General features: G+C 41.7%; 1 protein-coding gene across 2 annotated transcripts; it reads left to right on the plus strand.

The window, feature by feature from the left end:
• Positions 1-2,945: 2,945 nt before the first annotated feature.
• On the plus strand, positions 2,946-41,274 carry rasa2 (RAS p21 protein activator 2). 2 transcript variants are annotated; one of them, XM_028961723.1, is made up of 24 exons: positions 2,946-3,062; positions 9,073-9,196; positions 10,548-10,651; positions 11,110-11,204; positions 14,015-14,091; positions 15,506-15,589; positions 16,526-16,598; positions 16,831-16,907; positions 18,187-18,288; positions 19,949-20,102; positions 20,181-20,329; positions 21,431-21,545; positions 22,290-22,364; positions 23,010-23,133; positions 23,389-23,495; positions 24,880-24,966; positions 25,265-25,342; positions 25,427-25,500; positions 28,926-29,032; positions 35,715-35,797; positions 36,982-37,190; positions 37,275-37,381; positions 37,750-37,930; positions 39,659-41,274. In XM_028961723.1, exons 1-24 carry the CDS (start codon positions 3,005-3,007, stop codon positions 39,687-39,689), a joined length of 2,475 nt encoding a protein of 824 aa, XP_028817556.1. In that variant the 5' UTR covers positions 2,946-3,004; the 3' UTR covers positions 39,690-41,274. The 2 variants fall into 2 exon arrangements, with proteins under 2 accessions (XP_028817556.1, XP_028817557.1); XM_028961724.1 differs by lacking the exons at positions 2,946-3,062; positions 9,073-9,196; positions 10,548-10,651; positions 11,110-11,204; positions 14,015-14,091 and adding an exon at positions 14,267-14,647.
• Positions 41,275-53,841: the final 12,567 nt, after the last annotated feature.

Here is a 53,841-nt window from a genome sequence, read left to right on the forward strand (position 1 = left end):
AGCGCACGGTGCACACAATGAAATGTGCAATGAAGGGTGCAATTGGGGCAGTGGTGGCCTAGCGGTTAAGGAAGTGGCCCTGTAATCAGAAGGTTGCCAGTTCAAATCCTGAGCCGCTAAGTCGCTACTGAGGTGTTACTGAGCAAAGCACCGTCCCCACACACTGCTCCCCGGGCGCCTGTCATGGCTGCCCACTGCTCACTCTGGGTGATGGGTTAAAAGCAGAGGACTGTGCACTGTGTGCTGTGCTGCTGTGTATCACATGTGACAATCACTTCACTTTATAATTATTTATTATTATCTGTCTTCTGCTTTTAATCATCACCCTTGGTGAGCAGTGGACAGCCATGACAGGCGCCCAGGCCTGTGTGGGGATGGTGCTTTGCTCAGTGGCACTTCAGTGGTACCTTGTTGAACCAGGATCCTTCTGATTACAGGGCCAATTCCTTAACCACTAGGCCCAAATAAGCATTTTCATTTTGTATGTGCTTCTGGCCATCATGACGTGTTTCTTTTTATTTTTTAAGGCTTCTGTGCCTTCCTCAGCCCACAGCTTGGCATGACATGTGCACGTACACACTGCAACATTCTGCATTAGATATCAGAAATCAGACGTATTATATCAAGTATTATTCTAAAAAGGAAAATACCTGCAAACACACAGAACATCAATGCATGAGCACAACATTTCACATTGCAATGTTACTTTGTTGCTGAATGTGAGGATAGGGTGGGGGTGGCTTACGTGCATGTGGGGACTGGGTAGGGATGATTTTGATGATTACAGGCACAGATGGGGAATGACATAATTATGAATTGCAGCATGGTGCTTGTTCACTAGTGTAAAGTCATGTGTCCGCAGGATTTACGTAAATGCGTAAAACAAGAAAAAAAAAAACGCTTGGTAGTAATCTGTATCATTTAGAAGAGAAATGGTTTTAGTACAAAATTTGAAGTATGCTTTTGGACAAAGCCCCCCCAATGGATTCAAATCCATTTTAGAATAAGGCTGTAACATAACAAAATGTGGAGAAAGTGATACTGTGAATACTTTCCGGATGCACTATACATGCTGTTAATGAACAAACATCATGCATATTGGCATAACACCTTGCCAACATCTTTCATCCACTCTACCCTAGCAAGTCGTGTCAATATTGCAGATGGAGGAGGCACCAGATTTTTTTGACAGCATGCAAGGCCCACAAGATGCATTGCATCCATGGTCTGGACGTGTATGTGTTGTTAACAGCACATATATTCCAGGTTCTAACATAAGCTTTGAATGGACATCACTCCAGCACATTTATGTGACCAGCTTATTTTAGTAGTACATATTTTTAAATGCTTTTGTGAATTTCTATTATGAGTTAATATTTTTCACACAGAATTCCAGTTTCAAAATTGGAGTAGCCCGACCGTGATTGAGGCATGTTACCTCCTCATTCTGGACGATTTAAACTCGCAGAAATCAATACATCTGTTAAATTTTGATCTTTATTTGATGTTTGAAATATTAAATATATATCCGAAAAGTTGGTTTGACTACATCTGATCACTACTGAACAAGCCGTACACTTAGTGTGTTGTGTCTTAGCACCAATTAAAAATAAAGTAAAAGGAGGATGAGACTGGAATGAGACTGTATAGAAAAAAACATCTTACAATTCATGAGTGAGCATTACCTCGCCCTTCAGATACAGATGTTGTGCTCATAATGCCTTCTCTCCTGACCTTAACGTCCTTTGTAAGGCATTGAATGACCGAATCTGAGGACAGGACAAGACAAGACGCTCTCCAGACCATCTGCAATAAACCATTTTCATTAATACAGACTTGATATCAAAGAGATAAAATATTGGGGGTACTTGAGGGTCATTCTCCTGCAGCATGAACCTATGGCAGATCAACCGGTCTGGTTGCCTGAATCCACACAAAGACTTGGCAAAAGTCTCATGCTGGATGCCCTTCTTGACGGGCTTCGGATCGGCACCAAGAGAGGGACACGTGGCTGGGGTTACATCAATAAACTGATAAAATAGAAGAAAGAACAGCTTTCTAGCAATCCAGCTTCCACCAACATACCACTGGCGCAAGCTTTCTCGTCATATACCTGATGTTTCAACCTAAAATCATTCAGAATCACTCAAAGCTGCCTAAACTAACCGAAAAAAAGGTTCACTGCCATGTGTACTTAACCACCTGAGATCTTCCCTAAAATTTTCCCTAAAATAAAAAAAACAAAGGATTGTGTCTCCACCTTTCCTCCTCCTCTGTTTACCTACAGTTTCTGTCCTTGTAACAACATGCCATGGTGACATCAAGATCTGTTGGCCAACTAGTGAATAAAACACTCACATTATGTCTTAAATTACATGGCAAAAATGTAGGTCATAGTGGGCAAATTTGACAATTGCTTTAAAATGATTGGGCAGATCAACCTATACAAGACGTAAATATTTTTCAGCCCAATGCAGCCAAACTCAGAGAAAATGACCCCGAAACCTATGATGTAGAAATGCGTCATAATCCCCAGTCGCAGAAACGGTGTGATTTTGCCCCCCATTCAGTGCCCGTGGAGTTAAAATGTCACCTGGCCATGGTCCTGCCTGTGCACAGTGATCATATCTTCTGGTGACCTCCTGGTGACCTCACAGATCAAATGGAATGAAACAGTGGATGTTAAACTTTTTAATCACTCAAAAAAAGTGAGAAAAAAAAAAAAAAAAGTTTGTGCTGCAAAAATGGGGACCCAGAAGGAACGATTTGGGACCCACGGAGGTGAAATCAGCGGCCTCGATTTTGCGTTTGTGTATTTCGTCGCCTGTCGCCGGTTCCAGGGACCCGATTCACGCCCGAGTCCCCGCTCTGATGTCACCGGGCTGCGTCGACCAATCCGGGCCTGCGCGGCGCTGCAGCGGGGCTGGCCGTCAGCTCGCATTCATAAACGGAACACACACACGCACACACACACACACGCACACACACACACACAAGTTGAACCATGGCGGAAGAAGACGACGCGAGAATTCGGGTTTTACAAAGCCTCCGGGGAAAGATATGTAAGTACGCCGGAAACCTCCGGGAGGAGCGGGGGCCGACGCGCGGCACGACGGAACGCGCACACGCGAGGGGACCGAGGGGGCGACGGCCTCCGTGGGCTCGGTCGGCGGCGCCGAGGCGGCTCCTCATGCGGGCGGAAGGGAGGCGACGTTCGGCTCCCGAGCTCCGCCGGGCTGCCGGGGTCGGGACCGGGGCGAAGCGGCGGCGGCGAGTCGCGCTCCCGGGTTCTCGGCGAAACTTGCGAAATGTCAGCGGCAGGAAGTTGTCTCTCGTTCACTTTGCTCAGAAAGTCATCGAGGCGACTAATCGGAACGATTCGACGACCTTTACGTCGCGCTGGTCGAACTCCGACTTCATATCAGCTCATCAGCACAACAGAACGCGGCGGGTAGAAATAATGAAAAAAGGGACTTAAACGGTATTGAACCCAAATAAATCAATGTCGAGCCGGATAATCGCGATTCTGCTCCGCCGTAATCGATGGATCCGCTTTACCGCCCTGTGCTCAGCACCAGATCAGGTCTTATGGCACAAGGTCAATCGTCTGACCTTTTCTCCTCCTAGTGAACTGGTTTGCCGCTTCCCGACTCCGATGGCCCGATTGTGGTGGTTTTGTATGAATTTATGAGTTAATGATTTAAATGGGGGTCCCCGCTTTTAAGAAGGTGGACCAGAGTTGGACTAGTGAAGAGGTGTGAGCCTCCAGTAGATATGGCCGTACTGAGCCGGATTAGAAACCAGCGTAGTGCCAGATCAAATCCACGAATGCCTCTTAAAATTACGATTAATGCTGAAACTCGTATGGTAGAGTTTGTATGGTCAGCAGTGCTGCTTATGTGCCAAGTCGTCACGCCACATACACATACGTTGTACATATCATCATTTTTTTCTGATTAACGGTGACACGTCAGGCGTTACTGTGTATTAGTATTAATAAGCAATGTTTTTTTTATTTTAGCATTTTCCTGTAGTTATGTTTGATGTTCTGGAGTGATGTTTGCCTCTTCGTTTTTAAGTCTTTCAATCTTTAAAATGCTGTGCGAAGTGTGGCTTCGTTCTTGTACCTTGGGTCTCAAACTTTGGAACGCTCCGCTCCCTGTGGTATGTCAGGGGTATCCGTGATTATTGTTAAAATTCACGGCTTGTGTGTGTGTCAGTATGGACTTTAGTTTTGTGCATTATTACCATCAGACATTCAAATAGCTTTATATAAATGACACACATAGGCCTAATGTTTTATAATATTTCCTGAGGTGGCACTCATCATGAACAATTGGCCAAATACATAAATGACTACAGTGCATGTCTTACTAAGGGCCTAGAATTTTGGCCAACAAGAACTACGTTGTAACCTGTTTTATTTTATACCGGTCCAGTTCCATTCTATGGCCTTTTGAAACAACTGCCCTATTAATCCTTAAAAAACACCAACATTCCTGGGTCACTTGTGCAAATTGAACCAGTCTGCAATTCCAGAAAGTGAATATTGACTCTGATATATTGTTGGGGTTTTCTTAATGTAAGGCAGCACAAGAATTTTAGAATAGGGGTGTCTAAAATACTGTAATATTTACACAAACCACAGACTAAGGTAAGGTTGAGTGACTGAGCAGAAAAGCAGCCTTTGGTGCGCTTAAACCACAAACAGGATGCTGCGAATGGATTGATGTTTGCTGAAATCTCCCCTCCGCTGAGCAGAGTAACAAGTCTTCAGAGTAGCTTTCACAAAATATTTAATTGACCTATTCATTACCCTCCCGTTCGTGCTCGTGCTTTCACTAAATAACCAGACTTTACAAGGTCTGTTCTCGTGAAGCATTTATAATTAAAGACTAATTAATAAGGTAATAAACACATCTTATTCTGTTGTATGGCATCTCTTACAGTAGAATTTATAGTAAAATAATGTGTGTGTTTTTATTAGATACACGCCCAACTGTATACCTGCTCCTAGTGTGAATGTGTTGCATCTGATTTAGTTTAGTAAATCCGAAAAAATGCTTATTATTATTTTAATTGGGCACCTATTAACTCTTGCCTGTGCTTTTGGTCAAGGGGAAACTACACTGTTTAAAAAATTTAAAGCAACCAGCTGTGAATCATTTTTAAGTTCTCTCAACTTCATGCCTATGCCACAAGTACAAGGGCATGAAGTTGAGGGAACTTTAAGAATGTTTCACAGCTGGTTGCCTTAAAGTAAAAAAATTTTGTTTAAACGTGCAGTTGTGAAATCAAAGTTATTAAGCCACGTTTGGTGAAGTTGGTTTTGGTTTGGTTTTCAGCATCTAAACAATCTCTTGATTACTATCAATCTCTTGTATTATTATTATTATAATAATAATAATAATTATTATTATTATTGTTCCTTTGCATGTTTTTTAAGTCTTATTTTATTATTTATTCAGTTCTCACAACAGGACCAACAGGGTTGAACAATATGGATATAGAGGCTTTTATGGATTTCCAGAGCTTTTTCCATTTGGAATTTGGCAGTGGTAGCCATACCTGAGTTTATTATTATTATTATTATTTTACAGACCAAAGAGCGGGGGTGAAAGTAAAAATGAATCAACATTTTTCCATTTGTGTTCTGTAAATTGTGTGTAAATACATACATATTTAAAAAGTAAATCACGATTGAAAAATATTGGTCTCTTAATTTATCCAAAGACATATTACATGCGCAGAATGTAACTTAGCCTACAGTTTCCCAAATCTGTTTATCAATCTGCACTTTTATAAATATTCACAGAAATAACACCAAATCCATGGATGTTCGTCCATTGTCTCACTTGATCACTTTGTAAGCCAGAAAGCTATTTCAGTTTCTTTGGGTGGGGAGGAAATCTGCATCATTGTTATATTTTTCTTTTTAAACTGTTTGTGGTAAATGTAGCTCATATAAGAGAAATATTCATGTTGAGTTGTATGTATTAAACAAGAACCACCACTTTTTTGTCATAAACAGTTTGTCATTTTATTGACATGCTGCACTGGTTTTGTGTGAAATATAATGATGTTGGATTTGATTTATTTGAAATTAGTAAGCAACGTTTGTGTACAATGTAGTAATTATGAAGGACTGATTTAAAAATATTTTTTTTTTTTTGGTGCATCTCCTACCCCCCACACCCCTGCATGGCACTTCTTCCTCCCAAACATGCGCATTTCCATAAACACAAATGAAGGCATGCTGTTGCAGCAGCAGGTGTGCCAGCGAGGCGGGCTCTAGTGAAGGCCGGCCAGGGGAACAGCTGCGGCTGAGATCTGGACGCGGGGACGGGGGTGAAGGTGGCAGATCCTGGCGTCTGGGGCACCCTCGGGTGACCAATGCACCGACGATGGATCAGCTGCAAAAAGAGCTCCTTAAAGAGGCGTCATATGCCTGCTTCTCTCTCTCACTCTCTCACTCTCTCACTCACCCACTCAGTCAACTGTCAATCTAGTCCTTTTCCTGTATGCAATTTAATTTGCTTATCGGGCTTTTTTTTTTTTTTCCCGGCTTAACGTCTGACCGTTACATGTTTATATCTCGGGGTGCCAGGTGCTCTTTTGCCGTGCATGACATGACACGTGTGTGTGTGTGTGTGTGTGTGTGTGTAAAGGAAGTGAATCATCATTTATTATTAATGTTATTTTCGACTGATGAACCTGTCTGTACAGGTCACTATAACAACAGAGCCAGGACAGGGAACGGAGAGAGAGAGAGGTGTGTTTTTATTTATTTATTTATTTATTTATATTGATGACTATGATAGTTATGGACCCTCCTCCCTTAAATTGCAGGAGGTGCATGACTTTTATTTTCCTGCTCCCTGAGGGGCATGAATCCATTCCCATATCTGGCTAAAGAAGTATTAGCAGCGGTTTGGGGTGGAAGGTTTTAAAGTAAGTACTGTCTGGTGGATTTCCAGAATGAAAGTTCACTTCAGAGGAACTGTGTTCGCAGCATTTGATCCATTTACTCATGTATTTGCTTATTTCCTGTGAACGACATTTGTCCTCTGTGATGTGCTGTAAGACTGTTTGCCGCATTTACTGCGTCACCACAGTAGAATTCCGAACTTTGATGGAGTGAACCACAGACACCGTTTCCTCCTTTTAATGCAAATCCACAGTAAGCGAAAGAGGCCAGTAAAATAAGCCTGTTGCTAAATCCTAGTGTTTCGTAACATGGTGACACTCCTCTGACCTCTGACCTCGGTCTCAATATGAACTTATTAGCTCCCTCAGTAACTGTTAGTAACGAGGGAGGGCACAAATCAGGGGAAAAAAAGACCAATTAAATCTTTTTTTATGTCGAATTCGATGAAAGTCAATTAACTGTAGTGAAGGCCGCCAGACAGGCGTCCTGAAGCGGGAGGAGCCAGAGAGGACAAGTCCCCGGCGGCTCCGGCCCGCTCGGCGTAGTGTTGTTTGTGTGTGGCTGAGCGCGGCTGCGGTCTACCTTTCCTTCCGTTGCTACGCTGAACGTACGGCGCCTCTCTCCCGAGAGCGTGTGTGTGTGTGTGTGTGTGTGTGTGTGTGTGTGTAGCTGTATTAGAGGCATGGGACGCGAGGTGTAAAGGCGCTTCACGATGTCCCCGAGAGAGCCACCGGGAGTCTGTGCGGAGTTCTCCCTTCCTGTTTGTGCGAGTCACAGACGTGAGAAAACAAAATTGTCGCTTGCAACTCGGATGTGGGGGTTGCAGCGATCGATAGCGTGTATTTTATACAGTAGTGTGCTAAATGATCAACCAATTAAACAAAACCACTGTTAATCCAAGCTGCATGCAATGTAACAACTATTGCAGAATTCCCTTGTTTCCATGAAACGATGACATTGTGAAGAGAAAGTGACACTGTTCTCTTAATACAATATTGTTCTCCATCTTGCAGGAGATCATTTTTATTCACCAACTGTTCTAAATGTTCAGCAGGTGCTGTGTTACAGTAGCAGTCACCTCCTGTGATATTCTGGGGGTTAAATTATGCAGCTCTGCACTGAATGCACAGTGGTATTATTATTATTACTGTTTTACGAGCGTTTGGTTTTAGTGTCAAACCCGGGACCGTTTCCTTGTCCCGGGAAAAAGTAAAATCTCTGTTGAGACAGTGCACAGTTAGCGTGACCTACACCTGACTCCTTACGCCGTGTGTGTGTGAGAGCAAAATGTGTGTGATTTTCTGTTCGCATCCAGTGTGTTTGTGTGCTGAGGTGATATTTAGGTGTCGATGTAGCAGGGAGGAATTCTAAGCTTCCCGTCTGAAACCACAACTTACGCCAGGCTGCTCTGGGCCGAACCCGCATCCACTCCATTGCGATCACCCGAAATCCACCGCTCTGGCGCTGCATCGTGCACGAATAAATTAGAAATTAAGCAGGTTGTGCTACCGTGCTTTTCTATTTCAATACAGTAATCATAATTCATTACGGTACATTACGGGTCAGAGCCTAACCTCCCTAAAGCACAAGGGTGGTAGTAGCCTAGTGGGTAACACACTTGCCTATGAACCAGAAGACCCAGGTTCAAATCCCACTTACTACCACTGTGTCCCTGAGCAAGACACTTAACCCTAAGTTGCTCCAGGGGGGGACTGTCCCTGTAAATACTGATTGTACGTCACTCTGGATAAGGATGTCTGGTAAATTCTGTAAATGTAAATGTAAAGCAGCTTAATTAATACACAGTAATGAATTAAGTAATACTTGCATTTGCATAATATTGCATTTAAGACCTAAGATATGGAAACAGGAAATAAATAAAATTTGGTATCATCGTGGCAACATGATTTAGTTTACTTACTTTTGTATACATAACATTTTATTTGAAATGTTTTCAACATTAAGGATTTGCTGTTAGGACTGGGCTCTATCTGTGTTAGGAGATGGCTACGCGTTTGCTAATATCTGTATCTTGATTATTCTCTTCTTGCTCTCATGTAGGTGATGTGTTTTGCATGTTGGCATCAGTAAGACATTATTGGTTTTCTGATCTTCATCCATTGCATTTGTCTTTGTTTCAAAAGGTGAAGCAAAGCACCTGGGCCCGAGTTCTGGGCCGACCCGACCTCGTGACTTCAGCACATTCTGTACAGTTAACCTTGACCAGGAAGAGGTGTTACGGACTCAAGTGTGTGAGAAAACCTTAAGGTGGGTTACACACACACACACACACACACACACACACACACGAGAGCTGTGTTTTATGGAAGGCGTCCTAAAATGACTGCATTTTGTAGTTCTAGAAACTTGTGGAAATATGTGGAAGAAGGGAGTCATCTGGTGTTTGCCTCATCCTGCACACACACACACACACACACACACACACACTCAAGGCTTTCCTTCTCTAGGTATTTCACAACTTGGTGTGTGTTTCATCTCTCGCTTTTTGTAAATGTGTTCAAAGGCCGCTCTTTGGCTGCGTGAGGAAGTGTGTACACCCACGCACTCTTGCCTTTCGCTCTCTACACGCTGTCTCAATATCTCTTTTCCTTTTTTTAATTCACTCCATTTCTTTATTTCTCTCTGTTCTTTTTCTTTAGGTCTGCAGCACTCCTTTTTTATGCTTCCCTTTGCCTAATACTAGGGGAGCATAAAAGTGCAGGGAAATATATAATATATATAATCTTACACACACACACTCACTTACTTACTGTCTCAGGTTACTGCATGTTGGCCGAAATCTGGATAGTTTATCTAAAAATACAATGTCAGCATAACCCATGTGTGTAGACACTAAATGACTGTACCTGATAACCTAACATTATGACCACCCACTTAATATTGTCCCCTTTGTACTACCAATGTCTCCAAAGCAGACCTCTGTTGTCGGTAGCAGCAGATCCTTTAGGTCCTTTCAGTTGTACAATCTTGCATTGTGGATGTGGGGAATTTGGAAGTCAACACCCTTTCAGAACAATCTTTCAGCAGGTGCACCTCACCAGGCTGGGTTCACGTTCTGACTCTTCAGTCAAATTTCGGCTCTCGCAAACCCCATGAACGGTGTCTTCAGAACGCTCGGTGTCATGATTATGTTTCTCTTTTGTAACCTTTTGACCCTGTAGGTGGTTCACCAGTTGTTACTGGAATTTTATGACTCACTGATCCAGTGTTCGCCATTTGGTCCTTATTAAAGTCCCCGTTTTCCACCAGATGCCACTGTGTTCTTCATTTGACGTGTCTGTGGATATAAACGTACCAACCGGAAGTGTAATCAGTGCCGTTCTCTCACAGCACCACCTGAATGTGAACAGTTAGTCAGTGACTGAGTGTGTTGTGTGTGAGTGGGAGGGTTTGTGTGTTCAGGAAAGGTACTCTTGTGTCTTTTGAACCCGCCATCAAAAAAGAAGAAAAGAAAATCCTGAATCAGAGGCCTAGTTTCAAATGACGCCATGACACAGTGCCTACATTTCTTTTGTCTGGTTTGCATTAAAGTAATGCAATTTCAATGCAATTTAGTTTTACATGATGAGTGAAACTGCATTGTGCTGCTGTCTTGCAGCCCACTGTATGGAGAGGACTTTTACTTTGAAATCCCCCGGCCTTTCCAGTGCCTGTCCTTTTATGTGTATGCCAAGGGTGTTTTCCAAAGGGATCTGCCAGTAGGTGAGTGTGGTATTCCACCCAGATTTACTCGATATAACTACTACATTTGAGAGAAATGAGTTGAGAAATAATTGACATACTGGTGTACGCATATATTGTTGCAAGTTTGGTCCAGGACTCCCAAAATGACTGTGCTTAGATTCACTGTCTTTAAGGAGGACCCAAGCCTCCTCAGAATCAGTTTCTGAGCATCATGTTTTTCACATGTGACAGTGTTTGATGAATTACTGCTGACTTAAATCCTACAGGATCACGTGAGAGCCGTCACTCGCTGCCAACAGCAGATCTATAGTCACGGACATTAGTCCTTTAATATCATAGTCCTCTATAGCAATTTTGTATATTGTTAGAACAATATTAATCAAGCACAGGAATGGACGCTTTTACACTTTGTAGCATGTACAGCGTGCGTGTTTTTTGCAGTACACTTGACCTAATGTGTATGTGTCCACTTTCAGGGAAGGTGGCAATTCGGAAGGAAGACTTGAGCAAATTGAGTGGAAAGGAGAACTGGTTTACTTTACAGTCCGTAGACCCCAACTCTGAGGTTCAGGTGAGTGTTTCCCAAGGGTTTGGAAAGTAATGTAGAACATAATCCATCAAATCATAAGAGGTTGCTTGGTGATTTTCTGGCAGCAGCATAAAAATTAAAATTAAAAAGTAGAGCCCGTTGGGGCTCTGTGGTGGCCTGATCTACAGAGTACACGAGTTTCACGCGGCACGGCATCCGGCGGCCATGACGTGCGATCGGTACAATTCTACACACACATGAAGCGGAAATAGAGGAAAAGCTGAGTGTCCAGAGATCTACAACACGACATTATCTTCTTACCGGGAGTTTATATTTTCTTCCGCACTGAGCGCTGCGATGCACCCAACTCGTTTGGTCCGATCAAAGAGTCCACACGTTGTAGAGTTGTCAATCTGTACTCAGTCTAAATAGTCCCGCCAGGGTCATGTGAAATGTGAAATATTTAGTTTTACACTCAGTATTGCTGTTCACTGTTTATATTTGAATAAAGGTTTTGACCTGCAACTGTTTACCAATTTTTACCTGAATTAATAATGAAATAATGTTAATAGAAAGGTATTAGACATTAAAATAAATTATAATTCTATAAATCAAAATAAATTACAAATGGTATTTAATTTTATCTTTTTTCAATAGAGGCCTCGAATGGAATCTTTGTATTGTTCTCTGATTGTAAACTTTTTCAATAGAAAACGTCTAATTTCTAGATAAAGCACTGAAAAACTGTCATTTACTTATTCACTGATTTGTATTACAGTAGAACAATAATGTCAGTTCAATTCTTTACCTTCGGTCATTGCAGGGAATTTTGAGAAGTTGCTAGTGGTTACAGGCAGCCATCTTGGAAGAGAACAATACAAACATTTTTCTGCTCAAATCGAAGCGTCCACACAGGTGTACAAGACCTTAACTCTTGTATTCAAAAACACGTGACCGTGTAAAAAATGTATGGCATGCATTGTGATTCGTCAATATAGAGGCACTGATAATCGTAATCGGATCGTGAGGCCATTGGAGGTTCATACCTCTATTGTTTTCACCTCTGACCTTAGCGACCATGCAGGGGAGCCTAAGTGTAATGTGGAGTGGTTGATTTTGTCATTGTGAGAGACTGCAACAAAGCAAATGGTGACTCAATGAAATGTGTCCTCTGTATTTAACCCATCACCCTTGGTGAGCCGTGGGCAGCCATGACGGGCGCCCGGAGAGCAGTGTGTGGGCACGGTGTTTTGATCAAGGCAACCTCAGTGGCACCCTGACTGTTTGTGATTTGAACCTACAACCTTTCAATTAGGAGTTCACTTCCTTACCCTCTAAGCCACCAATTTACCATTTAAATGAGGCATTCCTGAGGTGCTGAATGAATCTTAAATACACCTAAACCTTTACATGTGCATTTCTAAATGCCAAACATGCCCTCATGCAGGACTGGCTTCTGTAACTCTCCACACGAACACACCACTTTATCTGTCTGTCCTCGCTTCCTGTGTGTGCTGAGTCACCGTGCTTGGTGTGGTCCAATTGCATGGTTAGTCACCGCCTGCACAGTACAATGGCGGCATGGTGAAGTTAGTCATCGTCAGCCCGCAGTTGGCTGTAGTGCTGGCGTGGACCTCTATTCACATCCTGTTTTCTCTCGTCTTTCTCGTGCACCTAGCTGTTCACTTTGCTGAAGGCTGAGCCTCATTTATTTGATTTATTTAGTTTTTTGTTGAATTCATTTAAAACCAAAGTGAAGGACCAAAATTGCATTGTTAATAATTTCGATTTGCTAAACTGTCACAGTTCATCAGCTCGTTTCCTATGTTGGGCAGACCTTGACATTTGATTCCATGTCACAGGGTGGGTGTAGTGGGCATTTGTTTCGTGCGATGAGAGGGTTCTCCAGCCCCGCCATCTGCCCCCTCCGTTCGTCCTTGCAACAGACAGGCAGTTTTTCTGAGTTAAATATAAATCCTTCCTCATCAAATAGCCCCCAGTTTGTCCTAAGCATGGGTGTCAAACCCCTTATAAACTACAGATCCCACAATGCAGTGCTTCAGTTGCCTTGCAGTTTCCACCTTGACTGTAAATGGGTTGTGAAGCAGCTCGAAATTCTTTTTTTGGAGTTTTTAAAAATCTCCAAAGCGTTGTGTGGACGTTGTCAGCAAAGTGTGCACTGCATTATGGGATCTGTAATTTGTGTGTTATCAGGTCCGACATCATTGCGGTACGTTATTCCGCACTTGATGCCCCTGCTGTTGATTAACCATGTGGGCTGATGATTAAGCTGGAAGGTATATACACTTCACTGAAGAGTTTTTTTTTTTTTTTTTTTTTTTTTACATGCAGGAACCAAAAAGAAAATGCCATTAACGATTGGTCACTTAGTTGACTGTAAGACCGCTTCGGCTCTTGCTTCAGGCGAATCGGGATGTCTCTTTTTCTGTCAGTTGGTTTCTGTCACAAAAAATGGCCTTATTTGAAGGCGTGTGTGTGACCATGTTTATGCATGTGGAGCATTTCATAAGTGAGTAGAAGGTAAGAAGTTCTATTAGTGGAAGCACAGCGATCCTCTGGCATTTGTGACCTGTCTTAGTTTCACACTCTCCCACACTCCCACACACACATGCACCATTTTACATGCTTGGCTGTTTTCTAACCACATCCGACCTGACAAAAACACTGCGGCACGCACTGCTCTCGATTTACATTCAAATGGGAGCTAAAGTCATGTGTGCGCTTAGTTTGAACTAGAAAAGCCTTTTAAAAAAATCTTGTCCTTGTCTAAAGATATAAATGAAAGAATAATCCAGATCAGTGTGTGGAACATCTGTCTCTGTTTCTGTCAGGGAAAAGTGCATTTGGAGATGAAGTTGAACGAGCTGATCACAGAGAACGGCTCGGTGTGCCAGCAGCTGTCAGTCCGGTGAGTTCCCATCCTTCTGGCTTCCAAAACCTGAAGAGAGCCTGACCAAATTTCTGTGATTGCTTGCTGCTGAAGGCCAAACAGGCTGTGGTCAGCACTGTAGGATGCACCTAAATCAAACTGACCCTTTAAACAAGTGCGTGGCTTTACTGGCACATTTATGTTCATTCAGAAAGTATGAGTAGATGCCCTGGCCGTCGGTTCCGTATGATTGTTACTCTCATTGTGCTCTTAATGGCAAGATTAATTAGAAAAATTGTCCGGTGTTTGGGCATTATCATATCTTGAACTTGCACAGGAGCATTCTTCTGTCATATACTCAACGATTTAAAGCGGCGTTTAGGTATTTACCAGGAAGAACAGCAGCACACACACACACTCTCTCCAGAGTCTCCAGAGAGCACCATGGATCCCTCCAGAGAGAGAGAGACCACCATGTTCTACTCCCTCTGAGCTCTTCCTCCATGACTAGCCTCCTGCCAACCTGCCTCCCTTCACCGCAGTGCTGAATCGGAGAAACAGTGTCTGCGTGTTGGATGCAGCGGACTTCCTCTGCGTATGTGTTTGCATACTGTAGGTGTGAAAATGAGTGTGTGTGTGTGTGTGTGTCGTGTGTAAAAACTGTGTTAATGGCCATGCACACATTCATTCAGACTCAGTCAACAGAAGAGGAAGCGATGGCATCGCGACAGGAAGCTAGAGCTCCACTTCCTGTGACGACCATAATGTGATGTGGTTTTCAATGCTTTCATCACAAAGATGCATACATGTGCACACACACTTTCTTGCTGTTTCTCTGTCACTCCATGACAGGATATTGACATGATTCTTCCTCATTATAAAATATGAAGAATATGAATTGGAACTGTTCTGAGCTCATATTATTCAATTAAAAATTTGGAGGTATGTTAATAGTTTATTTATTCCATTTATTACTTCTTGTTCTCCACTTCCTTTTTTTGTTTTTCTGTTTATTCATCACAAGCGAGTTTCTATCAATAATGGATTTCTAATATATCTTTTTTTAAATACCGTCATCCTAACCGGATTTTCCGATCTTATCCTCTCGGCTGGTGTGTGTGGAGGCTTGTCAGCTGGTCCTTTTCAATAAAGGTCGGAAAGGCCAGTAAATTCCAGAGTGTCTGCAGCCCAACAGAACCACAGCTGTCACAGGTTTCAAATCTCCGAACCTCCTTCCCAACGGGACCTGAAGACTTTTCTACAGATTGCCTCCTTGCGGTCTTAACGCCTGACGAATGAACCATTGATCTCATGCACTACGCGATCTCATGCACTAATGTTTCATTTTCTAAAACGTTGCAGAAGATCTCTGAAATCTTTCAGTTATAAAGCACTGGGTGAGCGTGCCGCTGTCCTGTTCTCACTTGCAAAGTGTCTGTGCTGTTTCCCGCAGGATTATCGCGTGCCAGGGTCTACCTCTGATCAGCGGGCAGAACTGTGACCCCTACGCCACGGTCATGCTGGTTGGCCCTGCAAGGTAACACCTGCCAGCTCGGCCTTAACTCTGGGCTTTATGCATCTGGTGGCCCCACAGTAACCATCTGCCACTGCAGGCTCAGCAGAATCCAGCTGAACCCTGTCTAGGGCTGGGCAATATACCGATATGAACAATATGCATTGATTTCTTTGTGCTAAGATCATACCTTTTGGTGGTCTTTATGAGTTGATGTTGCGTTTTTAACCACTGGTCTTCTGGAGAAGCGTCTCTTCCATTCCCTTTATTAATAGAGACTGTAGGATGTGGATTGGTAACACTACATAACACTGCATTTATTACAGTAACTACGAACCAATGATATGAGCCTCTCTGGCTTGTAGTCATTTTAGCTCACTGCTGTAAATTAAATGGAGAAAAACTGATCATTAGATTCTCTGAGAACATGAACAGGCATATTTTTACCCAGGATAAAAAGCAGTGGCGTGAACGTATGGACTTCACGTCAATGTCACGTTGCCTCAAACACGTTTACCCATTTACCGAATAAATCTAACTTTCCTGGGTTCATAAAAAATATACATATATTTTGGCTGCTCACTATATAATCTCAATTATATACTCTTAATTTTTTTTTAATTATGGCTACAGATTTTTTATTAAATAAATTTTTACCTCATATTGTAAAAATCTTATTGAATATTTATTTATTTGTTTGTCCTCAAGGCCAAGTCGTAACTCTTGTTTTCTCCTTGCCAGCCTTGGACTGTTTGAAGATGTAGAATGCGATTTAAATGAAAGTGATTATTTGACGTGATCCACAGCATAGCACTTAACCCTGTCAGTGGCTGATGGATTCAAACCTGCGACTTTCCAATCACATTTCCACCTCCTTAACCGATCGGGCCACCACTGCTCAAATATATAACTTCATGCAGAAACTAGTCACCATTTAACCACGATGATTCCTTAATTTAGGTCAGACCAGAGGAAGACGAAAGTGAAGAAGAAAACGAGTAACCCTCAGTTTGAGGAGACCTTTTTCTTTGAGGTAGAGCAAACAAGACTCATTCTGTGACACTGATGCAAAAACACACCAGAAACTGAATTGTGTTTATTGGTGAGCGTACACATACAATCATTTGATTCCGGCGGATGGAGTCTGTCAAGCATAACAATATAGTGTAATATCTTATATATAAAAAAATACAGCGATTACAGAAATACACAAAAAGACATTTAACTTTCTCTAGTTGCAACTTGTCCACTTTGTCCCTCCGTAGGTCTCGCGTTCCAGTAGCTACATGAAGAGAGCCCATTTTCAGGTGGAGGAGGAAGACATTGAGAAGCTGGAGATCAAGTGAGTCTCCTTCATCTTGGATGTTGTTTGGTTAGGATTTGTGCCTGAGCTTATTGTCATGAAGCAGAATATTATAGAATGAGGACCTTTATATTGTAGAAATAAGACTTTTCTTCAGTTATTAGCAAAGGCAAGTGCTGTCGTCAGGTGCAGCTACGTCCATATACGTTTTAGTAGTTTGATCTCACACTTAAAAAGCACGACCAATCATACTATTCTTGTTCTTTTTTTTTTTTGTGCGGACTATTTATTTAGTTATTTATTTATTTTTAACTAGCGTATAACTTTTAGCATTACGACTGACCACCTGATTATTAGTGGGTCTCCATTTGGCCACAAAAAACTTCCCTCTAGACCTCCTAGATTTGAAGGGAACATTTTCTGAAGCAACACACTGCCTCTTCTAATAGTGCATCATCAGACCAGCACACCTATTTGTTATAGATATTATTTATCTATATATTTTATATATATATACATTTTCTTTTCTTGCTCAATTGTGGTGTGCCCACGCTTTTTGTGATGGACACTGTGTTCATCGGTTCATGCTTTGGGCACAAATTTGGTAGGTCCTGCCCACTGCAGACCAAGTCTTCTGCAATCACAGCCATCGAAATTTGGCTCTTTTCAAGCTCATACAAATACTTTAATATAATATTAATATACAATATCCCACCTGCTGTCAAGGTGCAATTGTAGCGAGACAGTCAATTTTCTTCACGTTACCTGACAATGTTGTGGTTGATCATTGTATGTTGTGAAATTCTAGTGCTAATTTCCATCCAGCATTTTAGGTTAACAATCAGCAGGTCTTAATAAACCAAGCGTAGGAACTGAGAACCCCGACTTATATCTGGATTCATAAACTAACCACACCCACTCTTTGACTGTCTCACATAGCGCTCTGCTCGCTCAGTGAGGTGTAAGGTAGGCTTGTCCCCGAGCGGCTCAGCATCAGATACTGATACGTGAGACGTGTGACTGCATGCCCTGAAGCTGTTTGGACTCCTTGATTCATTTCTTTGCATGTCTTTTTGAATTGAAACGTCCCTGTCCCCCATCCTCTTTAGATTTATGACACAGGTAAGGCTGATTTTGATTGGTTTATATGACTCTCTGCAGTTTTGTGTGGCAAGTCTGTTACACTGTCTCTGACCCACTTGCCGGTGAGCTAGCCTGTAGCATGGAAACACGTGTGTTTGTGTTTGTGGATGTGAGTGTGTGACTTTGTTTTGCGATGTAAAATTAGCTTCTGCTCTTGTCTTCTGCTTTTGTTCAGGGTTGACTTGTGGAATAATGAAACAATGGCTCCTGATGTCTTCCTGGGAGAGACGCGAGTTTCATTAAAGATTCTAAGAAACGATCACGTACACAAAGCCTGGTAAGAGCAGACACTCGCAGGGACACACACAGACCTTGCCCAAAACAGTAAATCAGCTGCTGATGATGACTCAAAGTGAAGTCCTTTGTGATAGACAGCACATGGTGACACAACGAAATGTGTCCTCTGCTTTTAACAATCACCCTGAGTGAGCAGTGGGCAGCCATGACAGGCGCCCGGGGAGCAGTGTGTGGGGACGGTGTTTTGCTCAGTGGACCTCATTGGCACCTTGGCAGATCAGGGTTCGAACCGGCAACCTTCTGATTACGGGGGCCACTTCCTCAACCACCTAGGCCACCACTGCCACTGCGGTGACTAATAATAGTGAAAGAAATCAGAATGATAGTTCGTCTCTGCAATAGTCATCACACACACTTATTCAACAGGACCGCTGTTACATTGTGTCTATCCATGCATGTTGTACACGTGTACTAGAGTTAAGGTCTGATTACAGGGTGGTTACAGACATGTAACACCCATGAGGATGGTCTCAGTATGGAGTATTAACTGTTTTGCATTGTGCTCCATTCACACGGGCCAAATTTTCTGTAAAAGTGAGACACACTGTGTGTCAATGCGACTATGGCACTTCCGCAGCCTGTGTCCTTAGACTGCTTTGAACACAAGTAATTGTTGTGTAAACGTGTGTTTGTGTGTGTGTGTTGTGCGGGTGTGTGTTGGACAGATAAGGCAGTTCACTGATTGCAATCTGAATGTTTTGAATGGGGGCAGTCAGACTTGAGCGTGGGTGAGAGTTTGCATGGAGCCAGCTCTTACACACGCACATGCACACACACACACACACACACACACACACACACAGTGGCGTTTTTTGATACGGGCAACATTGTGATGGGGTGGCATCATGGGCATCAGCTATATAAATATATTTTATGCCCATGCTGCATTTATGATTGCATAGCCACCGATCCGTTTTCTATACCCCATTTGCGGGGATTAGAGCGGCAGGAGATTCTCTGACAGGCTGAAGTGGCATTTAATAACCAGCTCACAAAATAACACGACGCTGAAGTTATCGCCTTATTGGAATTAAAAACTGCTCAGTATTTAAATACTGCTATTCAACACTGCTCAGCAATATTTAGTTCAAATGTGAAATTTTCTGGGAAAACACTCTTCAGCCAGACAGGTAACATTTGATACCATTTCTAAATTTCAGAATTTTGAGTGGGCGCAGAGATCATATTTCTGTATTTCTGAAACAGATTTTCTATGCTAGACTGGTAATGCAGCATGCTGAGCAGTATTTAAGGTGGAACTGACCATTCCAAAAAAGGGGAGAATGTCAGCATTGTGTTTTACTTTGCAAGGCCACCCATAGTTATTCTATGCCCCGTTTGTAGGCTCACATTCACAATGCAAGGGCAGCATGGGCACGTGCGCACCAAAAAAAATTGCCGATGCCTGTGATGTCGCCCGTATCAGAAACCGCCACTGCACGCACGCACGCACACACGCACGCACACACACACACACACACACACACACACACACACACACACTTGCTCACAGAGAGAGGACAACTCCACACTGCAATTGCATACTACTCTGTACACCACAGTGACTAAAGTGAGTAAGTGGTTTGTAGCAGTAGAAGCAGTTTTTTTTTTTTTTTTATGTATGTTTCTCTTGATTTTAGGTACTTGTTGCAGCCTAAAGGGAATGGAAACAAGCCGAAACCAGAAGATTTGGGCTCTCTGCGTCTGAACATAACATATACTGAGGACATAGTTCTTCCTTCTGCCTGCTACCACTGTTTGAGGGCCCTGGTCCTGCAGTCGCCTGATGTGAAGGTATCACAGTGCTGCCCCGGGTGGGTGGAGGTGAACAATGACTTGAATGAATGATTATGCATCGTCTTTTCTCCTCAGCCCATCTCTGCGTCGGCAGCTCATATTTTAGCTGAAGTGTGCAAGGAGCAGTACGAGGCCGTGCTGCCGGTGGTTAAGCTGCTTCTACACCACAACCGCCTTGTCCCGTTTGTGTCCTCTATTGCCGAGCTGGAGCTGGAACAGACACAGTCAGTAAAACACAGACAAAATTCTAAATACATACACTCCATAACTTATTTTCGGTCTGCTCTGATCGTCATCATAAAGGGACAGGTTACCTCCCGTTTCTCATGCTTTTTCCGGCCACAGAATTTCCCACCCTTTACCTTTAGAAAGTAACTCCACTGACCGGCATTCCAAACATGCGAAGCATTGCAGTTGCTCGGTGATGTAAAAATGAGCTCAAATATATTTTTTGGATAGTTTAGTCACGCGAGACTCTGAAGAACCAGTGGGTTCAAAAAACGCAGACACGACTTCCTGTCTGTGCCAAGCATTGTGGTTGGTGAATGGTGTAGATGATGTCATTTCCTCGAATGCCCCTTGAACTTCTATAGTCTGCTCTCCTCCCCTCTTTTCTCTTCATTAGCATTTAAAGCTACAGACACCGAAATGCTGAGTCCTGGGGAAATTTAATTGTGGGACTGGATCAAAGTGGCTGTAATTCTGCACCAAGGCTGAATTTTAGAAAGAGACTTCAGATACAGTATTTGGGGACCAACAAGACTGATATAAAAGCAAAAAAAAAAAATTAGAATAATGTGATTTTTTCATATATTTTTCATTCTGTCTTTCACGGTTGAAGTGTACCTATTCTGAAATTTTCAGACCTCTCTCATCGTTTTAAATAGGGCATCTTGCACAGTTGCTGCCAAATACTTTTTGGTCTGCTGTATGTACTATAAATGTGTAAATACCTCCATTAAACAGGAATATTTTTGTTTGTTAAATAAGTCAAATAAAATCAATATTTAGTACTTTATTACTTTAAACGTGTTGCTTTGTGGGTGGTAGCTATGTCCTGAGTCTGTCACAAAAGTTTTGTGTCTTGATATTTGTTGCGACAAGGGTACACACGTATCCATCCTCTACATACCTTAGCATGCAGACATAGTTGGTTTGTCCTTCTCCACTAAACACAATGCACAATATGCATTTAGTTGTCACAAATAGTGTTTGCTTGACTGGTTATGGTTCAGCATCCCCACTTTTACACATTTACTCCTGTCTCATCAGTCCATCACTTTTCATCTGTGTGTCTACCTGACCTCTCTCTCACTCTTTCTCAGGGAGGCCAACACCATTTTTCGGGGGAACTCTTTAGCAACACGTTGCATTGACGACATGATGAAGATTGTGGGGCGGAGCTACTTAGCAGTCACCCTGAAACCTGTACTGGATGAGGTTTGTCTCTTTTATTCGTTCCACACGTGTTTAGTTATTTAGTAGCTGTTATTTTCTTACCCCTTAAAGGGAATTGCAGCTACTTCTGTGTTCTGTTGTTTTAACTAATATATAATCATGACACGGTTCTGCCGCTGGTGAAGATGGTGGAGGACGCATTCACACGACTTGTACATAAAAGGGGCACTTATTTACAAAACATAGATCAGAACACGCATGGCAACATGGGACCAGGCATACCCGCATACAATGACCCGACCAAGATTTATACAGATAACAAGCAGCGCACACATCCGGAGTGCGTCCGGAGTGAGCAGGTTTTCCACACCCCTCAAGGTTTAAAGTAACACCTGTCCCATGTGTTCCTGTGCTCAGGAGTTTGGACTGCTTTTGAAGGTTTGACTTCATTGAAGTTACATGAGTGGACCAAACCTTTCCATATATAGGTATTTAAAAAAATGTGGGAAAAAAAGTTGCAAAAAGTCATCTGTTTTTTCAAATTACCAAAAAAAAAAAACAGAAAGCCCCAAACAGATATTGGCCAACATTTTAATAAGTTTATCTTGGATTTAGAAACGAATAGTTGTGTTGTTACCATGATTTTGTCACCTACGCGGACTATTTAAATACCTTTTATACTGTTCTGCAATGTGCTGTGCACTGCATTTTTTTTTTATTACAATTGCAACTGTGTGTGTGTGTGTGTGTGTTTGTATCTCTTTCTCCATTTTACCCTTTAAAAAGATTTGTGAATCAAACAAGACATGTGAGATTGACCCAGTCAAGCTAAAAGATGGTGACAATAAGGAAATCAATAAGGTAGGAATGAGAAATGTTTTTGTTGGTTGGACTGTGTAAAATTATGTAAATAATAAAAAAAAAAAAAAGTACAACACAAGAAAAAGCTAAATGTGATCCACTAATACCTCTTAAAGCCTAAAGCAACACTGAAATAAAACTACCATTACTACCATCGTGTCCCTGAGCATGACACTTAACCCTGAGTGTCTCCAGGGGGACTGTCTCTGTAACTACTGATTGGAGAAGGCCGTCTGGTAAAAATTGTAAATGAAAACGCGTAGATTCATTTCCTTGTCATGATTATATGGCTGGTTAAGATAGTTTTCTTCTTCATTGAATTTGCTCTGAATTACCAGCGGTGTTGGTATTACTTTAGAAATGGTAGGAATGAGAAATGCCCTTTTTTCATTTGGTTTGACTGGAAATAATGCAAAATGTGACAGCAGCAGAAGGTCCAAAACAATTCAATATTTTTTTTTCTTTTCTTTTTTTTTTTTTTTTTACATTTATTTAGTTGCTGAATTGGGATATTAGTGGGATCTAACTTTTAAACATGAGCATCGGGCCAGAGCGGAACAAATGCATTTTGTGTCTACAAAATCTGAATATGAAAAGGCTTTGGTCAATACTGATCCGTGTGTGTGTTTTTCTGATGTCCAACAGGAAAACCTGCAGTGTTTTGTGCAGAAGGTGTTCTCGTCCATCACCCAGTCCAGTGCCAGCTGCCCCCCGCTCATGTGTGACGTCTTCAGATCGCTCAGACAGATGGCCTCCAGGCGCTTCCCTGGTGGGTGACCTACTGCTTCAGAACAAGCACGATAGCCACACACACACACACACACACACACACACACACACACGGACCTCTTACACATCAAAATATACTGGTACACAATCATGCACAGTCATACACTAAATCACTTTCACACTAAACAGCTTTGACCACTGGGTGGCGACAGTCACCTTGAGATCTGCTTTCACATCTCTCTTTCTGTCCCTTCTGTTTCTTTCTTTCTTTCTTTCTTTTTTATTTTCTTTATAGCGGACCCGCATGTGCAGTACTCTGCAGTCAGTAGTTTTGTGTTCCTGAGGTTCTTTGCTGTGGCGGTTCTGTCTCCTCACACATTCCAGCTCCGCCCACACCATCCTGTGAGTGTTATGCACCTGAACACATGCATCATTCCATGTCTTTATCCCGAAATAGATGCCTTTTAGAAGAAATCCATGTCTGAAGTATGGGAGAGCTAATAAGAGCCGGAACTACAGGACTGTCTCAGCCAAAACTGAGTAAAATTGGTACAAAAGTAGATCTGTACTACAAATCGTGTCAGTTCACGTTCGGCGGCTTCAATGCGTGCCTCTCCCAGGTCAAGAAATAACTTGTGAGCCAGCAAAATAGTTTATTAAATCCATACAGATGAACCTTCAGTTTTCATACAGTAACTGCTGATCAGTGGTGGCCTAGCAGTTGCGGCCCTGTAATCAGAAGGTTGCCAGTTTGAATCCCGATCCACTGAGGTGCCACTGAATACTATCCCCACACACTGCTCCCCGGGCGCCATGCCCACTGCTCACCAAGGGTGATGGTTAAAAACATTTGCTGCAGTGTTTTACAATGACAATCACTTCACCTTCACTCACTTATCAATAGGAGTAAGTCTTTGACTGCATACACAGATTACATATAGTGTGTGTTTAATTGTGTGTATTTGCATTGGCAATAATAATTATACTGTTAATTGATGAATAAGGGTTAATAGAGAGTGAAGTGTTTGTAATTATATTGTATCTGGCTGCCCAAAATATTTTGACCTGTACATTTTTAGTTCATCAGCCATTGCAGGTTTGCCTGCTGCATGGTTGTAGTGTTTAAAGTGTGTCTAAAGACTAGAATACAACTTTGCATAGATGGGGTATAACTGATTGTTGCACTCTGTCAGATATTATGCTGTCGTTTTACCCATTAGTGTCCCTACAAACTATACTTTAACTGAGTTTAAAGTGACAAGGACAGTTCCCATATGTGCAACATTACACATATCCTGCACGCAACAGGCCAATAAAACCTGGGCACACTTAAACATTTTGGGGGTTTGAACCACAGCGTGCTGTTGAAATAATGTTTAATGTGCAGGATGCACATGATAACTACAAAGCATTTTTGAACATTACTGTAACAGCATGAGGTTTAATGTCTTGCAAAGTACTGCATATGAACTGCAAAAGTGTAGGTTTCTTTGTGCAAAATAGCAGGAATAAAGGAAGCTGCAAGTCTTTTAATAGACGTTAAAAAGGGACTAATAATCATAAAACCAGTGAGTAAATCCCATAAGCGATGCAGAACAAGATTTCTTTATGGATGTTTTTTTGCTCACCTCATACCTCTCTATGACACACCCTTTTATGTGTGTCTCACTTTGTGGGACCATAAGAAAGATTTTGTCTTGGATATATACTTTTGGCTTTTTGCTTTTGTCTGTGTGTGTGTGTGTGTGTTTCTCAAGAGTGTATTTATTAGTGTTTCCTGTTTCAGGACCCAGAAGTCACTCGCACCTTGACACTCATCTCCAAAACAATTCAGACTCTAGGCAGCTGGGGCAGCCTCTCCAAAAACAAACTGGTGGGCTCCACTTTACTGACGGAATGCTTTGCATTTGATATTATTACACGTGCATGTATTTCAACAGTCGTGAAAAAAAAAAAGAAGCAAGATTAATAATGTAATGACTGAAACAGCACACAAGGTCACAGAGAGATACAAGATACAGTCTCACAAGCACAATTACATAGAAATATATCTAATAAAATATATCTAAATAAAATTGCAATAGTTTCTGAGACAGAATTGAAAGATACAAAAAAAAAAAAAAACTCCAAACGTTGTTCTTATGTTGCTTTTCTTCACATTTCCCCTGCAGTCTAGTTTTAAAGAGTCATACATGTATGATTTCTTCAAATCCTTCCAAGAAGACAAATGTATAGAAAAAGTAAAAAAGGTAAAGTTTCTGTATTCATATCTCTCAAATAAAACCAGTTTTGTATGTTGCCCTTTAATGATGTTCTTCCATTGTCTGCTGTAGTTCTTAGATGACATTTCCCTGAATGTGAGTAAGAAGTCCAGTGGGCTGGAGGACTCTGTGGTTCTGAAGGAGGGGTAAGTTGAGTGGCCTGTTCTGGTCCCTGAGCTAGTTTAGTTCTTTTCCACGTGTCAGGCTGGAAAGACTTTTTTTTCCCCCCAACAATTTGTCCCAGCAGCAATATCATCATGAACTTTCCTTTAAAGCTTTTTAAAGCAACACTGCAAAGCAAAAAATAAGCCTTATGATCTTTAAAAGAGAACACCTGACAATAGAATACTTCTGGTCCACTAGGCTACCACCACTTACTACCATTGTGTGCCTGAGCAGGACACCTCTAGGGGGACTGTCCCTGTCACTACTGACTGCTCTTGAGAAGGGCATCTGATAAATATCTTAAATGTTAATTATTTTATTAATTTTATTAATTGACACGCTTCTTAAGATTAATTTTGTTTTCAGTAAAATAGACATTTCATCTTAATTTTATCTGTATTACCTGCAGTTGGGAAGATTACTTTAGAAATAATTTTGTTGGCATTACAAGTTACCTTATTTAAAATGTAATAGTAGTGTAACCAGGGTTCCTACAGTTATTAAAAACCTGTAAAACTCATGAAATTTGAAAAGAGAATTTTCCAGGCCTTGAAAAGTTTTGGAATATGGAATAAACATATAAAGTTACATTTACATTTAAGGCATTTGGCAGACGCCCTTATCCAAAGCGATTTTACAACGTGCTTCCATGTTACTATCAATGAAGTGATCAATTCTGTTTCACTAGGACACCAACTATGAATAATTCTATACTTATGTATAGAAACTACAAAGATTTTATTCACTCTGTTGTAGTTTCTATACATAAGTCAGACAATAAGAAGGTTACAAGTTAATCTAAATATTCTCTAAAGAGGAAGGTCTTGAGCTGCCGTTTGAAAGTGCTCAGTGACTGAGCTGTTCTGACCTCAAGGGGAAGTTCATTCCAGCACCTAGGGGGGCCAAGGCAGAGAAGAGTCTAGATGAGCATCTTCCTTTTACCTTCGGAGATGGAGGGGCCAGGCGAGCAGTACTGGAGGCTCGGAGTATACGAGGTGCAGTGCGAGGTGTAATAAGGGCTGTGAGATAGGATGGTGCTACTCCATGTTTGGCTTTGTAGGCCAGTATCAGTATTTTGAATCTGATGTGTGCAGCTACTGGGAGCCAGTGGAGGGAACGTAGCAGAGGGGTGGTATGGGAGAATTTGGGAAGGTTGAAGATCAGTCGTGCTGCTGCATTTTGTATGAGTTGTAGAGGTCGGATGGTACATAGTGGTTGGCCAGCTAGAAGGGAGTTACAGTAATCCAGTCGTGAGATTACTAAGGACTGAACCAGTATCTGGGTGGCCTGTGTTGACAGATAAGGACGGATTCGTCTGATATTGTAGAGAAGGAATCTACATGAGCAGGAAAAGTTGCTGTTGTGAGTCGAGAAGGAGAGTTACTCTAAGGTTGCGGGCTGTTGTAGAAGGAGAGAGCTGTGAGTTGTCCAGATAAAAAGCAAGATCCTGATGTGGTGAAGATTAATAAATAATAGTTCAGTTTTGGTGGGATTTGAGTTTGAGATGATGGGCTGCCATCCAAGATGAGCAGCATGTAGATCTGAGGGAGGAAAAGAGAAGATGAATTGTGTGTTGTCGGCATAGCAGTGGTAGGATTACCCATTTGCGGAAATGACCTCACCAAGTGATCTCGTGTAGAGGGAGAAAAGGAGAGGACCTAGAACTGAGCCTTGAGAGACACAAGTGAGAGTCTACATGAGGCAGAGGTGGATCCTTTCCAAGTCATTTGGTAAAATTTCTCATTGAGGTAGGAAACAAACCACTGCCATGCTGAGCCCTGAATTCCAAGCCTCTTCAGGATAGACAAGAGAGTCTTGTGGTTAACTGTGTCAAATGCTGCAGAGCGGTTGAGGAGAATGGCAAAAGAGTCATCTGTACTCAATCTGGCCGCATGTAGCTTCTCAGAAATAGCCAGAAGGGCAGTCTCAGTAGAAGCCAGACTGGTTAGGATCCAGGAGGTTGTTTAAGTGGATGAAGTGATAGCTGATTGTAGACTCAAGGATTTTAGAAAGTAATGAACATAAAAAAAATACACTACAGGCTGATCCAACTTTGATGTAATTCAAAATGAGACTCAGTAGTGTTTGTGGCCTCCACATGCCTGTATGACATCCCTACAATGCCTGGGCATGCTGCTGATGAGGTGGCGGAGGGTCACCTGACTGATCTCCTCCCAGGTCTGGACTAAACCATTTGCCAACTCCTTTACAGTTTGTGGTGCAATGTGGCATTGGTGGATGGAGCAAGACATGATGTCTCAGATGTGCTCAGTTGGATTCAGGTCTGGGGAACGGGTGGCCCAATCCATAGTATCAATGCCTTCGTCTTGCAGGAACTGCTGACACATTCCAGCCACATGAGGTCTAGCATTGTCTTGCATTAGGAGGAACCCAGGACCAACCCACCAGCATATGGACTCCCAAGGGGTCTGAGGATCTCATCTCGGTACCTAATGGCAGTCAGGCTACCTCTGGTGAGCACATGGTGGGCTGTGCGCCCCCTCCCAAAGAAATGCCACCCCACACCATTACTGACCCACTGCCAAACCAGTCATGCTGTTCTCCATGACGTCTCTGGACTGCTCAATGTGAACCAAACGTTCTGCACAGTGTTGGGCTGTAAGCTGTTTCTGGTCGTTTAAGCAGACACATGGACATTTGTGGCCTGCTGGAGATCATTTTGCAGGCTCTGGGAGCACAAAGGTGGAGGTAGCGGTCCTGCTGCTGGGTTGTTGCCTCCTCGACGTCTCCTGATGTTCTGACCTGTCTCCTGGTAGCATCTTCATGCTCTGGACACTATACTGCACACAGCAAACCTTCTTGCCACAGCTCGCATTGATTTGCCATCCTGAATGAGCTGCACTACCTGAGCAAATTGAGACTAAGACCAAGAAGACCAGATGGTTCTTAATGTACTTTTTTTTTTTTTCCTCCCAGAAGAGAGATCTTTATGCTTTTTGCTGAAATCTGTGTGCATTGCATCTGAGCTCCATTACAGGCTGTGCCTTCTTCGGGTTTGGGACATGGGTTAAATAAGCTTGGCTGATATCCTCAGTGATGTTTTTTTGTGTGTCAGATCACACATGCAGATCTTATCTCTCCAACTGAAAATACAGAACAGATCTCAGACCAGCAAACTCCTTGGAAGAAATGCAATGAACGTGTTTTACTAGGCTTGTAAAATGCATATCCACCAAATTTCACTTGCTTCTTGACCCTACAAAACTGAAATTTTTAAAGCTCCCATAGTGCTTAAGATGTAATGGACACCAAGGGACACCGTACGCCCAAAAATAATACAGACGCATGAGAACGGGGGAATTTAGTTTGTATGAGACGGGAGGGGGCTGGTTATGGCATTTTGTGTGAGAGCACAGGTGATGACATTTGCCCCATCTGTCCACAGTGAGGTGCAGAAGCGAGCACAGGGCCGGAAGCGCATCGGCAAGAGGAACTTCAAGAAACGATGGCTACGAGTGACAACCCAGGAGCTGTCGTACCACAAACAGAAAGGTTGTTATATAATTCTTTCTAATCTATAGAAGCATATCTTTAAATGAATACAACTGTCGTCAGAATTCATCTGTTTCATTCGATTGTTTCTGATTGCTTAATTGTGTAATATTATGTTCTGTCAAAATAACTTTTTTTTTATTGTTTGAATTAAGGCAGTTTTTTTAACAGTTATTAAGGTGGACTGTTGCATGCTGGGAGCACTTGTTAGAGAGGAAGCGTCGTGGCCAAGAGGTGGCCTGTTTCTATCCAATCTTGTGGTTTGTTACTTGCTACCAAATCAAAACTATATGTGCACTCATCACTACGACCCTGCAGCTTTGATTGAAAGGAAACGCGTTGAGTGCTGTCCTCTGGAGAGCCGTTCACTGGGGCCACCTAAGGACAAGTGCTTGTACAGTATAGCTACTTGTACACAGGGACTACATTAAAAGTGTATTTTGGATGTCCTCATGACTGGCTCTGGTCACCTCGAACCATTACAGACTTTCAGCCGTTGGCGACAGTACTGTTCATGCAGTTTTTTTGTTTGGTAGAACTATGTAGAATTAGCCATAAAACTCACTGCAGAGGATATGGTTCCACTAAAACATAAAAATTAATGTGCCTCTACTCAGACCCTGATGTGATCCAGTCAATCGAACACAACAGGGGTCTCCAAATTAGCCCGAACTGCAGGAAACCGAGGGGAAGAGCGGAGAGAAACGGCTCCCTGGTGGCCTGAGTTTGATGTTGTTAGCTTGACCGTGTGAAAGGCCTGGGGCTTGTAGACCAGACGAGGCTTCGCTGATTAGGGAATGATCATGATTACTTCACTGACGGCCTAACGCTCGACTGCAGCTTCATAAACAGAAAAGCAATACCTCCCGGTGCGATGCATTTCCGACCTCCACAGTAAAAACCTTTGGATGGGCGTGAACACTGCTTGGTTTGAAAAGTAACCAAAAGTAATTTTTTTATTTTAAAATCATGTTAATAAAAGAGAAGTTTTTTCAATTTTTTTGTTTGTTTCTTTTGTAAGATTTCGTTATGCAAGGAAAGAATTTTTCCATTCGTCATCTTGTGTGTCTGGAGCCCACGCCAGCTCTGTTCCAGCTCTGTTACGCATGAGAAGGGCCTGTTTGTTGAATTCCAAAAATCATATTTGTATTTATATATTTTCCTTCATTTTATTTTTTTATTCTTTAAAATTTGTATAAAAGTCTTAGTTCCAGGCATGTCATTTGCTACATGATTTTTAAAGTGGTTTGGATGCAGTCGCAATTTATGGTGCAGTTCTGCATCTGTGATTTATGCAGTTACAGTGAAATATATGAGTATATACAGATAATTTTTCCTGTATGGTGTTCTAGTGCCTTGTCCAGCCATTGTTCCTGGCTTGTGATTGTGGGTTGCTTGGAAAGACACTAGCTCATTAACTTGATAAGTAGATTTTTAGAATGTGTGTGTATGTGTGTATGTTTAGTGTCATTTAGTTAATATTTGAAATAATGATTCCATCCCACATTTGCTGATGCACTAGATACTGTGCTGGCATGTAGAAGGGCATTTGTATAGCTTCTTTAGTTACTGCAACGGTTTTCAGCTATTCTAATAATCAATGAAGCTTTTTGAGACAATCTTGGGTTGACAAACTTCTGTCCACTGGAACTGATAATGGAACTCAACATATAGAGTTAACAGCCATTTCCAGCAAGCAGAGTCATTTACAACATCAACAATGTCTGAAGTGGAGTTTTACATACAATTAATTAATTAGTTTTTTTTATGCATCAAACAATTTGGGACTCTAAAGCTTAAAAAAGCACTGTGTCTGTGAGCCTGTATCTGGGCTCCATAGTTTAAAGGCCACATGTGGCTAAGCTAGTTAAAATAATTTTATTTAATGAAAAACCAGAATACGATGAATTGACGTGAAGTGTCTGTCTGTCACTGTGCCAGCACTTGGCCTTCAACTTATCTTCATGTCAGGAATGCAGCTCCACGTGTCCATGTTCTTACACCTGACAGAAGACCAATCACATGTGCATACACACATACAATTTATATCATAATAGATTTAATAATATATACAGTTTATAACTTATAGGGCATTTTAACATGTTCTAAGCGTCATCTCAGTACTGATATAGTTTTAGAACCAATTTAATGTGCATTTAAACAAAAACAAAATTCTCTAAACGAATAATCCCATCAGTATTTGGAAGAGCCTCTTGTTGCTATATTAACATCCTGTAGACCCCTCCTACAGCCATGAACCAGTACCTGAGTTCATTTCTCCATATAAAATGCCTCCAGTTTAGTCAGGTCAGTGGCTTTCAAGCATGGATGCATCATTTCAGTGATGTTCTGGTCTCGGGATGGAGCTGGCCTTTCTAGATCATTGTACTTGTGCCTCTGTCTGAATTCCTGGAAAGATTCTGAACTGTGGATAATTGGATAATTGCTCAGCATAACTTCCACTTTGTGACTGACCCTCTTGAACATTCTTGTCAAGAATCTGCTGATACTGGGAGGAATTCATGCAGCCATCAACCTTAACAAGGCTTCCAGTACCTGTGCTTGGACCCTCCACCAAATTCTACAGCACGCAGCAGTTTCTTCTCCTGGAATGCTCTGAGGATACCAAATAACTCTCATCTGTCCTCAGTTTTTTTCTTTTTTTCGTTTTTTTTATGTGGCGTGTCCAGATGTGCTGTTGCATACCTCATGCGACTCTTCTTGTGGTGAGTGCTCAGAAAAAGCTTTTTCTGCATCGAGCTGCTCCAGGTGTGAAGTGTGCTGGACTGTGGAATGATGGACAGTGACACCATCACAGCCAGATGTGGATGTGGATCTCTGGAGGTGGTCTGTGGTTTTTCTGTGGCCATGCTAACCAGCCTGAGCCATACATATATTTTTCTTGGCTTTCCAAGGACTGTTCCTGTGGCCTTCAATCTCATAACTACGTTTCTGACAAAGACAGTGCATTTCATTTTTTTTTTTAGATCTGCAAATTTCTTTAGCCGTTCCCATGTTGCCACTTGCTAATAGAGAACCAAGCACAACCAGCAATTATCTATACTAAATAACCTCTTTCATGATTGGTGGCTTCTGTTTTTGTAGTTTAAGGTGAAATGACAGACAATTTTCTCCTTCATCCAATCGGCATTAAAGGTACGCTGACATCAATATTTTTTTGCTTTTGTATCGGTCTTGTTTGTCCCCTAATTCTGAAATTCAGCCTTGGTGCAGAATTACAGCCACTTTGATCCAGTCCCACAATGAGATTTCCCAGGACGCGCCGTTTTGCTGTAGCTTTAAATGCTAATGAGGAAGAGAGAGGGGGTACAAGGAGGAGAGCGGCCTATAGAAATTGAGGGGCATTTGCAGAAATGACTTCATCAACACCATTCACCAACCACAATGTTTGGCACAGAAAGGAAGTAGTGTCTGTTTTTCCAGAAAAAAACATCAAATTTAACCCACTGGTTCTTCATTTTTACATCCAATCTCCTAGCAAATGCAATGCAAAGGCCCAGGTTCAAACCCCACTTACTACCATTGTAAGGCTATGGGTGGTTAAGTCTGATAAATGCTATAAATGTAAATTATTCCTTTGAAGGAGCAAGAAGATGAGTGGGATGAGTGTCCCAATTTTACTGAATTTATCCTCCTATCAGTCTTTTGACTTAGCAGTCTTTACGTACTATATATGTTCCTGATTGTTTTTCCTTTAGACAGGCCAGAACCAACACTATCTGGAATAGTGTTAAGAGCACTATTCCAATATGCCCCCTGTGAAGCTCCTACTTTTCTCATTATTTCCTCTAGCAATTGTTTGTGTGTAGTAGGTCCTGCAAACTACTACTGAATGGCCTTCAGTGTAATCAGTCTATTTTTCAGGTCTGTTTCAATCACTGCTACCAAAATATATTATAAATACTACAAAATATATTATAAATATAGTACTTTATTATACTATAAATTAATGTTGATATGGCAGGGTGCTATGAGGAATATGACTGACAGTATGAGAGAGAACCACAGCCTCTAATTTGAATATGTTAGACTATGGGCAACAGCGATTTTATCTCCTCTTTTGGGACATTGTTAGGCGCAATTCAGTGGGCCAAATAAAGACTTTTATAGTTTTTTTGGGGGTTTTTTTTTTTTGTTTTTTTTTCATGAAATAATTTTCAGAGCATCATGATAAAATGTCATAACGTTTAATGTCTGGCAACATATGCCTGAAAATACACTGCTTTGCCAAGTCAGTCACGCGCTCTTTCATTTATTTCAAGTCAGATTTATATCAAATATGATATAAAAGTCTCCTGCAGCCAATCTTTCACAATTAAAACCCAAAAATATATACAGAAGGAAAAACCTGCTCATAACCCGCAGTATCAATCCATTTTTATCCCATTGGGTCGTTGAGAGTAATAGACCCAGGATATGGCAGCATATGGAGGTTACTGTAGTCCAGTTATGTATTAGGTTGGGTGTAGTAGGTTTGGAGGTTTGGCTCAAACCGTTGCACAGGGGTATTTTCCAGCATGCTTCTCATGGTAAAAGAAAAAAAAAAGAAAAAAAAAGAAAATGCTTCTGCACATTCCTGTACATAGGCAGTACCGTTGCTTCTTAACTCACCGTCCTGGACAGTCCTTCTTCCCGACCAAGATTCCTCATACTTCATGCAGGTTGTACACAGTCCCAGTAATTAGTGAGTGCAAGTCCTTCTGGATAAATGAGCTGCCCCCTGATCTGAGCCTTTCCAGGTGGTTGCGTGACTAGCCTTGCAGCCATCGTTCGAAAAAAGCAGAACAGTTTGACTTCCATGTACTCCCCCGTTTCTTTTTTCTTCCCTCATATAAAAATTTTATTCTTTAGCTGTAAAAGGTTTTCCCAGAGTGCTGGAGCCTGCACGTCGGCAAGCCTGTCAGTAATAGGCAAAGCATCAATGTCCTTGATTTAACTAGAGCTTCAACAATCCCCATTTCAAATTTCATAAACAAAGCAAAGCCAAAGGACCCGTTTGGGTATTTGTGTGTTTGGGTTGTCCGAGGGATTTTTGTAACACACTCTAAACAGACTACAGCGGGACAATAAAAACTACTTCCTGTAGTGCCTTTTAAAAACGTTACTCTGCGCTCTACTGCTGGAATGGCAGGCCCGGCTTTTCTTGGCCATCTCTGCCTAGGTATACATACATTCTGATTCTGGTTTGCTAGTGCTAAGCCAAGTATGTCTTTTCTTGTTGTGTGAAGACACTCTGGGACGTTCGACTGGATGCATGTCAGCAGTGTACGGTGACAGGAAGCCAGTGGAAGGACAACGTTGAAAACAAGTGATATTAAATATAAATCAATTCATTTGCAAAGCATGACATTTTCAGATTGTGAAAGGCATCTAACGTATGTACTTATCATACACTAGTATGTCTCATTTATGGTAAATGCTAATATAAAAAAATGCCTGAATTTACCATAAATTCTGATCAATTTTAAATAAATTACACAGTGTACTGTCTCCTCTTTCAAAAGAATGTGCTTGAGAACATTACGGGGAATATGTTTGAATAAGAACGCTTAATCCAGCAGACCAACAATAACTTTGGAGAAATTAAAAATGTATTTAAGGCCTAAAATAATCAGCCACAATGGTTAGCAGGAATATTATTGATTGTCTTGTTTGCACTGGCAATGGGTGGGAGATGCTAAGCAGCAAATTAATCGTCTGCACTTGAAGTTGATTTGTTGGAAATTGGAAAACAAGGATCAGAGCGAAAATGTGACAAAAGCATCAGGCAAGTTCCTAGAAATATTTGTTTTTATGCTCGTAAGAAATATGTATGTTGCCTTGTTTGAATATTGTGTGGAATATGTAAGCATGCATATGTTTTTGTGGTTGTTTGTACCCTGTATTTGTAAGTGTGTGAACGCAGAGAACATTTTCCCCTGGGTGCATATTGGGTTTCTTCCCTTCAGTCCGTGTGTCAGGACTGCTGTAGAATGATTTATAATCAATCATGATGCACTTGGCCAGTGTCCTGCATTTAAAGGAATAACCAGCAACAAACCTATTTTTACAGCGTGAGTGTGTGTGACTTTATTTTTTTTATTTAATTTTTTTTAGTAAGAATGGCAAGACTGCTGAATGATTAAAATATTGAAAGTATGTGATTATACAAAGGATTGATTTAACATAATAAAATTCTACATTTTAGAGTTTTTCTGGTGTAGGTTCTAGGTTGAGAATTTAATTTGGTACTTTTAAATGGTGTGTGTGTGCTGTAAATGAAATTGTGAGCGTGTGTGTGTTTTGGCCAGGCCGTTGTGAACAGCTTAGATGTTCGTCAGTGAGGAGATAAATGCTGGAATGCGTCACGGCCTGAGAATGCAGTGGGTCAACACACCCCTGTTTGTGTTGGACTCACCGGCCCTCAGAACCCAGGCCTCTCTCCCAGGTCTGAACCAACACTCAGCCCCAAGGTCAGGGCAGAGGGGCACGAGGTCAAGATGAGCAAAGCCTTTTTCAGCCAAACCGGACAAAAAGTAGTAATCCATCAAATGGAATGAGAACTGTGGGGACAGTAAAGATAGCAGACCTGTCATGGTTCCATATCTAGGATGAGATGTTGTGGGTGTGTGTGTATACTCTACACACACTTTGTCATATTGCTGAGCCTTCTGTGTTGCAGGGAAGGAGCCTCTGTGTGTGATTCCAGTGAAGGACATTTTGGGAGTCGAGAAGCTGGAAGAGAGTGCCTTCAAACGCAAAAATGTAAGACATGCATACACACATACAAAACTGAATATATTTTGCAAATGACTCAGATCAGCTGATTACAAGGGTTACAATTATCAATTTAAAAAAAATACAAGGCCTCAGATTTTAACTAACTTTCAAAATATTGAAAGCAATTTAATTGAAAACAATTTTTTTTCTATGAAATACATATATCTGATGGGCCTCGTGTGCTGCTCCAGCAGAAAAGTTTAAAATACTGTCTGTTGGAAATGATCGTTTGTTCACAGATTTAAACACTTGTGATAAATCTGTCATTCTGGGTACTTCATTGAGTAACAGCATGCAGTCTGTGTGATTGGGGCTGTTAATTACAGCACCTTGTGTGATTTAACACATTTAACACGTGCGTTTATGATGGAGCTAAAACACATTAGACAAAATTGTTTCATTATGAAAATGTAATGTGTGATATATATACACACACACACTTTTTTTGCTTTAATCCATGCATCTAGCAATTAATTAAGTCCATTGACATCAGATCAGTAACATGATTAACTATAAAATTGAAGTCTTAGCGAGGCAGAGTGTCTCAGAAATAAAGATGACCAGAAGCTCTTCAGTCTGTAAAAGAGTAAATAAAAAGATTGTGGAAAAGCAATGTTCTTCCAATTACAATGATGTGATTTGCAAAGGCATTGCAAATCACATCATCTTCAGCGCATTACATCCTATAAGAATTCCAAGAAACTGGAGATAGCTTTGTGAGTAAGGGACAAGGCTATTGGACGCCTGTGGTCTCCATGCCCTCAGATGACACTGCATCACTCATCAGCATGATTGTGTCAATGACATAGCTGAATGGGCCCAGGAAGAATAATTCCATAAACCACTGTCTATTGAGGAGGGAGACTTTTCAGTATTGTATCGTAGTTCAGAGTAAAGTCCGGCTGCGGAATTTTTTACCTACAGAGAATATTTGGTATGAAATTTAAATGAAAAAATCAATTTTGAGACCGGTAAATTTGAAAGGCATATGTTTTTAAAATTTCTCAGTTTAAACATTTATTTATGTCACATGATGTCTCTGTACATTGCTGAAGTCATCTTTCCCTCTATCTTAACTAGTCTCTCAGTTCCTGCAGTGAAAAACATCCCTTGTAACTGGCTGTGGAGTGCCTGTTGTAACCTTATGTGTCTGTGTCTGTGTGTCCTAGATGTTCCAGGTGATTCAGTCAGAGAAGCCCCTATACGTTCAGGCAGGTAACTGTGTGGAGGTGTGTGAGTGGATTGAGGTGCTGAGTCAGGTGAGCCGTTGTAACCCAGGCCGGCTGAGTGTCTTCCACCCCTCCGCTTTCCTCATGGGAGCCTGGCAGTGCTGCAAGGCCCAGAACGAGGGCCAGCCAGGCTGCCGACCCTGTTCCACGTGAGTCAAATACTAGTGCAAATCAGATGATATATTGTTGTACATCAAACATTTAGAGAGACCATGTTGACTTTCTGCTCTCAGGGCCACCCTGGCCAACATTCAGCAGCTGGACATTGACTGTGACCGTGAGACAGAGAAGATCTTCACCCTCTTTTCCTCCAGTCATTCCAACCTGCAGAAAATGGAAGGCAAGTAGTCTTCTACTACTTCTACTCTATTAAATGAAGGTATTAGTGGATCAGTTAATGCCAGATATAAAAGTCAAATATATTTCCTGCAATTAGAGAATTTCAGAGACAAGGAGGTAAATAAGAAAATCATAGTGAACGACCACACTAATGACAGTATCAGACTGTTCATGTACTTTACTACATGTCAGGATTGGATGTATGGTGATAGGGCATGATATCTACTCCTGCATGTCCTCAGATAATAGACAATAAGAGAAAAGTTTCAATTCCTAAAAGTAACCATAAAGTAACCTTTGCTGCTGTCCAGGTATAAAATAGGAAAGTGGCGCAGTATTTCAAGTATTTATCTGTGTTGTGGTACCCAGATGCCTGTGCCAGCCTGTCTGTGTACCTGGGACAGCAGAAGGAGCAGGAGGAATACTCCGCCTTCACCATCCAGGACCCAATGGAGACCTTTCAGACAGTACAACAGATTCAGACAGCACTGGAGGAACTACAGGGCCATCATGCAGCCCACGGAGCTGCTGCTGATGAGCCAGGCACAATGTAAGGCATCACGATGGCAGAATGACCTTATCTGGGACCTTTACTAAGATACAAAAGAAGGCTAATTAAATGGAGTGTGTATTTAAAATTATTGTGCATTATTTGCATATTTTATAAGACGTGAATTTATAGTAATTAGCTTATCAATAATTATAGCAATTGGGCCTTTTGGGCAAAAAATCTTGGAATCCCACCAATCTTGGAAGATGTCTAACATAAAAAGATGATGTAATTTTCATCATAAGTACACTTCAACTGTGAGAGACAGAATGTAAAAAATATCCAGGAAACTGCAGTATGATTTATTAAAGAATTTATTTGTATAACGGTGCAGAAAAAAAATGAGTTCACCTCAAATACTTTGTAATGTAACATTAGTTCAAACATTTCCTGTAGGTCTTCAGCAGGTTTTTACATTGTAGCTGGTATTTTGGCCTATTGTTCCATGCAGATCATCTCAAGAGCTGTGATGTTTTGGGCCTGTCGCAGGGTATTCGCTATTCTCTTTTGCAATGAGGTCTGGAGACTGGTTAGGCCACTCCAGAACCTTGTAGTGCTTTTGATGTAGCCACTCCTTCATTGCTTGGGTGGTGTATTTGTGATCATTGTCATGCTGGAACATCTAGCCACGTTTCATCCTCAGTGCTCTCACTGATGGAAGGAGGTTTTTGCCCAAAATCTCACAATACATGTCCCCCATTCACCCTTTCCTGATCATTCGTCCTGTCCCCTCTGCAGAAAAGCTGCCCCAAAGCATCATCTTTCCATCCCATGCTTTACAGTGGGTTTGGTGTTCTTGGGATGCATACTTCCCATGAGTTATGTTTTATTCTCTTCTGACCACATTCTCCCAATCCGCATCCAGATGTTCTCTGGCAAACTTCAGATGGGCCTGGACAAGTGCTGGCTTAAGCAGGGGGACGTTTTGAGCATTGTAGGATTTTAATCCATGACTACGAAGTGTATTACTAATGGCAACCTTTGTTACGGTGGTCCCAGCTCTCTTCAGGTCATTGACCAGTTCCCCCTTGTGCAGTTCTGGTCCGTTTCCAGATCATTTGTTCCCCACAAGGTCAGATCTTGCATGGAGCCCCAGGTCGAGAGAGATAATAACTGCTCAAACACTTTACCTCCTCTCACCAAGATGCTTGCCTGTTGTCTTGTGTACAGTCTTGTCCCTGGTGTCCTTAGACAGCTCTCTGGTCTTGGCCATGGTGGAGGTTGGAGTCTGACTTTTTGAAAAGGCTTGGACAGGCGTCTTTCATACAGATAACCAGCTCAAACAGGCGTCATTAATACATGTAACGAGTGAAGAATAGAAGAGCTTCTTTAAGAATAAGTACAGGTCTGTGAGGGACCGAATTCTTATTTGTTTGTAGGTGCTTAATGCACCATATACAAATAAACTATTTAAAAATCATACAATGTGATTTCCTGGATTTTTTAAAAAATTCTGTCCCTCATAGTTGAAGTGTACCTATGATGAAAATTACAGACCTCTCATCTTTTTAAATGGGACAACTTGCTCAATCAGTAGTAGCCAAATACTTTTTTGCCCGGCTGTAAATATCATGGTGTGTATGTTTAAATAAACCTGTTTGCACACTCAAGTGTTTTTTGCACACCATTTTTAAACAAAAGCAAACCTTTAGTAGATATGTTGATCCAACTTTTTAAAGCAACTAAACCCTCTCTCTGTTTTTTTTTTTTTTTTTTTTTGTACGCCAGTGAGAACCCAATTGTGGGGAAGACTTCCTAACATTCTCAGCAGAGGACTAAAGCGCAGCGGTCTGGATTGGGACAGCCACACCAGCAGAGGGCGCTTTCTGCTCTAACCAAGACTGCATCAGGCCAGAGTTGAGCAATGTTAGGAGCCTGCTTGTGCAATGCAGGTCATATAGACAAGGACAGTTGCACTTCATGGCTCTAACACACATCCTGTTCCCTGGACCGGTCAGGTGTGTACGTCTGCAGAGACTCTGGCATTTTCCTGTGGTTGAGTCTGTGTTTCATGTGCCTTGTTCCAGAGTCCAATCGCCAGTGGTCTTATATATTTATAAAAAAACTAGTAATAAGGTTTGCCTCTTGAAGCCTTTGGTTTGAATTGGGGGAAAAAAGCAAAGAAATCAAATTCTGTCAGTATCATCTGTGCTTTGAAAATCAACACACATCATCGGATGGTCTGTGTGATTATGGCTGCTAAAGTTGTTCTATTTTCATAGCATCCCCTCCATTTTACTTGTCTGTGAATCGTTGACTATTTTCTCCTACTTGTTTCTTTTGAGGCCTTGATATGTGATGTTCACCACAGCACACTCCTTGCTTTATTTAATGCGTGCTCTTATGGAGAGATTTGAGCTGCCTTATGTTCATGTATTCACAGTCTGTCCTGCCTCTGTGTGTGAAGCACTTTAGATATTTGGAAAGTTCCAGATAGACATATTTAGATACGTGGTATCAGACAGCCCACTTTACTGATCAGTTCAATGATCAATAGTACTTTGCGTTAAGTGCTGTGCTATAACATTTGTAACATAGATTTTAATAGTTGTTTTTCTTATGCCAAAGAAGAGAATTTTGTAGGGATTGAACTTGAAAAAGGGTATAAAGATTTTTAAATAGGGTTTTTTCCCCAAAAGGAACATGTTTTTTTTCCCTTAGGCATACATTTTTTGGCTAATGAAGACAATTTCAGTCATTTCTAGTTTGCACAGCATCCTCAACAGACCTGTAGCACTGTTCAATTGTTCCTTTAGTCTTTCCCAGACCAGCAGCTGAATGAGCCTGAGCCTTAAATGTGATGTTGCAGTGCTGTTCATCATGTTTGTGTAGGATTCACATCATGAATGTGTAGGATACACACTTCAGACAATAATTTTGACAATCAGATCTTCAATCAGCATAGTCTTGACCCTTTTCAACCCATGCTGCTTTGATGGGCCAAAGTCTTCAACTAGACTGAATGAAACTGGCATTAAAAATACTGTTTAGTTTTTTTCCCCACTTTCCTGTGTTAAGGTCTTACCTTCATTAAGCAATTCCTAGAGACTTGAACCAAATTGACATACAGAAGTGGAACACCTTTTGCTTACAGGGTTTAATTATGTATCCTAATGTTGTTTTTGGTTGAAAAAGATGTTTGTTGTATGTTTGTTCATTATTTTTATGTTTGTCTTACAGATACGTTTTAATCCAATGTGATCTGATCACTGTGTCTTCAGTGGTACCATCTAAAAAGATAATTCATGTTCTTTGGTACAATGAGGCTGTCAGAAATGTTGGTACAGAAGTGGGAGCTTCTCATCTCACAATGATCCTCATTAAAATAACATTTTGACTTTTTATTCATTGTGTTTTTATATATATATATATATATATATATATATTTTTTTTTTTTTTTTCTGCACTTCTACCTGCTTGTTAAAATTAAGAGCTAAGGAGTAACAAAAGTTACAAAAGTTTCACTTGCATTGCAAAGGCCTCTAATTAGGCCATATTTGAACCCGTCCCCGTGAAATCATGTCTGCTAAAATGAGAAAGTGAGAACTATCCATTTTTAGGCTCTAACAAGTTTGAAAAAATCATCTGGATAATCACAAATAATAACACACCAAAAAAGGGTAGTTAGTAGCCAGTTTGAAGTATACAAAACTAAAAAGTATACAAGTCCAAAAGTAGCCAGCCATTGGGGTCACGTTACCATGATTTCAGTCACATGCGGATAAATAAATAAAAATGCTATGCAAGAACGTTGACTGTTCCAGAAATATGATGCTTCTGTGCATACTTTTTATAATTAATGAATTGATTTTAATATCAGTGCGACATGCCTAGACTGATTTCCAGGAAGTGAGAGTTTGACAGACATGGCAGCAGTAACCAATGGAGGTGAAATATAGTAAATGGTCAGTCCCATTCATTGAACTTATTACTAGTTTTAGTGCACCACTTTTTGTGGTTGGTCGCAGATGCTTTCTTTCAGGGTTACTGGTCTACGGTATTTACGTGACTTACATTTAACCGCCACATTTGAGTTTTATGACTATGACCATAACTTACATAAATCAAAATAATGTTACCACAGGCTATTCTAATGTCGATTTGGGTGATTCGACCCAAAAAGTCTGCATGTCATTAGGACTGTTTTACAAAGACCACATTATATATAATTTTTTTTTGTGCATTCAAGGTTTCTTTGTCCTCTTTTGAAGTAAACTGAATGTCATTGTGAAACACAGCACAGCACACGCTGACACGCTTGGTGAGCAGTGGGCAGCCATGACAGGTGCCCGGGGAGCAGTGTGTTGGGACGGTACTTTTGCTCACTGGCAACTGACAGCCTTCCAATTATGGGTCCACTCCCTTACCCGCTAGGCCATCACTGCCCCACCAGTCACACCAAGCACCTTTCTTGCCATCTTCCTGACCACTTCTGGAGTAGTTGTCCAACTTTCTGGTTACTCTTCCACCCAGTGCCCACCCAGTGTCTTAACCCCTTCCTGAATTCCGCCTCAGTTTTCCTTTTTCAATTTCCACCACTTGATTCTAGGCTCTGTCCCCTGAGTCCTCCTCATCCTACAGTCCACCATGCTATGCTCAACCAAGCTCTCCTCTGCATCTCCTAAATAATATGTTCACCACAGCCTTTTTCATTCTTTTTCATAATCTACAAATGATCTGACCTTCTGCATTCCTCCTTCTGAGCCTGTACATACACATCAGCAATGTAATCTGCCCCAATCACCACTCTCTCTCTCACACTTCACACACTTCATCCATCTCACTCAAGATCTCCTCTTTCTCACCTGCTCGTGGGGCATGTGCAGTAATAACATTCATCATCAACCCTTCATCTTTATACTCAGCACTCGGACTGACCCTGCCACTCACTCCTGCCATTCACCCCATGGTGGAATAATTTGAATTCTCCTCCAACACACCTGGCCTCACTTCCCTTCCATCTGGTCTCTTCCACACAACCTTCCTTCTCTCCATCATATCAGCAGGTCTCTCCCTTCACTAGTCATACTGCCAACATTCAAAGTCCCAACCCTCACTTCTACTCTTGGTAGATGATTAAAAGCAGAGGACACATTTTGTTGTGTCACCGTGTGCTGTGCTGTGTATCACATCGGCGATCTCCTCCTGCTTCCAGACACGCCTCTCCCATCTTCTTCTGCCAACAGCCAACTTCTTCTGCCAACGAGAACACCCTGTTACCTAACAGTTGTGGTGGTGTTAACCCAGGCCTGTCGGCTTGTTTGAATTATCGATATGGCATCGATGGTCTCACACTTTATGCGGTCCCTGGCTAAACATTTACCAGGCATGTCTAAAATTCACTGGCAGTGGCTGAGTTATTCTTTTTTTTATTTTTTATATTATATAAATATCTGAACAAATCTTCTCCACTAGTGTTCTGGTGTGGTGGGAAATTTCCGTCTGGCGAGCTGCAATAAAGGAAGTCAATTGAATTGATTATCCAAGTTTATTTACCATGGCTATGGGGGGAGTCACAAGAGAACTCCCACCGTTAGTAAGTTCACAAGCATATTTATACCACTGTGGGTAATGCAGGATCACGCCAGCTTAGTCATCTTAGCCTTGTACATCACCAAGGTTTAAAGTGAGATACAGTTGTTTTCTGACTGTTCCATGACCAAAGGTGAAACACATGGAGTGTCCACATTTCTTTCCTCCACACTGGCTATACTCATATTTACCTCCTGCCTGGCAACTGGGAGCCTGGCCACTGCGCATCTCAACCAGTTTTGGCCAGGACTGCTCTGAAACCTGACCTGTGAGAAGAAGCAGCAGGTCTTGGATGGAGGACCAGTGATGATGTGTACTTGACAGGAGTAACTGGAAACTGAACAGCAATGTTGCTGTGTGCTGATACTGTTTTGAAATCTTTGGTGTTATCTCACTGTTAAGACGAAGCTCATCTCAAACTAACCTATTTTCATTTCAAGGTTTCACAGTGACTGTAACTCCAGCCAATTTGTCTATCCACCCAGCGGCTTCACTGAGATACAGTGCATCCGGAAAGTATTCACAGCACATCACTTTTTCCAACATGTTGTTATGTTACAGCCTTATTCCAAAATGGGTTTAATTCATTTCCCCTCAGAATTCTACATGCAACACCCCATAAGCACAAAGTGAAAAAAGTTTACTTGAGTTATTTAATAAAAAACGAACGAGAAGAAAAAATGTACATAAGTATCCACATCCTTTGCCATGAAGCTTTAAATTGAGCACAGGTACCTCCTGTTTCCCCTGATGATCCTAGAGACCTGATTTGGGAAGGCACACGCCTGTCTATATACGGTCCCACAGCTGACAGTTCATGTCAGAGCGCAAACCGAGCATGAAGTCAAAGGAATTGTCTCAAGGAACAGATCTGGGGAAGGTTACAGAAATATTTTTGCTGCTTTGAAGGTCCACAGTGGCCTCCCATCATCCGTAAGTGGAAGAAATTCAAAGCCACCAGGACTCTTGCTAGAGCTGGCCAGCCACTTAAAATGAGCGATCAGGAGAGAGAAGAACCGTCTAGAAGTACAACCATCTCTGCAGCAATCCACCAATCAGACCTGTATGCTAGTGGCCAGACAAAAGCCACACCTTAGTAAAAGGCACCTGAAGGTCTCTCAGACCATGAGAAACAAAATTCTCTTCTCACATTTGGAGGAAAGGCAACGCTCATCACCAGGCCTATACCATCCCTACAGTGACGCATGGTGGTGGCAGCATCTCTGGAGAGATCTTAAAATGGCTGTGCACCGATGTTTCCTATCCAACCTGATGGAGATTGAGTGATGCTGCAAAGAGCAATGGGCCAAACTGGCCAAGAATAGATGTGACAAGCTTGTGGCATCATATTCAAAAAGACTTGAGGCTGCATTTGCTGCCAAAGGACCATCAACAAAGTATTGAGCTGTGAATACTTATGTACATTTCTCAGTTACCTCAGTTATCTCAGGTAATCTTTTTGTCTCATTGTGATTAGGGGGTGTTGTGAGTAGAATTTTGAGGAAAAAATTAAAACTTAACAAAATGTGGGAAAAGTGATGCACTGTGAATACTTGAAAAACAAATTAAAACAGGATTAAAACAGGGTGGTAGTAACCTAGTGGGTAACACACTCGCCTATGAACCAGCAGACCCAGGTTCAAATGCCACTTAGTACCATTGTGTCCCTGAGCAAGACGCTTAACCCTAAGTTGCTCCAGGGGGGGGACTGTCCCTGTAACTACTGATTATAAGGCGCTCTGGATAAGGGCGTCTGATAAATGCTGTAAATGTAAATTATGTAAATGTAAAGGTATTTTTTAAATGCAATTTTTTCAATCACTTAGAAAATAAGATAACGCAGAGTAAAAAATCTGCCAATGGACAAGAATGCATTTAACTTGTACCCCTTAGTGCGACCCAACATCCCGCTTGGTTGACTGTACGTACCTGCATCTTGCCATTGCCGGCATCACTGAAAGTGAAGTGACTGTCATTGTGACAGCACAGCACAGCGGAATGTGTCCGCTGCTTGTAACCCATTAACCCTTGGTGAGCAGTGGGCAGCCATGACAGGCGCACGGGGAGCAGTGTGTGGGGACGGTGCTTTACTCAGTGGCACCTTCTGATTACAGGGCTGCTTCCGTAACCGCTAGGTCACCACTGCCCCAAACCACAGAACCAGCATCAGTGTCGCTCCCCTCCTAGCTGGCTGTAGCATGCTGGGGACTGGGTTTGGCTCTCAACCTTCCCTACGCATTCCACACTGTTTTTCAGTGCAGACTCACTTCCAACTAAAACCCTTCATCACCTCAATTCTGAATTCCCTTGATCCGCTGCCTCCTCCTGCTCGGTTGTCCAGCCTATGCAGGGGTGCACAACCCCAACTCCCGCTGTCATGGCTGAGGCACACAGTACTTGGTCCATTGGGAGGACTATGGCCCAGAGGATTGCTTGTGGATCCCCGGAAGATTTATTCTGGGCCCCTCACTGACTGTGGTCTATCCGCTCCGCGGGGCCGACCAGAGCCAGTCCTAGTGGGGCTGCATCATTGCATGGCTCTGACGGATAAGTAGATCAATTAATCTTTGCATTCCATTCAAAAGTTTAAGGTCATTTACAAATGTCCTTTTCTTCCATAAAAAGCTGAATAGAGGGTTTGAATAGAAAAAAAAATTACAAAACGAATATTAAATAGTCGTTGACCAAATTTGAAATAATGATGTAGTTAAACCCACATCTGCTGATGCAGTAGATACTGTATTAGTGTGAATCTGGCCAGTTTTATTGTTTCTTTAATCATTGAAACTGCACATTAATCAGTGCAGCATTTACAGCATGAGCAATGTTTTGACCCTTTTTATGCCTTTTTAATTCAACCAACCTAAATGGCCCTAAATGGTACCGTGTAATCTGTGATTAGTATTGCCCGGCTGCCAGCTTACAATTAAACCTAACTGCATGTTAGGTTTTATTTCATACTCTCACGCTAAATTTATCATTTCTCACACCTCTGAGTCTAACTTCTCGCTATATAAAATTTCACACTCTTCCAAACTAGCTGCCCCAATAAATCAGTCTGATTAATAACAAAAACATAATGGAACTGTCACAAAACTGACTTATTACCTACTCTTAGAATGCCAATATTACACAAAAAGATTGTGTCGCTGTTTGGAGTTTTCCGCTGGAAGAAAAGAAATAAAGTGGTGCTTCTGAATTAAGAAAATGTATATATTTCTTCACAAATAGCAGTTTGTATAAAATTGTCAAGAACTATAGACAATGAACTAACTATACAATATATCAGTGTCAGTACAGAAGTCTCTTTCCCATGAGGTGGGGCTGGGAGGACAGATGCTCTGGTCTGTAACATGAAGGACATTATTCAAACACAAAATGATCAAATCAAATCTTACTTATGAAATGTTATGCATTGATTCTTCTTTTGCTCATTATTACAGTTGTATGTGGCTCAAAAAAAAGTCCAGCTCTCACTCTGTCATAATTTGAGGTTGCCGCTCAGTCCATGCTTTCGTTCACCCCCTGGTTGTAGGTTATTTAAGTGTTAATATTGCCGACGATCATCTTAATTTAATCGTGGCAGCAAAAATCGTGATTGTGATTAAAAATCCATGAATTATGCAGCCCTAGATAGAGGGGCTTGTAAGTAAGTATGAAAGCTTGAGAAAATGGCTAGCACTGCCATGACTTGATCAACCTCCATTGAAATCACTTTTTTAATGTCTGGCAGTTCAGCACTTACCTTTATTCAATTTCAAGCTGTTCATAGGACTGCTTGAATTTCAATTAAAATCTTGCAAGTCCTGGACATCAACCTGGAGGTATTTTTGTCCATTCCTGTTAACAGAATCATTTACATATACACATCTGTTTCAATCATTTACACATACAAAACATGGAGCAAAAAATAAAGCTTTAAGTGGGCACCTGACATACTCAATACTTAGTAAGGAATTGAAGTGGAAAAAAAAAACTATACCGGAAGGACAATATAAAAAGGATACTATACAAACAATCAGAAAATATAAATATGCATGAGTGTATTTAAAACAGAAATGTACAGTACAGACCAAAAGTTTGGACACACCTTCTCATTCAATTTATTATTTTTTTTTATTTCCATGACCATTTACATTGGTAGATTCTCACTGAAGGCATCAAAACTATGAAGGTGGAGTTATGTACTAAACAAAAAGTGGGGACCTGGCCTCCACAGTCACCGGACCTGAACCCAATCCAGATGGTTTGGGGTGAGCTGGACCGCAGAGTGAAGGCAAAGGGGCCAACAAGTGCTAAACACCTCTGTTGGGTGGTAGTAGCCTAGTGGGTAACACACTCGCCTATGAACCAGAAGACCCAGGTTCAAAATCCACTTACTACCATTGTGTCCCTGAGCAAGACACTGCTCCAGGGGAGGGACTGTCCCTGTAACTACTGATTGTAAGTTGCTCTGGATAAGGGCATCTGATAAATGCTGTAAATGTAAATGTCAAGAGTGTGCAAAGCAGAAATCAGAGCAAAGGGTGGCTATTTTGAAGAAACTAGAATATAAAACATGTTTTCAGTTATTTCACCTTTTTTTGTTAAGTACATAACTCCACATGTGTTCATTCATAGTTTTGATGCCTTCAGTGAGAATCTACCAGCATAAATGGTCATGAAAATAAAGAAAACACATTGAATGAGAAGGTGTCCCCAAACTTTTGGCCTGTACTGTATATATGAATATGTAAACTTTGGTATGTATGTACACATCGAATACACATAGAATTTATGTTTATATCCATAAATCTTTCTGGCAGTGTCTTGACTGTAACCTGAATCTGGCATCACCTGACACAGCATGCACATCAATCCAAACAAATTATTCAAATGTATTCTGGGGTCCTCTACCAGTTCTACATATTTAGCCTTTGGACACTTAAGCGGCTCTTCTATCCGGTCTTTCCAGGGAACCACGATTTCCAGGAGGACTATACATTTGGAACAATGAGGTGTTAAGGCCAGGGTTCTCATTTAAAAAAAATGCATAAAATCTTTTCTGAAACTGAAATAGATGTGCATGTGGGTGAAGTGGAAGGCCAAAAAATTTAGTTTGCAGGTCACAGTAGCAGGGTGACAAAAAATATTTTATTTGATTTACCACTATAAATAACTTTTCTCCCTGTTGTTCAAGTCATTTGCTTGTGTCTGCCACAGCTGAACGAGTCGAGACTAGTGTGGTAGTGAGTGAGATGCTCACCAGAAGACCCAGGTTCAATTTCCATGGGCTGCTACTTGAACTTCAGTTCTGTGTTAGGACAAACCTCATGATGCGGGGCTAATTTCAAATAGGGAAGGTGAATTGGTGATCCTACATCATGTATTCTGTATGATGCACAACGCACGACCAAGCTGTGATTCAGACAGACTTGAGAAATGAATGCAAACACTTTTGCGAAATACATTTACATACATTTAAGTTTGTGTTTGCTGACCTATCATTTACCAGGCAAGGTCGACCCAAGCCGAGCTTGACCCCACCCCACCCCGACTAAACTGATTAAAAATTGAGCCCAAGAATTACATCTGTATGTATCTTTCAGGTCCCGTTTTGTGCATACACAACGGTTATAAATGTCTAGCATAAGAGTAGTTTTTCCCCTGCCCTATCACAGTGGTACTTTGGTGGGGGTGATGAAAGTGAAGTGATTGTCATTGTTTGGATTGCTGGGCATGTGGTTTGTAGTTACAGTTGTGAATGAAGACAGACAGAATGCACATAGACAGAAAAGTCTGGTTGATGGCATCACGCAACCATTCATGCTCCCAACTGTGATACACAGCAGCACAGCACATGGTGCACACAGTGAAATTTGTCCTCTGCATTTATCCCATCACCCTGAGTGAGCAGTGGCCATGACAGGCGCCCAGGGAGCAGTGTGTGGGGACGGTGCTTTGCTCAGTGGCACCTCAGTGGCACCTTGGCGGATCGGGATTCGAACTGGCAACCTTCTGATTACGGGGCCGCTTCCTTAACCACTAGGCAACTTGTTGGATCCAACAGAACAGCTCAGTGGATGAATTCAAGCGGCGCCTGCAAGCCAGGCTTTCTCGTCCAGTATCAGTGCCTGACTTCACAAGAATGACTTCACCCTCCTAAACCTTGTGGAAAGCCTTCCGTGAAAAGAGTTATAGCTGAAATGGGCTGGCCAACTAAAGTCCATTGATTAATAATGGGATGTCATTAACGTTTGTGTGAGTAAAGCCAGGCATCCCAATGCTTTTGGTAATACACAGTGTATTTGGAAGGAATACTGTAAGGAAAAGAAAAATCTAACTGCTTTCCCTTGGCATTTGTAGTGTTCTCAAAAGAAAGCAAACATCCAATTCGTTTTCTGAACGCATTTATCCCTGTCAAGGACGCTCGGAAACTGGAGTCCATTCCAGCAATCTCCAGGTGCAAGGCAGGAACAACTACCAGACCACCGGTCCGCCACAGCATTTCCAGACAACTCCAAGGTGTAATGTAACACTGCCAGTTCAATTACAGCGCATGCCTTTAGATTCGGTGGTCCCATGCTGGGGTACCACCCACTCTTCCGTGTTGTGAGCTAAAGTACACTACAAAACTGCATCAACATCAAGAAATGACCGATTTAATCGGGGAAAAAAAAGGAAAAGCGGTTCCAAGCCTTCGCGATTCTTTTCTTTGCATAGAACCTGTTAATGAAAACGTTCTGTCATGGTGCCATCCACAACTGTGTCACTGTGCAGGGAAAGGAACGTAATCAGGAACTGGCAGCGTGGGGAACAGGCACAGGTCAACAGACACCAAGCAGTCGTCAATGAGAGATCAGCATGGGACATGAACCACCACGGTGCATCGTGATGAGGTCAGCTTGAAGGTGTACGCACAAGGAAACTGTGCTCTAATATCCACTTGAATTCACTAGTGCTTCAGGTTTGCCTCACTGCAAGGCGATGGTGGTCTCTTCTTGCATGGGCTTCATCCTCCCACCATCAGAAGATATGAATGTTATGGCGATGCTAAACTGACCCTGCTGGGAGTCTGAAGGTTGCTGGGAGAGCCTCCAGCTTTCACCAAGGACCCTGGGTTTAGAAAATGGACGGCTAGAGGCCAATAAGCATCTAATAATCTTTGAAGTTGCCCTGCATGCGCGCCTTTTATTTAGTTTCCATTCTATCTAAGTGTTGACCATAAACTTGGATTCACAATAGTGTCGTGAAAAGCGCTTCTTAAATGTTGAAGTGTTTCTTTGTTTTGTTATTGTATTATGTCAGGTTATTGCTATTAAGCCCTCGTGTGTGCTGTTGCCAGAGTAACAGCAGGGTTGCCATTTAAACCCAGGACCTTTTGACCTGCAGACAGTGGGAACATCCTGGCATTGTTTCAAATCAATGGGTGGCTGAGTGCGAGCTCTTATAATCCACACCTGCTGTGGTTCCAGCTATTGTTAAAGTAAAATGCTCAAACAAGTAGAGCGCAATAACACAGCAACAGCAACATGAAACCAATTGAAAACACATGGTAGATGTTAATGGAGGGAAACCAAGTAATCCCCTCTGGTTGTCTCCTTTCACTTCTGCGGTGTTCGTGTAGGTGTTATGAGATGTGACAGTCATAGACCAATAAATTCCAGAGTTGGAAGAACGAAGTGAAAATTTGGTCTGAATTAACCTAACGCCTCCATCGCTCTGATTAGATTACCAAGGGGTAACAGAAACAGCAGCTAACAGTGCAGTGAAAGAGAACAGCTGTTTAGATGCAAAGGATTAAATTGTTAAATTGCAAATGAATTCAGACACGAATGCCTTACAAAAAAAACAACAACTGCTGTTTAAAGATAGACAGACCCCAGTATTCCAAGAGATGATAACTAAATCCATCAAGGACCCGGCAGGCTTGGGATTCTCAGCCTTGTAGAAAGTTGCCATGGTTCTGGCATGGTGGTACATAGAAAGATCTAAGCTGTGAAGAGCTGGTTGTCCTCCGAAATAGACTCTGGAAACGACTTGACATCATTTTCTTCTACTTCTTCTTCCTTCTGCTGCTTCTGTAGGGGGTCACCACAGCACAAAAAAACAGTCCTGCTGTCTGGACGAATGGCCTGGCAAAAGCCCTTCCTGACGCAACCCTTCCATTTACCCGGGCTAGGGTCCAGCTGCTGGGTTTAGACCTGGCATTGTACTGTTAACACTATCTGATATAGAAAAAAGTGTAAATTGGAAACCCAATCGGTGTAAACTGGCTGCTCTGTGCATCCCTCTAACTAAATGCTTCACCAACAGTATCGTTTTAGTCACATTCAAGATTCACTCCAGGCCAATAAGGACTGCCTCCATTTGGTTTCATACAATTCATACAAGGATTCATACAAAAAAAGTCATTAGGAATAGCAAGGAATGCAGTCTTGCATGCCTCCCAGAGTTCATCAATATTCTTCCATGCTTCCTCTTTCATCCTACCCCACACATGCTCAATGATGTTCATGTCTGGTGACTGGGCTGCCCAATCCTGGAGCATCTTGATCTTCTTCACTTTAAGGAACATTGATGTGGAGATGGAAGTATGTGAGGGAGCACCATCCCGCTGCAGAATTTGGCCTCTTTTATGGTTGAGAATATAAAAGGTAGCTAAGATTTCTTGGTATTTCAGACAATTGATGTTGCCTTCCACCCTGCAGATCTCTCACACACCCCCATACTGGATGTAACCCCAGACCATGATTTTTCCGCAACCAAACTTCACTGTTTTCTGGGTGAATCTTGGATCCATGCGGGCTCCAGTAGGTCTCCTGCAATATTTGCAGTGACTGTGGTGTAATTCAACAGAAGATTCATCAGAAAAATCCACCTTCTGCCACTTCTCCTGCGTCCATCCTTTTAGCAGACTGTGGGCCTTGGCAAATGCCACATGGTTTTTCAATTGTCTTTTGTTTAGTGCTGGTTTCTGGGCACTGATTCCACCATGGAGGCCATTTCGAGACAGAATCCAACTGGTTGACACAGGGACTTCAGGTGACCAGGTCTCATGGAGCTCTGCTGCAGTGGAAAGTGGGCTGGCCTTGGATTTTCAAGCCAACAAACGGTCCTCTCGAGCAGTTGCCTTGCGGGGTCTGCCTGACCTGGGCTTGTCAAAATCACCTCCAGTCTCTTTAAATCTTTTTTTTAATCCTCTTTTTTTAATCCTCTTTTTTTTAAATACAACTGTAATCTTTTTTTATTTTAATATTATTGTTATTAGTTTTATTTCTAATCAATAAATATTGTTCTTGATCAGCAAATACATTTTTCATGTTATTCTTTTGAATAAGGAACATATATTTGAGATGACATTGCGAACCGGAGATTCACATTGTGCAGAAAGTCAAAATAACATGCAACACAAAACATGACAAAGGACATTGTTCACTGACACATAATATAGTGCAGGTCGATACAAACCTGACAAACCAGGCTGACAAGTAGCAGCAATATTACAATATATCAGTGTATGGATATATTAAGAATATATTATCATAGGAAATTACATAATCTGATAATAACACAGCAGCTACCAGTGTGAGGTAATAAGAGATTAAAGTGCAGAGTGCAGTACTGATCAGTTTGGGAGGGAAAGATCATCACAGATCCCTCACACCCTCGGCACAGACTTTTTTTTAATCCTACTTCCCTCTAGCAGACGATACAAGCCTGCAGACCAGGACCAGCTGACTACCTCGCCATCACCCTCCTAAACAATGAACTGTTATCATATCACTATTTCATTTTATGTACGCCTGAATTATACCAGTAATTTGTAATCTTAGTATTTTTGTGTATATTAAATGTGTATATTGTCGTTTTTTTTATATTACTGTGCTTGAGCGACATCATTGACTGGAATCAAATTCCTTGTATCTGTTCACTCACATACTTGGCCAATAAACATTATTCTCTTTCTGACATAAATATGGGGAATACATATAATTTGATATTTTCAAACCAGTCCCAAAACCAGGGTTCCCATGGGGCATTTCCCAGACAGGGAAAGTCAGGGAATTTGGGTGCCAAGTTGGGGAATTATCAGGGAATTTTGTTAATTGCAAATAGTGTTGTAGCCAAAACCTGAGGTCTATTTACATGTCTTTGTTCCCAGTAAGTGTTCTTGTTTTGCTCAAAATGTACAACATTCTAGAACGCAAAATCTTTGCTAAGTCGACATACATCCTTACTCTTACCAAACATGCCAGGCAATTGGAAATTTCATGATATCTGGCTTGAAAATGAAGAATTTAAGGACTGGCTCACCCAAAGTGATGAAATGAAAGATGCATGTAGAGGAAGTCAGAGATGGAGCTGATGGTTTGTTCCATTCAACACGCCAAGCTGCC

This window comes from Denticeps clupeoides, chromosome 19 (genome assembly GCF_900700375.1).
Source record: "Denticeps clupeoides chromosome 19, fDenClu1.1, whole genome shotgun sequence".
NCBI classification, from domain to species: domain Eukaryota; kingdom Metazoa; phylum Chordata; class Actinopteri; order Clupeiformes; family Denticipitidae; genus Denticeps; species Denticeps clupeoides.

Coding starts and splice junctions, on each gene's coding strand:
- rasa2 (XM_028961723.1), top strand. CDS start 3,005: ATGGCGGAAGAAGACGACGCGAGAATTCGGGTTTTACAAAGCCTCCGG. Junction 11,205..14,014: donor ACCCCAACTCTGAGGTTCAG/GTGAGTGTTTCC, acceptor TGTTTCTGTCAG/GGAAAAGTGCATTTGGAGAT. Junction 23,496..24,879: donor AGCTCCGCCCACACCATCCT/GTGAGTGTTATG, acceptor TTCCTGTTTCAG/GACCCAGAAGTCACTCGCAC.